Below are 72,089 nucleotides of genomic sequence, written 5' to 3' on the forward strand. Positions count from 1 at the left end.
CCTTAAGGAGTCTACAAGTATAAATAGACCCCATGGCATAGGGAATTCGACACCTCTGATTAAGTAAGAGAACTCTGGTCGAAATTCCTCCCCTCTCCTCTCTCCCAAATCATCCTCCTTGCTTTGGTGTTTGTAAGCCATTAGAGGAGTGACATTTGTGACTCTAGAAGCTCCAAGACCTCAAGATCAACAAGGAACTCAAAGGTATGATTCTAGATCTGTTTCAGTGTTCTTATTTAACCTAATTAGTAATTAGAAGTCTTGGATTCAAAGCATGTTTATTAGAAAGCCTAGATCCAAGCATTAGGGTTTTTGCATGCGCACATAGGAAAGTTCTTATGGCTAAAACCCATCAGTGGTATCAGAGACTGGTTTGGTTCTCTGTAAATTGTTGCTTGATTAACTGAAACAAACCTGCAAAATTCGATTTTTTGGTTTCTGAGTCATGGACTCGGCGAGTCTCAAAGTGGACTCGGCGAGTAGGCCTGACTCGGCGAGTCCCTTTGTGCACTCGGCGAGTCCAGGCGTCAGGAATGGCCAGATTCGGGATTTCTTTGTGTTTATCTTATCTTAACTTACCATAAAATAATTAGATCAATATTAATTCGTTTTTCTGATAAATATAACTATTATCTTGATCTAGTTAAAGGTAATTATCAACTAATTAAATATTTAATTTCCTTATATGATAATTAATTGATTATTTTGATTATTTTGGTAATTATCTTAAAAGGAAATCTTGAATAAATCAAATATAGATAATTAGGATATTAATTGTTAATTGGAATTATTTGTTATTTGATCCTCCATGTTTTAAATGTTTAAAACCTACCCTCATGTTTTTGAAATTTACTTTTGTGATTAAAAGCTTTAATTTAGACAACTTAAATTTCAAGCCCTAGATTTTAAAAGTTTTAAAATACAACCCTATACTAATATGATATTACTAGAATAATATATATATGTATAACTAAATGCTAGTCTTACCGTTAGTAGGCCTCATTCACGAAGCCGATCTATAAGGTGGGTATAAGGTTGCGGCCTATAAAATGGCGCTTAATGGGTGTACACTCACACCCACCGCTTGCTTGATTGGTGGAGGGTCGTTAGCCGAACGGGTAGGATAGGGCAACCTCATCCTCTCATTAAAAGTATAATAAGAAATACAAAGTAACTACACATATTTTAAAATTTCCCAATCCTAGTTACTTTAGGAAAAGTGAATTGATGCAATCCCATGAAATTACACTTTGCACCTTGCTAAGATGTTGGTGGAGCGTGTGTGGTTTACCGGCACACTAATTGGTTCTAAGCGAAGGTGGCAAAGGGTGATTCGTTGTTTATCATAGTTCAATGGAGCGTGTGTGGTTTACCGGCACATCGAATAGGTGATTGTTACAATGAAGGCGCCATGTGAATTTGCATGGTAATTCACACCCGCTTTGTGATCCTCGGCATCCCAGTCACAAACAAGAGGGGCATATCGAGATTTAAACATGCCATTGAATAGTTTCAATGAATCTCATCCGAACCTAGGAATTCTCAAAAACACTTAGGACTAATAGTTTAAGTTTCGTAATGGAGAATTAGTGAATCGTCATTCACTTACCTTCAATTTATTTGCATGTTAGATTACGGCATCCCTTTTCTAGTATGTAAATGTTATTGTTGGATCCTAGCCCTAATTTTCTTATTGGGTGATAATTAGGGATTCTTATCTATCTTTGTCCTTTTCTAATTGTAGATGTCAAACGCAAACAACGCTGCTGCTAGTTCTTTCACGTTGATGAGCCTTTGCCAAAAGGTCACCTTCGATGGAACGAACTTTAGCGAATGGATAAGATACATTCGCACCATTGCTCGCTATGAGGACAAAGAGTATGTCCTTGATGAGAAGCTCGAGAAAAATCAATACCGAAATCGCTACTCCAGCCGAAATCACCGCCTTTGAAACTCATGAGCGAGATGCAACGAAGGTACATTGCATCATGATCGCCACCATGAACTCCGAATTCCAAAAGTCCTACGAGGACATGTACCCGTACGAGATGCACCAAGACCTATTGGAGAGGTACCACCAAAACGCGAGACAAGAGAGGTACGAGATTTTCACTAACATGATTTCCGCGAAGATGGGTCATGGAGAATCTCTTACCGTGCACTTGCAAAAGATGCAAAGGTATGTCGACCGCCTTCGCAAGTTAAATGTTGACTTCGGTGAGGATTTGGCGATCGACATGGTGCTTCACTCTTTACCTCCGATGTACAACCAATTTAGGATGACCTACCACATGAACAAAGAAGAGGTCACCCTAAGCAAGCTCCAAGGTCTCTTGAGGGTTGCTGAGAGCAACTTCAAAGACAAGTCTGTTGCACCTACTCCCAATCCGCCCGCTGCTCCTGTCTTGGCTATTGGACAAGGGAAGGGAAAGAAGAGGAAAGCTTCATCGAAGAACTATCGCAAGGTGAAAGCCCGAGATGGTGCCTCTTCTAGTGGGACCAAAGTTGATCCCGCCAAGCCCTGCTCTAACCCGAAGGAGGCAGAGTGCCACCACTGCCACAAGATAGGACATTGGAAGAGAAGCTGCCCGGATTACCTGCAAGCAATCAAAGAAGGAAAGATCAAGCCATCTTTCGCAGGTATATATACAATCAAATCTAACGATTCTAATCATGCTATTTCTTGGGTTCTTGATACCGGTTGTGGTTATCACATTTGTTCTAATGTGCAGGGACTAAGAAGAAGTAGGGATGTGGAGCAAGGAAGGATCAATCTAATCATGGGGAACAGAAGATCGTCGCCTGTAACCAAGATTGGAGTGTATTCCTTAGTGCTTAGGAATAGTTTAGTTTTAGATTTGAACAATTGTTGCTATTCGCCAGAAATGGCAAGAAACATCATTTCATTTCATGGTTTATTTAGACAAGGATTTAGATTTTCTTTTAATAATGAGAATGGTTCTATTTTGGCTTATCTAAATGGTGTCTTTTACTTTGAAGCTATACCATATAATGGAATATATGAAACTGTTATGATTGTTGATGACTTTGGAAATGATGTTTTGAATATTGATTCTTCCACTAGTATGGATAAAGCATCCTTGTGGCATTGTCGTCTTGGACATGTCAACAAGAAACGCATAGCCCAACTCCAAAAGGATGGAGTGTTGGAGTCATTCGACCTTAGGGAAGATGACACATGCGAGTCTTGTTTGCTTGGAAAGATGACTAAGTCGCCCTTCACGAGTACTTGTGAAAGGGGCGATGGTCTATTGGACTTAATACATACCGATGTATGTGGACCGTTTAGATCAACCACAAAGGATGGGAACCGCTTCTATGTGACTTTTACCGATGACTATAGTAGATATGGGTATATCTACTTAATCAAGCAAAAGTCAGACACCTTTGAAAAGTTCAAAGAATTCAAGAATGAAGTGGAGAATCAATTGGGCAGGAAAATCAAGATGCTTCGATCCGATCGAGGAGGAGAGTACCTAAGTCTTGAATTCCACGATTATCTCAAGGAGTGTGGAATAGTTTCGCAATTGACGCCTCCTAGGACACCGCAGTTGAATGGTGTGGCAGAAAGGCGTAATCGAACCCTATTGGATATGGTTCGCTCTATGATGAGTCGTGCTTCACTACCAATCTCTTTTTGGGGGTATGCCTTAGAGACTGCCGCCCATATCCTTAACCGAGTCCCTACTAAGAAGGTTGCCAAAACACCTCACGAGATGTGGACAGGGAAAGCTCCCTCGTTGGCACATATCAAGGTTTGGGGTTGCGAGGCTTTCGTAAGACGAGATACTCACGACAAGCTTGAACCTCGAAGTGAGCGATGTATTTTCATCGGCTACCCGCCGACATCCTTTGGATATCTCTTCTATAGACCGAAGGACAATGTTGTCTTCGTTGCAAGGAGAGGAGTTTTCCGAGAGCGAGAACTCATAAGCCAAGGAGACAGTGGGAGGCAAATCGAACTTGAAGAGATTCAAGAGTCGATGGATGAAGGAACCTCTACCGCTGGCACTCAACCCGAGGAGGAAACTCCGGTTGAACCAATTGACGAATCCTTACCTCTTAGACGTTCCGATAGAGTTAGAGTTCATCCCCAGTTTTATGGCTTTCATATTACTACCGAAGGGGACACGTATATTAGTGATGGTACACTAGTAAATCTTGATGAACCTAATAGCTACAAGGAAGCCATGGCAGGCCCGGAGTCTTTAAAGTGGAAAGAGGCAATGGATAGCGAGATCCAATCCATGTATGATAACCAAGTTTGGAATTTGGTTGATTACGTGCCCAGACGTAAGACCGTTGGGTGCAAATGGATCTTCAAGAAGAAGACCGACGTGGATGGGAACGTACACACATATAAAGCGCGATTGGTCGCGAAGGGCTTTACTCAAACTCCCGGAGTTGACTATGATGAGACCTTCTCACCAGTTGCGAAGATTAAATCTATTAGAGTGATGTTAGCAATTGCCGCATTTCATGATTATGAGATTTGGCAAATGGATGTCAAGACCGCTTTCCTTAACGGAAAGTTGGCTGAGGATGTTTACATGGCTCAGCCAGAGGGGTTTGTGGATCCGAAGCATCCGGATAGAGTGTGTAAGCTTGAGAAGTCCATTTATGGACTTAAGCAAGCATCTCGCAGATGGAATCTTTGTTTCGATGAGAAAGTCAAAGAGTTTGGATTTGTACGAAGCGAAGACGAATCTTGTGTATATGTCAAAGCCAGTGGGAGTATAGTAAGCTTCCTCGTTCTATATGTCGATGACATATTACTCATAGGAAACGACATTCCGACTCTGCAGGAGGTAAAGTCCTGGCTCGGGAAGTGTTTCGCTATGAAGGACCTCGGAGAGGCTTCTTACATTTTGGGAATTAGGATAATAAGAGAAAGAAGTAAGAGACTAATTGGACTTAGTCAGAATACTTACTTAGAGAAGGTACTAAAACGTTTTAGTATGGAAAACTCAAAGAAGGGAGAACTACCGATACAAAGTAATGCCAAGTTGAGTAAGACTCAAAGTCCGAGTACCGAAGCTGAGATAGCAGAAATGAGCCGAGTACCATACGCTTCCGCAGTTGGCTCAATCATGTACGCTATGACTTGTACTCGACCTGATGTAGCCTTCGCTTTGAGCATGGTTAGCAGATATCAAGGGAATCCTGGCAAAGCACATTGGATTGCGGTGAAGAATATCCTTAAGTACCTTCGGAGGACGAAGGAATGGTTCTTAGTCCTCGGAGGAAGTGATGACTTGAAGGTGCGAGGGTATAGTGACGCCAGTTTTCAAACCGACAGGGACAACTACCGTTCACAGTCGGGCTGGGTCTTTACCCTAAATGGAGGAGCAGTGACATGGAAAAGTTCCAAGCAAGAAACCGTAGCTGATTCAACGTGCGAATCAGAGTACATTGCAGCGAGCGAAGCGTCGAAGGAGGCAATATGGCTAAAGAACTTCATCGGTGATCTTGGAGTCGTACCTGCCATAAAGGAGCCAATGGAGATTTTCTGTGATAACGAAGGTGCGGTTGCCTTAACCAAGGAACCGAGGGATCATGGTAGATCAAGACATATCGACAGAAAGTATCACTTTATTAGACATCGTGTAGAAGAAGGACAACTCGTAGTTAAGAGGATATCATCAGAAGATAACCCAGCAGATCCGCTTACGAAGGGACTGAGTAGGGTTAAGCACTTGCAGCATGCTAGGAGTATTGGGCTGAAGGATGATATTAGCATAGATTAGATAGTATTAGAAACGTGTAATAGATAAATGTAATTGACATTTGATGATTAAATAAAGGAGTTTTATTTATGAGTAATGTTACTATCTTATGTTAATTGTTTAGCTATTGTTTCACTTTGCATGTTTTGACTTCCAGAATAATTGAAATTATTAGGAATAATAGAATTGTTCAAATGGTCCACAATCATTCATATATTGGAAGTAGATATGAAAGAAGATTGTCATGAATTGGTGTGTAGAATGTCTAAATGGTGTTAGACATAGCAAAGGATTGTTGCAACGTTCATGAGTGCTTATGAACTAGTTTTGAGCATTGGAATAAACCCGCGCTTGCTGGAATCACCTTATGGAATAAGATATAAAAGGTGATCGCAAGACGATAATATCATATAGTCTTAAAACCTAGATATATGGTTTATTATTTGTTAATTGATTGTACATTGATAATACGAAAACGCATCAGTAACTTGATGTTATAAAACGTATTGTTGTGTATAGTTGGTAAATGAATAAGTAAATGCATATAAGTCGAAGTTTATCTGTAACTTTTATCTAAGAAGGTAAAAGCGATATCTCGGCCGCTCGATGATTTGATTTGACTTATGTGCCGGGCCCGGTCAGAACTGAATTGATGTGTTCGATTAAGTTCTATGTCAAATAAATCAGAGATCGAGAAACCTAAATGCTTGACTAACCATTCCATAGGATTGTCAGCATGATATCTAACAGAGGACTGTACGTTCCCTTATCTAAAGGACAAGATTGATTAGATCAGAGTTGACAGCGTCTTTGAGAGCTATGATTGCAAACCGAATTTTACTTGTATAGTTACTAGACTTATCCAAGTGGGAGACTGTTGGAATAGTGTCTAAGGCTGTAACTATATCCGGTTGTGCATGGTCCTTTTGGGTTGCCTTCACCATAGCAACTTGATAGGATGATTTATTAAGAGAGAATAAATATTATTAATATATTATGGGAATAATATAATGAATAATATATATTGTTATTTGATTAATATAAGTCATAGAATTAATTAGAATTAATTTGGTGACTTAAAGAGATTAATTAAATAAAGGGGTATAAACTGTCAATTGTTTGATAGTTAAGCTTTAGACTGTAAATCCATTTGGATATACTATGGACGAATTCTAAGAGGATTAGGATAGCTAAAATCGTCCATTAGAGTTATCTAGGAATGGATTTGGATAGCCTTAAGAGAAGATTATCCAATTAGGGTTTAGGTTGTAACCCTTAAGGAGTCTACAAGTATAAATAGACCCCATGGCATAGGGAATTCGACACCTCTGATTAAGTAAGAGAACTCTGGTCGAAATTCCTCCCCTCTCCTCTCTCCCAAATCATCCTCCTTGCTTTGGTGTTTGTAAGCCATTAGAGGAGTGACATTTGTGACTCTAGAAGCTCCAAGACCTCAAGATCAACAAGGAACTCAAAGGTATGATTCTAGATCTGTTTCAGTGTTCTTATTTAACCTAATTAGTAATTAGAAGTCTTGGATTCAAAGCATGTTTATTAGAAAGCCTAGATCCAAGCATTAGGGTTTTTGCATGCGCACATAGGAAAGTTCTTATGGCTAAAACCCATCATGACTTTATTTTTATTATATTATTTTTAGTAGGCCGGAACAGGAAAACTCTGTTATAAATTCATAACTTCTTCATCTGACGTCTGTTTCCTTCTGTCTTTTTACCGTTGCACTACTATTAACGAGATCTTCGATTCCCGTTAAGATTGTTTCGGCTAAAAATCACTCGATCTAAAATTCAAGTTTCGGGCTGCATACTGCTAAGTTGAAACTTAGAAAAATCATAACTTCCTCATACGAAGTCAGATTTGGACGTTCTTTTTATGCACTCTCTTGATTTAACGAACTCTAGAACATTCGTATAGATCGCTAAGTCTAAAAAGTATTTTATCATAAATTCACTTTTTACGTCACATAGCGTCGTGTTAGTTCTATCGCTAAACTTTAACATGTCATAACTTCTTCGTTATAACTCGGATTTCGGCATTCTTTATATATCCGGAATCCTTGTCACGACCACTACAACTTAGTTAAGATTATTCATTCTAAATAATCTTCTACCAAAAACTCATTTTTGACACTTATCGTCTCTAAATTGACTAGCCTTGATCTACGGGCGTTACAACCCCTAACGTAGCATTATTCAAGCCCAAGGCCCAATCCAAAGGCCCAAAAGTCAACTATGAGTCAAAGCCCAACATATGGCCCAATTTTCCAAATTGGGCCCAACCCTCCACATGATCTCACTCTAAGGGCCAACCATTTATTCGAGTCCAACATTTGACATTCTAACGGCCCAATATCATATAATCATTAAGGCCCAAATTGGGCCCAAACCCCTTACATGGGCCTTACCCTAAGGCCATTAAATTATTTTAGCCCATTTGGTTGCTCTTGGATGGCCCATTATTATCCCAATTATCAAAGCCCAATAAAAAGGCCCAAGTGAAATTAGGGTTTCACATAAAATGTTGATTGGGGTTAAGTTTCCTACTTAACCCATTAATGACTTAATCCATTAAGTCCAATATTGCTTAGATTAATTTGCAGTGATTATTAATTAATATTTAAATTCATTAAATAATTCTGATGCGGTCCCGATAAGTCGCAAACCCAAAAATCCAATATTAGGGTTTTCTAAACCCTAACTAGGGTTTCCAATCTCATCTTAGCCCAATAGGCCCAAAACCAAGTCCTTAAGCCCATTAGGGTTTTCCTTAGGTCAATTAGGGTCTATTAGACCCATTAGGGTTTTCACTAGGCCCATCAGTCTCATGTTTGTGCTTTTAGTTCCAATTGGGCTTCATTGGGCCCATTAGGGTTTCAAGCACCCCAAGCGATTCAAACTCAACAAGGCAAGCACACCGCCACCTGACACGACGGCCGGTGGCGGCAAGAGGTGGTGGTTTCAGATTTCTATTATTATTTTGGCACCATTACAATGTATAACTCGATAATACACACACACTAATAATAACACACATGCACACACATAGCCACATTGTGGTGGCCGGCGGTGACGCATGGTGGCAGCCACCACCCTATGGTGGTGGTGATACCATTTCTGAGAGCTACAGTTATACACACACACACCAACTAAAACGCACATCTTTGCTTCTTCACTTGAAAAGGAAAGCCAACCACCCACCTGGTGGCGTATGGTAGCAGTGGTAACACGAGGAGATGGCAGAAACAACTCTTGCAATAATAGCCACCACCTCACGGTGGTGGCAGCGGTTCTGTTGATTCCCAGCCAAGAAACACGCCCATAACACCAAAACTTGCACATCCATCTCCGAATACGCACCACCCCCGGCTGGATATCGGCGGTCACTTGCCTTCAACGGAAAGAGGCAACAGCGGAGCAGCAGCGCTACAGCGGCGGCGAACCGAACAGTAGCAGCGACGATCCACAGCAGCCTCCTGATGGCCTTGCTTACTTCTGACGTAGAGGTTGGCTCTGGCAACTTGGCTTCAGTGGTGGCGATGAGGAAGGCAGACGCGGCGGCTGGAGATCTCTCGATGATGGTGGTTAAGTGGTCGGAGGAGCAAGGGTGGTCGGTGGTGGAAGGCATAAGGGGGAAAGGGGGTGACGGTTGCACATGGTCCTTAGGGTTAGGGTTTGCTTAAACCTTTATACCTAACTCCACTCAAGAGTTTGCCATAATGGCAATAACAGTCCCTCCATGCCCCTTTTTATTCAAATGTAATCCAATATTTACTCTTTCAACCCTGGCTTTGGAATTCTTCTTCAAATTTAATCCGATAATTACCATTTAAACCTTCAGCATCATAATCCTTTACACCTTAGGTACAGAATTTACTATACAGCCCCCAATATCTTTATTATGACATAATCAGCCCTTCCACCTCATTTCCTTTTAAATTAAATCCAAATAATTACCAAGGAGCCCCTTGTCTTCATAAATAATTATAATTGAGTCCAGAACATACACTTTTAAATCCTCACTTCTAAACTATGTCAATTAGCTCTTCGAGACCATCCTTTTATATATAATTATTTATTTTAGGGCTAATATTCGCTCATTAATTTATTTATTTATCTAATAAATAAACGGGGTGTTACAGAGACGGTGGCTGAGATCACCGCTATGTTCAGGGCGCTTCTGGTTCCACATTATGTGGTGGACGAGGAGACGAAGAAGGCCCGGTATCATAAGATGTTAAGGAGTGACATTCGGCAGTTTGTAAGTCGATCTAGTTGTAAGACGCTAGAGGATATGACTGCTCGATCTAGGGAGAGGGAGATTAACTTGGAGATGGAGAAGAAGAGGAAGCCTGATTATGTGTCAAGTGTTGAGGGTTCGGGCAAGAGGCCCAGGATATCTGATTCTAGATCGAGAGACCATCAGGGTCGTAGCCGCTGTGGCAATATGCACGAGGGGTCATGCAGGGTGAGTGGTTCTAGATGCTTCAAGTGCGGCCAGATTGGTCATATTAGCAGGGATTATACTGCTATCACCACCACCACCCCGGTATCTGATCTGATTTGCTTTCATTGCAATCAGAGGGGCCACAAGAAGACCCATTGTCCGAGTTTAGCTGCATTAGGACCAATATTAGCACCTACTCCTGCAACTCTTCTGGTTACTGACGGCCACCAAGGTTGGGCAGACGCGCATATGGCGAAGATTCGGGCTTTCCAACTGACGACAAAGGAGGCGTATGCAGTTCCCGATGCGGTGATGTGTATGTATCTTCTCTTTGTCTCTTTATTTATATTGAATTTACAGCTTATGTTTATATGTTTTATTTTAGGATCGTTCCTGGTGAACTGTATACTTGCTTTGGTATTGTTTGATTTGGGGGCTACCCGATCGTTTGTATCGCTTGCGTTGAGCAAGAGATTCGTTGGAGCTCTGGGGGAGCTGGATTGCCCTCTTGATGTTGAGATTGTTGACGATAGGATTTTTTGGGTTGTGAGGGTTCATCCGAGGTGTACTCTTCAGTTGTTCAGTAAGCAGTATTTGGTGGATTTCGTTCCCATTCCATTACATGGGAACAAGATCATTGTAAGCGTGGATTGGCTGATCCCTAATGAGGCAGTGATCGACTGTAAGCAACATTTAGTTCGGGTTCGAACCCCAAGTGGGGGAGAGTTGGTGATTTATTAGGAGAGACCGCAGCATTGGCTGGTTTTGTGTTTTGCAGCGAGGGCCTGGCGCTATCTTCAGCAGGGTTGCTCCGGTTATGTTGCCTATGTTATGGATACTCGGGATAAGGGTAAGGCGACCATGGACAATGTGTCGATTGAGCAGGATTACCGAGAATGGGGTGCCTCCAGAGAGACAGGTTGAGTTCAGGATTGATTTGGTTCCAGGTGCGGCTCCAGTAGCCAAAGCACCATATTGGTTGGCTCCTCCTAAGATGTTGGATTTGTCTACACAACTGCAGAAGCTGTTAGACAAGGGATTTATTATGCCGAGCAGTTCGCCTTGGGGAGACCCGATTTTGTTTGTAAGAAGAAGGACGGGTCTCACCATATGTGTATCGACTGTCATGAGCTTAATAAGGTAACGGTGACGAACCGCTATCCACTCCCGAGGACTTAAGATCCCTTTGACTAGCTTCAGGGTGCACTTGGTTCTCCACGATTGATTTGTGATCGGGTTATCATCAGATGCGGGTCAGGGATAAGGATGTGCATAAGACAACTTTTTAGACTCGATATGGTTATTATGAGTTCGTGGTGGTGCCTTTTTGGCTCACCAATTCTTCAGCCGTGTTCATAGATCTCATGAACCACGTGTGCAGACCGATGTTGATCGGTCTGTGATAGTATTTATTGATGATATCTTGGTTTATTCCAAGATTTAGGAGTAGCACGATGAGCACCTAAGGGAGGTGCTGGAGACAATAAGGAGGGAGAGATTTTTCGCAAAGTTCTCCAAGTACGAGTTCTGGTTGCGTGAGGTGCGAGTTCTGGTTGCATGAGGTGCAGTTTCTGGGGCACATTGTCAACCAGAAAGGTATTATGGTCGATCCGGCCAAGATCGAGGTCATGATGCAGTAGGAGGTTCTGAGGTCTCCATCTGAGATTTGGAGCTTTCTTGGTTTGGCTGGTTACTATCAGAGATTCATCCAGGATTTCTCCAAGATAGTTGTTTATTTGACCCGACTGACCAAGAAATCGGTCATATTTCAATGTGGGCCTAAGCAGCAGGCGGCTTTTGAGACTCTGAGACAGCGATTGTGTGAGGCACCGCTTCTGACCCTGCCACAGGGTGTTGATGATTGTGTGGTTTATTATGATGTTTCGATCTCCGATTTAGGGGTAGTATTATGATATCTTCTTTTACCTAATCGACATATTTTCAATATACGTTTCGCCTAAAATAAATGAAATTAGGGACTTCGCATGCGCAAGAGAAAAGTTAAGGCCCCTCAAAGACGAAAATTTCACAATACTTCGTTATTTTGTGAAAATGTTTTTTTTTTAATATCTTAATATGTAAAATCAGTAATAATAGTATAAAAAGTAACTAATAAGTGGTAATAAAACAAAAAACATCTTATGACTAGGGATAGAGTTATACATGTTATATATAAGACTAGGGATAGAGTTATACATGTTATATTGTTGACCCATTTGCCTAAGTTATCCAATAAAAAACCATTTTACAATTAGTAGTATATCTTCATTTTTGTGAGAAGTCAAAAATAAAACCAATTCTAAATAAACATAAAACCAAATAACAAGTTCTCACACACACACCAAAAAAAAAAAATCATAACCTATTATGAATCAGGTTCCATTCATATTAAAGATAAAATCTATTAACATTCTCATATTTCATAATTTCGAATAAAGACAGATTCTATTTTTAGAACAATAAAATTTCATTACCCAAATTGATCCAAATTACAAATTTACAATTTATTAATGAACATATTGGAGATTGAAGACACTTAGATAGATTACATAAGCAAAATGAAAAACAAAAACTTGATGTAAAACAAAATCACACATTCAGATTAATCTAGATAATAAGATAATATAGAAACTATTATTAAACTTGACAGATCTATTCAAAATTGTGATGTAAAACAAACAAAACTCATAAAATCAAATTCCTCATATCGGAATCCCTTTTGTTAGCTCCCTACCTTTTTCGATTTTCAATTTCTAAGTTCCAATGTGATGCATTCCTTCTTCATTTCTTGATCATCGTGTAGACGATCCAATTCTCTTAAGCCACCAATACAATATTTGATACTTTAAGGCCCACGTAACTGTTTTCTTAAACGAAAAGCGTTAATAGAATAATACTTCACCTACACTATCATTCGGGTTTGTTGATTTTGATGGCTATTTTATGTAGTTAGTTAAAAATGGTCTGATAGTTACAGAATTTGCATGGTTAACTGATTTTTTTGGTATTTAAGAAGTGTAACAAGTTTATCATCGTATAGCAACCTGTGTCAGAAGCATGTTACAAGATACCTCACCGAAATGGATTTTCATTTTCAATTGTAAATATGTACAAAATATGTTGAATGAGGTGAAATGATGATTGATAACTTTTGCTTTATACTATTCCAGGAATAAATAAGAAAAAAAGAGCTCAGTAAGGCCTAGAATGTCTAGAAATGCACAAACCGGGAATTGAACCCGGGTTTACACCCTGACAGGAAACTCTATTCTACCACTACACCATTAGTGATTTTGTGTTCATTACGTTTTAAAAAAAAGACTAGTTTTCCAATTGCCCTATATAAACTACATTAACGGTGTGTTTTTAATTTTTCCTCAAGGTTGCATAGATAAATAAATGATACATTATGTCTAAAGAAATATCAAGTGTTTGTATAGATACCTCATGCTTGCTTGTTTGAATTATGTAACCATAAATACATGTACTTTTGTCAAAAGTGGCTTGGTAACGACTTTGCTAAACATGTATTATACATAATGAAATAAATTTTAAAGGTTGCGCCTCACTGTTGAAGTATATCATAAGGCATAGGAGGAGAGAAAACCTAATGCATATTCCAACAGTCAATGGGATTTCAGGAAGTTGGCCACAAGATAATTTATTAAGGGCTATCTTTCGTATAAAATGAGTATAATAAGTTCATGTTTGTACGGAAAATTGTGACAACCAAAAAAAAATTTAAGAGCTCAGAAAGGCCTTTTGTCATCACTTAAAGTTCAGAATACACTGATGGACCCCTCCAACAGAAAGGCATGATAACATCATTGCTCAATAAACATGCACCAGCCGGGAATCGAACCCGGGTCTGTACCGTGGCAGGGTACTATTCTACCACTAGACCACTGGTGCTCTTGTTTTAATTTTTCCGCAATAACCATTAAAAAACAATGCTTTTTTTCTTTTCAAAATGGAAGCAAAAGCAGCATGATTACACAATCATGGTTCAATTCTTTATAATTCATGAATCAAGCAACAGTAACATGGTAGAAATGAAAACATCAACAAATTAAGGATACATTATCAGATTTGCACTTGAAAGTTTATTGCTATTTTCCACTGTTTGCCCTTATAAATCATCAATCTACTTTTCTCTTTTCAATTCAAGAAAAGCAATAAATTAAATGTTTTTTGTAACACAAAACATGAATTCATTTCAAGGCTCCATTTTGCAATTCAACCAAGCATCAAATTAATACCATCAACTATTTGAATGGAGTGATGACATATACCAGTAAGAAACTATTATGTCTCGAGTACACGAAATGTCATCAACTTTTTAATTATATATTGCAGAAAATTAAATGGAACACTTTTTACAATTAATCTCTGTGTATCAAATTCCTGACTAGGTTTTTTCACCTTACCCAATGGCCACAAATTAAAGTCAGCAGCATTATATTTTTCATTAACTCAATTACCAACCTTCACGTGTTGAGAATTTAACAAGTTAAAGTTAAATGCAAGTTAATGAAGTTTGTTATTTCTTTTTAATTTGCCTTAAGCATTCAAAGGTTTAGTGAAAGATAAGGCTGGAGGTAGTGGTGCCATCGAAACCGCACTCCCTCCCTCGCCATGTAAGCGGCACGTCACATTTTACCACTTAAGTGTGGTTTCTTGCCACACCAAGGGTGTGGTGCCACACTTTTCATTTCTTTTATTTTTTTGTTTTTTTTTAAGTATTTTAATTTAATAAAACTTCTTTTTTTTTTTAACTAATTTAATTTAATATACCTTCTATTTTAATAAAAAAAAACATAATTCTTCATTACTTGAAAATAAAAAAAAACAGTACATTGCGTTACTAAAAAAAAAAAAAAAACCACACACATGACATTTAAATAACCCTATAAACTTAAAAAACATAAATAAAATAACTAAAGGAAACTACATAAAGTCGTTCTTCGAGAACTCGTCTTCGGGGTCATCCGGTGGATCCAAATTAAGGTTAATGTTTTGAACCCCGTAAATGTGTTCCACCAAGTCATTGTGAAGATTATGAAATGTTTCAGTGCAACGTATCTCTGCTCTTCTGTTTATAAACTCTTCGCCACCAATTTCTATTGGTTGTGTCTCTGGTATTATTTCTTCCTCGTCAAACGCACATATCGCTCTTCCTTCGTCTTCAATAATCATGTTATGCAATATAATACACGTATACATGATTTCTTGAAGTTTTTCCTCGCCCAAATAAGTTGCTGGTTTTTTCAGTATGAACCACCGTTTCTTCAGAGCTCCAAAAGCACGCTCAACATCCTTCCTAGCTCTTTCTTGAGCTCTCTTGAATTTCTTTCGTCTAGAACCATGTGGAGCTGAAAACGACTTAACAAACACAGCATACTCAGGATAGATTCCATCGACCAGATAATAACCATACTTATATGGCGTTCCATGCACTTGAAAAGAAGAATCTGGTGCGGATCCATTGTATATGTTGTTAAATATTGGTGAACGGTTAAGAACGTTGATGTCGTTAATCGAACCAGGAGAACCAAAAAAAGCATGCCAAATCCACATATCTTGTGATGCAACTGCTTCAAGTACCACCGTTGGGTGACCATGATCACCTCGTGTAAATTGCCCATGATATGCTGTAGGGCAATTTTCCCATGCCCAATGGAGACAATCTAAGCTTCCTAGCATTCCAGGAAACCCATGCACACTAGCATGATGAGCTTGCAATTGCAAGATGTCATTACGTGTAGGCTTACGTAAATATTTTGGACCATAAAACTGAATGACAGTTTTGCAGAAAAAATGGAGACTGTCCGTGTTGTCCTAGCAGACATCCTAAAACTTTCGTCTAACGCATCAGGCGGAATGCCATATGCTAACTGACGAAGTGCAGTCGTGCATTTTTGTAACGGAGTGAAACCGGGTGTACCTCTAGCATCGTAGCGTTGTTGGAAAAAACTACACTCCCTCGTTACATCTTCAACTATACGTTCGAATAAACTTTGAGCATTCTGAAGTGCCTACGAAAATAATACCCTTGGTAAGTGGCATTCTCTGCAAAATAGTCTTGCACCAAACGTTGGTTGGCTTCTTCACGATTTCTGTAAATGTATCTTCGTGTTCTCTGTTGAGAACTTGCAGCTGCGTTGTTACATACAACGTTGTATGTTTGTTCCGTCATTTGAACACACGCAATAGCGGTATCAGAAGATGAAGAAGAAGACATTTTTTGGAGAGTGGTGATTTTAAAAAAAAAAAAAAATTGAGAGAGAGAAGATTGTGTTGTGAAAAAAATTAAGTTTGATATGTGTATATATATAGGAAGGAAAGAAAAAACAAAACAAAAAAAAAAAAGACGAAATTGCGTTCAACGGTCAAAAATTTGACCCACCAATCAAATTTTGCGGTCTTCAAAGGCCGCACTGCGGTCTCAATGGTAGGAAACCGCACCCTGGGGGCGGTGTTCCCTGCTGAGGTGGCACCAAGGTGCGGTCCCAAACCGCACCATACCCTCTAGTCTAAAGGATGGCCCACACATGCGTGTAGCCTTGTCGAGAATGTGAGGTTTGCGAAAAGAGAATATATATACATCTAATTAATAAGTTAATTGTGTTTTATATTGTAACTAAAAACTAGGACTTGGTTAATGAATTTTGTTATTTCCTTTTAATTTTTCCCCCACATATACACACATGATTTTGATAATAATATCAAATGTTTCACAACACTTGATGATCTTTGGCTGCAGAAGGTTTAAGATGTAAATAAATTCAAACAGTAGTTAATTTTATTTAGAGATTTCTTCATAGTTACAAAATTCTACTGATAATTTTTTTATAGGTGAATGAAACACATGAAGGACCCAGAAATGGAAGAACAAAAAAAGAGCTCAGTAAGGCCTATTAAAGTCGTCTTTTAGCATCAGATAATAGTGATGAACCCCTCCATCAAGAAGGCATGACACATCATCGCTCAATAAACATGCACCAGCCGGGAATCGAACCCGGGTCTGTACCGTGGCAGGGTACTATTCTACCACTAGACCACTGGTGCCTTTGTCTCAAATCTATCATCTGATATACAAGTAGTTTAAAGTTTGAAAAGGATTTACATCTATTTTTCATTTCAAAATGCAAGTATAAACAACACAAATCCACGTGAATTTAATCCGCCTATATTAACATGGTGAACATACACACATCAACAAGTTATACATTATGGTATTTGCACACATCAAGGTATTGCTATTTCCCAAAATCTACCCTTATGAATTTTCAGTCTACTTTTTTCTTTTTAAATACAAGCAAAATCAATAAAGTCACTTTCTTGTTTTCTTTCTTCTTAATGCAAAACATGAGTTTATGTTTTCATTTTAATCTTCCTTGACATCGCACCTTATCTAATTCTTTCAATACAAATTTGAAATATAGATAATCAACACATATTTCGTTCATAGAATAATACTACAACTTGACTTATCTCAAAAAACATCTAGCAAAATTGTTTAATATTTGTATAAAACTGATATACTTTTTTTACGGCAGCTTATTTACCAAAAAGTAAAAAAACCAAATCCATTCATTATATATAATCACGATACGTGCATAATGTAAGCTATGCAATGTTAGTTACTCTTGATCAAAGAATAGATATAAATTTTCAAAACGCATAATGCTTAGTATATAAAAGCATAATACATGGGACTTTTTGAAGTTGTTATAGTTTCTTCCACGTAAACTTCTTTTACCCTTTTAGTTTTTTTCGAGTGTATGTTTATCTTTGTATTGTGTTTTGGTATTTGGTAGAGGCTTTGAGGATATATTACAAACGAAAGATCGAAACATGGTGTTATTCAATTTTGAAAGAGTAGACCTAAAATTCCTCCAAGATTTTCACCTAACAGGAATGGAACCTAGGGCCAGGATACTATTCTATCAACAGACCACTTAGGCGGGAGGGAGTGGTGCCACACTCCCTCATTTTACCACACCCCCTTACCACACTCAAAGAGTGGTATACCATAGAGAGAGAAAAGAGAAAGAAGAGAGAGATAGAGAGAAGGAGGAAGAGAGAGAGAGAGAGAGAGAGAGAGAGAGAGAAAGGAGCGCTCCCAAGAATGGCCACACTCCCAAACCGCACTCCCCAAACCGCATAGAGGGGGCAGTGTTTCCTATGCCACATAGGCGTCATGTCATCCTTACCGCACTTCACTCCCTCTAGTCTTATGTTTTTGTGTTTGACATCGTCAAGAGTGAAACCTATCACCAAAAATAACCATATTTGTAGAAAATTACCATTATCTGAAACGACCTTACCCAAATTGGTATCCCCATAAATCTTACACACACCTAGAAGTAGGGGTGAGCAAAAACCGAACCGAAAACCGAAACCGCGCCAAAAACCGCATTTACCACTACCGCAAAACCGCAAAAAACCGTAAAATACCGAAACCGCAAAAATCACAACCGCAAAGTATGGTACGGTACGGTTTTAGCTTGAAAAACCGTGCAAATTTACCGAAACCGCACCGCAAAATTTATTATATAATTAAATTATATATATATATATATATATATATATATATATATATATATATATATATATATATTGATAATTTAATAAAATTAAAGTATAAGATAAATATACATATCTGTTTATTTTTATCTATTTACAGTTGAAGAAATAGAATTAGAGGGAAAACTGAAAATAAATGGGGGGAACAAAAATACCACGTCCTTATCTTTTCACTTTTTCAACCCCTCAAAACTCTAACCCTAAAATCACGTATGCTAATTTTCTCTTCCAGCCGACATCCAAAATTGATCAAAATTTCTTGTGTTCTCTTCTCTCAAATCTCAATCGTTGTCATCAAAGTCGAGTCGCTGACCCCTCGCAACTTCGTTCGCACCAGCAATAGCAATTAGCAAGCAGTGAGCTAGCGACCTATATAAGAGAACCCAACGACTTGCTCACCAGCGACCAACACTTCGGTCTTCGACGCATCTAATCGACACTCTGAATCTAGGTAAGATTAATTTTTTTGGCTGACTCGATTTACAACTATTCTGAATATGTTCGCATGATCACAGTTAGTTGAATTTGAGATGCTTTGAGTTTTGATTTCTATTGAATTTGATTCAATTTGAGCTGATTTGAGTTTTGATCTAGTCGAATTTGAGCTGGTGTCTCTTGAAATTAGTTCAACTTCAACTTTTTTGGCTATGGTGTCCAACTTTGATAACCTCTCATCTATTTTCTTTACTGCTATAGGCATAGCTTCGATATTGTCCCAGTTTTAGGCATCAGATGACACATTTGTATATTTTCTTTCATTTTGGAAGGATTGGGCATCCATTTCTTGATTAAAAGTCATGAATAGCTCATCTTCTACAGCAGATTTGTACATCAAAGTCTTCAAATTTCATAGTTGTCTGTGTGTAATTGTGTATGTTTTTAACAATATGGCTCTAATTACAGTGTATGTTTGTTGTTTTAGAATGGCTACAAATGAAGGTGTAATAGATGTAGATGATCAAAATGATGAATTTGAAGTCCCTGAAGAAGAAAACAAGCCAAAGTTGAAGTCGGTTGTATGGCAACATTTTCCATATAAGAAAGGTGCTAAAAAGTCAAAATGCAAATATTGTAAAAAGGTTTTAGCTTGTGGAACTAGAGATAATGGTACCTCCGGGTTACTGAGTCATCTAAGAAATTCTTGTGTAAGATCACCCCTTTATAATAAGGAAAAAAAAGGTTCAAAAAATCAGTCAACCTTAAACTTCAAGCCCAAAGAGACGGAGGGGGTGGGTCTTTGGCTAAGCATTTCTTTAGCCAAGAGAAGGGCAGACTAGGCATTGCTAAAATGTGCATTAAGGACAATCGACCCTTTAGTATTGTTGATGATGAAGGCTTTAAGGAGTACTCATGGGAATTGAATCCCGAGTTTATTATGCCATCTAGATGGACTGTTGCTAGAGATTGTATATCTCTTTTTGAACAAGAGGTAGAAAAGGTCAAAAAAATGTTAAAAGGTCAAACAATATCTCTAACTACCGACACATGGTCATCCGTTCAAAACATTAATTATATGTGTCTTACGGCACATTGGATCGACGACACATTTGATTTACAAAAAAAAAAATCCTAAATTTTTGTCCTATAGAGAATCATAAGGGTGAGACCATTGGGAGTTTGGTTTATGAGTGTATAAAAAAATGGGGGATTGAGACCGTGTTTACTGTCACAGTGGATAACGCGTCTTCCAATGATGGGGCTATAAGATATTTGAAGAGGATGTTAGTGGGGCCGAATGATATACTAGATTGTAAATACTTGCACCTACGTTGTTGTGCACATATTATCAATCTTGTTGTTAGAGATGGACTGGAAGAGCAATTTGATTCTGTTACTAGAATTCGAAATGTTGTGACGTACGTGCGATCATCACCGGCTCGATATAAAAGTTTTGAAGATTGTGCTGCTCGTGTTGAAGTAAAATCCAAACTAAAACCCTCTCTTGATGTTGATACAAGATGGAACTCCACATATCTAATGTTGGAAACAGCTGTAGTGTATGAAAATGCGTTTGACAGGTATAAGTTTTTTTTTTCTGTTTTTCTAGTTTTTTGTTTGTTGTTTATGTTTTTTTTTGTTGTTTTTGTTTGCTATTGTTGTTTGCTGTTTTTTGTTTGTGTTTGTTGTTGTTGATTGCTGTTTTTTTTTATGTTTTTTGTTTGTTGTTTTTGTTTGTTGTTTGCTGTTTTTTTTTTCTGTTTTTTGCAGTTTCTGTTTGTTGTTGTTAATTGCATTTTTTGTTTGTTTTTTTTTTTTTTTTTTGCTGTTTTCTGTTTTTTAAGGGTTAAAGTGTTCTTTTTATGTAGGATTTCTTTCCTTATTAGTTATTAGTTAAATATCATTGTGTTCATGTGTTATTTTCTTAACAGGCTTTACATAATAGATCCGTCTTATGGGGCTTATTTTCGCCATGGCACTCGCCGAGTCCGAACGAGTTGACCGTTGACCGTTGACCGTTGGCCGTTGACCAGAGTTGACCTAAGTCTGACTTCTTAGGGATAGTCACACTTAGAAGATATAAGTGTTAATGAGAGATATGTGATGTTATAGGGAGGTTGTAGCTCGTCGGATTGTGCACGAGTGATTTCAGGATTTGCTAGCTTTCAGCATTCACGAGGTGAGTCTTCTCACTATACTGTACCCGGAAGGGTTTGACTGTGTGACCGGAAGGTCAGATATGATATGTGATATGTATGCTATATGTGGTAAGCTGTTTGTTATATATGTTATGTATGTTATGGGCCGGAAGGCGATTATATTATGGGCCGGAAGGCAATATGTTATGGGCCGGAAGGGAATATGTTGTGTGATGGACCGGAAGGTCGGCGTGGGTAGGACCGGAAGGTTTACCCAGCAGGGACGGAAGTCCCCTGAGACACATGGACCGTTAGGTCAGGGCCTGGAAAGGCGTATGTGCGTAAGTTGTATATTGGGGAACTCACTAAGCATTTATGCTTACAGTTGTTATGTATATGTTTCAGGTACTAGCGAGGACCGTGGGAAGGCGCCGACATGATCGATACACACTGAAGGATGTTTTTATGATCTTGGGATTTAGACAATTTGTAATTGACGTGACACTTAAATTATTTATGCCTTGTTTTGAATGGAAATACTTTATTATTTTTTTTAAATGAAAAATTTGTTTGAAAATTTGCGTTGTTACAATTGGTATCAGAGCCTTGGTTTGAGGGATTCGGGTGCACCTTCGGGAGTAACTGAACTCAAACCGAGGATTTGAGGAAAACTTTTTAAATAAAGGCATAAACTTTTGTAAATGGTTTTGTGGTAAGCAAGAAAGAAGCAGTGTGTACGATCAGTCAGCGCCCGAACGGTAAAGATCCCCAAAATACCTTACAATATTATATGATATGAATTGTTATGCATGCTAGAAGACTAGGTATTCATGATAGGACTAGAGTGGCCTGATTTGTGATGCCTTAGTCTAGGGAAGTTTGTCGATATGGGATGCTTTGCTAGTGTGCGGGTAGATAGTGCATAACAGAAGTAGAATACTCACTATCCGGGGTTTGGGGAGGAAGACTTGGGATGAATGTTGATGCGGTGTGGTCGGTAGTATTGGGCCCGTACTACCGAAGACACCGGGTCAGTGGGAGACCCAAGTAAGAATCCCTGGATATCGGAGACTGAGTAGGGTTGCGTTATCGAGTGCGATTATACTCGATGGAGTCTCTGATAGTTCTATGTTGTATTTCAGAGACATCATGGTTAGACCACGCCACGGAGCAAGTTCGAGCGGTGTGAGTGACAAGGAGATTCGTCAGATGATTCACGAGGAGGTAGCTGCGGCGATCCGAGCCGAGATCCCGGAGATGTTTGGGTCTATTAAGACCACCCTGATGGAGACGTTTGATGAGCGGTACGCCGCATTGACTGAGGCTGCAACCGCTGCAGCTACCGCAGCTGTGGCCGCTGCTAGGCCACAGGGGGGTGACTCGTTGCTGTTCCGAGAGTTCAGCAACACGAAGCCACCAGAGTTCGATGGGACGCAGGATCCGATTGCTGCGATGAGGTGGATCGCGGATATAGAGGGGTGCTTCTACACTTGTTCATGCCCGGAGCACCTGAGGGTACGGTTCGCTTTGAACCAGCTCCGTCTGGGAGCGAAGGACTGGTGGAAGTTCGTGACGGCGAACTTCACTTTGGCAGAGATTACAGCAGTGACTTGGGAGGGGTTTACTGTTATGTTCAGGGACGAGTACGTTCCCCCGGTGGAGAGGGAACGATTGGTTCAGGAGTTCTTAACCCTCAAGCAGGGTACTGATTCTGTTGCGGTGATCACGCGGAAGTTTCATGAGAGGGCGATGTTCTGCCCCGAGCTGGTGTCCACTGATCAGGCTCGGATGAGCCGGTACTTGGGAGTGTTGAGGAGGGATATCCGGGAGTTTGTGTCAAACTCCACCTACCATACTTTTGCTGAGCTTCAGGCGAATGCCAGGACGCGCGAGATCGAGTTGGAGACCCAGGTCAGGGAGGAGGCCGAGTCTCAGCGGGTGGACCGGCGACCGGCTCAGTCCCAGCCTGCAGCCAAGCGGATAAAGTCCGCCGATTCGAGGACAGGAGGTTCGAAGGGCCGCACTTGCGGAAAGTGCGGCAATGGTCATGATGGGGCGTGTCGATCTGGTGCTTGCTACAAGTGTGGCAAGGAGGGGCACATTGCTAGGGAGTATCCCAAGGGGTTTACGGTTTGCTTTCATTGCAACCAGACAGGCCATAGGAAGGCCGAGTGCCCTCAGCTTCTTCAGGGATCTGCACCTGCTGCCAGAGCTACTGCGACTCGACCGGCGAAGGCCGAGGCCCCAAGGGCTCGGGGGAGAGCCTTTCAGCTGACTGCGGAGGAGGTCCGCGTTGCGCCCGATGTTGTGGCAGGTATGCTGTAATTCATGTATTTATTTTTAATGTCGAGACGTTATGCTTATGTTATTATATGCGTAGGTACTTTCCTTGTGAACTCTGTGCCTGCCTTAGTGTTATTTGACTCGGGTGCGAGTAGATCCTTTGTATCTTTAGCCTTTAGTCAGCATATCAACGTTAGCCGTGAGTCGTTGAGTCGGCCTCTGAGAGTTTCTATAGCTGACGAGAGAGTGATTTGTGCCACGGAGGTTCTCCAGGGATGCGTGTTAGAGATTTTCGGGGTCGAATTCCCGATTGACCTGATTCCTATTGCGATGGGTGATGTCTGTGTCATCGTGGGCATGGACTGGTTGAGCCGATTCGGCGCTGTCATCGACTGTGAGCGTCAGCTGGTGACTATACGAGACCATAGTGGGGGAGTTCTTTTGGTGTACGGCGAGGGTACCCGTTCGGGATCAGCTTTTTGTTCGGCCGCTAGGGCGAGGCAGTGTCTACAGCAGGGCTGTAAGGGTTTTGTGGCGTATGTGATGGATACGCAGGAGGTTTCCGAGAGACCGAAGTCAGTTGAGGAGGTCCCTGTGGTGCGTGAGTTTCCAGATGTTTTCCCCAAGGAGCTGCCGGGAGTACTGTCACAACTGGAAATTTTGAGCCATGTTATCTATACATTCAAGTTAATGTGAATCAAAAACTTCAATCAAATACATCATACAAGTACTACAAATAGTCATCAAACAATTGGAAACCCTAAAAGTTCTTGTTTAGGTACACCTTGGACTAGAACTTCCTTATTGGATCCAAATGGACCAATAAGCTTCCAAATAGACTATCATGGGCTTAGAATCCTAATTGGGCTCTAATTGGACCCACACTTATTTATTTCAACATTTTGGGCCATATTGGGCCTAGAATGAAATGAATTGAAAGCTTTAAGCCATGAATACCCTAAACTAGTTCATCAAAAATGGAAAAATCATACTACATTCTTTTAAGCATAAAACACACTCTAACTAACTCTAATTTTGGGCTTAAGGGAAAAAGCCCAAATTTTTCTTTTCCCTTTCAAAAATCTCGGCCCAAGGCCCAAATCCAAGAAGATAAGGAAGAGTTGACTTAAGTATGCCACCTCATTATTGTCCCTTGGATATCCATGCAATATAGTCCATGTTTCCATGCAACATCACTTCAAAATCACTTCTTTCTTCTCTCCTCTCTCATTCTCGGCCACAAGCACACACACACACCACAAATCTCTCACAAATCCTCTCTAGATCACTCAAGAACATCTCTCCCTCTCCACTCAAAAATCTCGAGTTTTAGGAAGCATTCAAGAGGAAATCTCCACAAAATTCTTCATCTAAGGTAAGATTATGCATAGATCTATGATTTAAATTCTTTTTGTTATCAAAATCCTTTCCTAAACTATGCAAAAATCGTGATCTTGCACCCTAGAACCATCTTAAACTCGAGATCTACCAAGGAAAGGTGCTAAGGCCCAAAAATCATCAAGTTTTCTTCCATCTTCTCTCCAAAACCGAAACCACACCCAAGGTGAGCTTCATACCCCCTATTTTCTGTTTTTATGAGTTTTGTGGGGGGGAATACAAGTGAAAGTGTAGATCTATATGTGTTTTGTATGCCTTGTATGATTTCCATGCTTATATGTATGCTTTTGTGTGTTATAATGTTGGATCTAGCCATAAAACCCCTCAAAACCGAGATATATCTTGTGTGAAATGATTTTAGCTTCAAATATATTTCTACATACAAAGTGTTTCAAGAAAAATGACTAAGTGGTTTAGTAACAATTTTCTTTGGGTTAAAAACACAAATTTTGGGCCTAAAATGTGAAAAATACAAAATTAAGGGTCCAAAATGGCATATCACGAATTCTGCTGGATGAAGTGTGCCAAAACAGTTTCCATAAATCAATTTCTGGAAATATACTCATTTAGGGGATTAAAAAAATAAATTCCAAGCTTAATGGGCTAAAAATGACATTTTTGGCCCAATGAGGCCCATTATGCGAATTTTCTGTTTTGGAGGGCCAAAACTGTGATTTTCTGTAAAACAGTGGACCATAAGTGATCCAAGTCCTTTTCAAAGGTTTAAAATGCTTTTCAAATTTAAAAAGGACCAAAGTTGCAAAAAATTTCCAATTTGGGCCAAAATTGCCAAAGTTGCGAAAAAGAAGGGTTAAAACCGAGAAAACTGCATTTTCAGGGACTTAAACTGTTTTCTATGAAAAATATGCTGAAAAATATTAATTTCAATAATTTTTGATGTTAAAATGTCAAGAAAATTAATTTAAGGACCAAACCGGGAAGTATTCAAATAAAGGGTTGAAAATGTAAACTTTACAAACAATGAGGGGCTGAAAACAGAAAAATTTCAAGGCTAATTCAATATGCACAATTTGATCAAATAATGGCACCGCGGCTTTCGACGAAATACAATACGTTACAATACCAAAAGTCGTTGTTAAACGAATTGGCTCGGTCTCGAACCAATAGAAATCTACAACTACTAACACTACGACACTACAACACTACGGTTCATACAAATAACGTTTGGGAACTTAGCTTACATACGAGTGTGCACAGACGTCTACGCACCATCTTCGGGCCCCAAAAGTGTAAAATCTTGCTTGTTGGGCCTAGCTAGCCCAATGACCTGATCTTAAGGCCCGAAGACACATATTTTCTACGAAGTGTTGAGTTTCACCGACTTGGCACAACGTAGAGGGACTTTCAATGGCTTGTATACCACTGGTCCCCAAGGGTCCTTGGTATTGCTAGAAGAGTCTGCATATTTTGCGAGGCGGGTCGGAGACCCCTCGTACGCATATTATCCCCAACCGATTAATAGAGTCATCGAGGCCTTCGTGTCCTCTTACTCTTCGGATGTGGGACGACACATAGTCAGGGCGGCTGGATAACGTGATTTGTACGAACGACGCCTTCGGGATCGTTAGTATTGCTATAAACTGGGCGTTTGTGTAATGCGGGTTTGTAGTAAATAATCATGCTCAAAAATAATCCAACGTCGCCTGGGAATGACACTTCTATCTTTGTAATGGTTTCAACGCAACTTAACGGATTTCAAAGGATTAGGAAAACATCGGGTTTTCCTAGGTTTTTCAAACATATCGGATTCGAAACGCATATAATTTTTAATAAACAATTTTCACAAGTATAGAAACAAACAGGCATACCTATGGATCTTCACAAACATTTTCGAAAGTTTTTCATTTCAGAAAATATCGGATTTTCTGGTGGTATTCAAACAATACAAACATTGGATTTCAAACACTACTTATGAACTCACCAACATTTCATATGTTGACGTTTTTCAAAATACTTGTATTCTTAGGGAACCAGTGAATCAAGGGAAATCATATTCAGTGACGGTTGCAGTTTATTTATGTATGAATCGAACAATTTAATTTTTGGGAATGTAATGTTTAACCAATGTATTTCATGTAAACGCTACTGGTTGTACTGTATTAATGATTGGTGACGAATGTTGTTATGTTTCATATATATTCAATGTTATGGTATTCAATTGAGTCACGACAGCCCCCGGACGTTTCCGCCGTCTGGTTCGGGGGTGTGACAGGTTGGTATCAGAGCTTTGTTTATAGTGAACTAGCATGTCGAGCCATACATTGATATGCAACTATAAACCAAAAAGAGGGACTAACATAACTCTGAACAAAACAAGTAAATAAAACACACTTGCTTGCATTAGGGATAAGGACCTAACGCTGAATCAAACACAATAACACTGGTATCTCGGTTAATTCGGGACTGTTCTTAGTGATACCAAGGAGTGAATGTAGCCTGATCAACTACATTCTCTCCAAGGTAAAACTAACACACGTCTTGATGAGATCGGGATAGCTAGGGAACCTAAAATTATACCCTTTATCACCAAAAAGAGAACGCTCGCTTAGCCTGTATAATGGTCGTAGCACCTAGGAATAATGCTAGCATATTTACGTACTCGCGCAGACAGCATGGCTGGTTTTCATCACCCTGGAGACCCCTACTTCCCTAATCAGGGAAACAATGGGTGGCTAGAGGAGGAGGAGGAGCCTGAGGAGGAGCAGCAGGGTATCCAGTATCATCAGGCCTTAGTAGCTCACGGGATGCTTGTGGATGAGCCAGGAGAGAATCCACGTGAAGCACACGATGTCGGACCCGACGAATACGTAGACACTGACTACGAGTTTGGAGGAATCGACAGTGACAACGAGGAAGGTCAGGCTGGGGACCAGGACCCCATCCCGCCATGCGAGGACGAGGCACAACCAGATCACCCCGCTCCACCAGCGAACCTCCCAAGAGAGAACCGTTCCCTCGAAGCTGAGATCGCCGCACTGCGACAACAGCTGTATGCTATGGAGGCTCGGGCAGTGCAAGCAGAGCATGAGAGGGATGAGGTTATAGGAGACATGGCAGAGATGGCGCAGCTACTGGCACAACATTTCGGCATATGACCCCGGCACCACCCCCTGACGCAGCTCATCGCGGTTAGGGATAGACTTATCATAGTAGGTTATTAGGAACTATGTTATGTACTCCGGCTCTATGTTTAAGTGACTACACTACTCATGGAGCCGTTATGCTGTCGGATTAGTATCACATATGTATGCTCCTACGAGCAAATTTTCTTGTATTAAATGCGGATAATATTAATAAACTTTTGTGTGTTTTGTTATGATATTACCAGTTGTTATGTGTTGAGACGTTATGATTGTATGCCCGATGGTAGTAATGTTTAGGTTCGCATCATACACCTAGTTAGTAGGATCGCAACCTCACAGAAACCACGTACACTCCGTTTCATGACAGAAAGATGCCTCTCCCAGCTACTCGCGGGAATCCCGAACCAACTCCGCCCGAAGTTGACTCCACTGCTTTCCAGGCAGCCGTGTCTGCTGCGGTCACAGCAGCTATGGCACAACTTCACCGAGGGAACAACGGAGGAGGTAACGGGCAAGGATCCGGAAGTTCGAACAATGGGACGAACCAAGGACCCACTAAAACGTGCACCTACAAGGATTTTGCGAACGCTAAACCCCGAACTTTCAACGGCACTGGAGGAGTGATTACCCTAAAGCGATGGATCGAGAAGGTAGAGTCGGTATTCGAGATATGCGAGTGCCCCGAGCAGATGAAGGTGAAGTTCGCGGCCTGCACTTTCGTGGACCAAGCACTCACTTGGTGGAATGGTCACGTAGAAGCTATGACACTCCCTGTCGCCAACTCTATTCCCTGGGCAGAAATGAAAGAAATGTTAATGGCGGAGTATTGCCCCCGAGGCGAAATACAGAAGATGGAGCAGGAACTATGGAATCTCACGGTGCAGAATGGGAACATCGATGCTTACATATCGAGATTCAGCGAACTATCTATGTTGTGCCCGGGTATGATTACATCAGAAGGAAAGAAGATTGAACGATTCATCTGGGGACTGACATCCCCCATTCAAGGGAATGTGATAGCTGCGAACCCTGAAACTTTTGACAGTGCGAAGAGATTGGCAAAGAGGCTATATGATCATAACCACAAAAAGGGCGAGAAACCGGTAGAGACTGAGAAGAAGAAGGAGAGTGATGGTAAGAAAGGATGGAACAACAAGAGAAAGGGGCGTCAGGGCCCCGAGACCTCTAAAAAGAAGCAAACGGTGGCAGTTAACGCTGTCACTGCGCCGGTTCCAGTCACATCACATGCTCCAGCCTCAACTGCTTCAAATGCTTCAAGACCCTATTCTGGTAATTCTCCCAAGTGCAATAAGTGCAGTTTCCATCACCATGGAGAATGTAAGGAGTTCCATTGCACCAGTTGCAACCGAAAGGGACACACTGCAAGGTTCTGCAGGACTTATCCTTCTCAGAACCAGAGTCAGGGAAACAACCAGTACAACAACAACCCCCGCAATAACATCAACACCAATACCGGCGGCAACAACGCAGGGCCTAGCCACACCTGTTTTGGGTGTGGAAGGACGGGGCATTTCCGTCGAGATTGCCCTAACAACAACAACTCAGGAAACAGAGGAGCAGGAAGAATGCTGACTATGGGTCAGAGTGATGCAGTTCAGGACCCCGCAGTTGTGACCGGTACGTTCCTCCTAAACCACACTTATGCATGCATCTTATTTGATACCGGAGCGGAGCGAAGTTTCGTAAGTGAGAAGTTTAAACATTTACTGAAACAACAACCCCAGAAGCTAAATGAAACCTATACGGTGGAAATGGCCAATGGGAAAACCGAATCCACTAGGGAAATCTACATCGGATGTACCCTAACCCTCAACCAACACGTCTTACGAATAGATCTGATGCCAGTATCAATTAGGAGTTTCGATGTGATTATCGGCATGGATTGGTTAAGCCCCCACCATGCTGAGATTATGTGCCATGAGAAGGCCATTCGCCTTCGTCTCCCAAATCACGAAACCTTAGTCATTTACGGAGATAAACCCAGTACGAATCTTCGTCTCATCTCGTGCATCAAAGCGCAGAAACACTTGCGAAAGAACAATTTGGCATTCTTGGCTCACATAGTAGATAAGACCAAAGAAGAAACTAACATCCAAGACATTCCAGTAGCATGTGAATTTCCAGACGTGTTTCCCGAAGATCTTCCAGGAGTACCCCCAGAGAGACAGGTTGAGTTTCGAATCGACCTCGTTCCAGGAGCAACTCCTCTCGCTAAATCACCATATCGGTTGGCACCTGCTGAAATGCAGGAATTGTCCAGCCAACTCAGTGAGCTTCTGGATAAGGGATTTATCCGACCTAGCTACTCGCCATGGGGAGCTCCGGTGCTCTTTGTCAAAAAGAAGGACGGATCTTTCAGAATGTGCATCGATTACAGAGAGTTAAATAAACTCACTGTTAAAAACCGCTACCCACTCCCGCGAATCGACGATCTATTCGACCAGCTCCAAGGAGCTAGCTATTTTTCAAAAATAGATTTACGGTCCGGATACCACCAACTCAAAGTCCGAGAAGAGGATATTCCTAAAACCGCTTTCCGAACCCGCTACGGACATTATGAATTCGTTGTAATGCCCTTCGGTCTAACAAATGCACCTGCCGCATTTATGGACCTAATGAATCGAATCTGTCGACCGTTCTTGGACAACTTCGTCATTGTGTTTATCGATGACATCCTCGTCTATTCTCGAAGCAAAGAGGAGCATGGCCAACATCTCCGACAAGTCCTAGAGACGCTGCGATCGGAAAAGCTTTACGCCAAACTCTCTAAGTGTGAGTTTTGGCTACGGAGCGTGAATTTTCTAGGTCACGTAGTTAGCCAAGACGGAATTCATGTGGATCCCTCTAAGGTCAAAGCTGTGGAAGGATGGGCAACTCCGACTACGCCCACCGAAATTCGTCAGTTCTTAGGCCTAGCAGGCTACTATAGGAGATTCATCCAAAACTTCTCTAAGATCGCCAAGCCGCTTACCTTGCTCACGCAAAAGAGCGTGCCATTCAAGTGGACTGACCGACAAGAGGTTGCGCTTCGAACCTTGAAGCAAGCTCTTTGTAGCGCACCTGTACTATCTCTACCCGAAGGAACGGAAGATTTTGTAGTCTACTGTGACGCGTCGAATCAAGGCTTAGGTTGCGTTCTCATGCAACGTGGAAGAGTGATAGCATATGCGTCCCGCCAACTAAAGACGCACGAAGTAAATTACACGACCCATGACCTAGAACTGGGAGCCGTGGTCTTCGCTCTGAAAATTTGGAGGCACTACCTGTACGGCACAAAGTGCACCATCTTCACGGACCACAAGAGCCTCCAGCACATCTTGAATCAGAAGGAGCTGAACATGAGACAACGAAGATGGGTGGAATTGTTAAACGACTACGAATGCGAGATCAAGTACCATCCAGGCAAGGCCAACGTAGTAGCCGATGCCTTAAGTCGGAAGGAGTACTCTAATCGCCGTACGAAAACGCACTCGATAACCATCAAGTCTCATCTGGCCACTCAAATTGCATCAGTCCAGGCAGAGGCTATGAAAGCGGAAAATAGAACTAGCGAGGCATTACGCGGAATGGAGAAGAACCTGGAAGTCAGAGAGAATGGGGTATACTACTTCATGAACCGTATTTGGGTCCCAAAAATCGGAGGATTTAGGGAGACCGTTATGAAGGAAGCCCACAAGACACGATACTCCATTCATCCCGGTTCGGACAAGATGTATTTGGACATTAGGCAACACTATTGGTGGCCTAACATGAAGGCGGAAATCGCGACTTATGTTGGTAAGTGCCTTACGTGCGCCAAAGTAAAAGTGGAGTACCAGAAACCTTACGGATTGTTACAGCAACCGGTCATCCCTGAGTGGAAATGGGAGGAGATTTCTATGGACTTCGTGACCAAACTGCCCAAGACGTCGGACGGACTGGACACCATATGGGTAATAATCGACCGACTGACGAAATCTGCCCATTTCCTGCCAATCAAAGAATCCTACAAGATGGAGAGACTGACGCGGTTGTACCTACGAGAAATCGTAAGACTCCATGGAGTGCCAAAATCTATCATCTCGGATAGGGACAGTAGGTTCACGTCGCGGTTTTGACAATCACTCCACAAGGCAATGGGAACTCATCTCGATATGAGCACCGCGTATCACCCACAAACGGACGGTCAGAGTGAACGAACCATCCAGACGCTTGAATACATGCTTCGTGCTTGTGTGATAGACTTTGGAAAGTCTTGGGATACCCACCTACCGTTGATCGAATTCTCATATAAAAATAGTTACCATTCAAGCATCAAGGTGGCTCCTTTCGAAGCACTGTACGGGCGTAAATGTAGATCACCGTTATGTTGGGCTGAAGTAGGTGACACCCAGCTAGCAAGAACGCATACGTCGGATAGGGCAATAACAGGACCGGAGATTATTCGCGAAACCACAGAAAAGATCGTTCAGATCAGAGCCCGATTACAAGCGTCGCACGACCGACAAAAGAGCTACGCTGACAAACGACGAAAGCCCTTAGAATTCCAGGTCGGTGATCGAGTATTGTTGAAAGTCTCACCCTGGAAAGGGGTTATACGTTTCGGAAAACGGGGAAAGTTGAACCCGCGATACATTGGACCTTTCGAAATCGTCGCCCGAATAGGCCCGGTAGCCTACAGACTACAACTACCCGCGGAACTAAACGGTGTACACCCCGTGTTTCATGTCTCTAATCTGAAAAAGTGCCTATCAGATGAAACCCTCGTCATTCCTCTTGACGGAATCGAAATTAATGAGAATCTCCTGTTCGTCGAAGAACCAATCGAAATCATGGACAGGGAGGTGAAGCGTACTAAACAGAGCCGCATCCCGATCGTGAAGGTACGGTGGAACGCAAAGCGTGGGCGAGAATTCACGTGGGAACGCGAAGATCAAATGAAGCAGAAGTACCCTCACCTATTCTAGCATTCTCAAATCTAGCTTTCAAACAGAATTTCGAGACGAAATTCCCTCTAACGGGGGGATGATGTCACAACTGGAAATTTTGAGCCATGTAATCTATACATTCAAGTTAATGTGAATCAAAAACTTCAATCAAATACATCATACAAGTACTACAAATAGTCATCAAACAATTGGAAACCCTAAAAGTGCTTGTTTAGGTACACCTTGGACTAGAACTTCCTTATTGGATCCAAATGGACCAATAAGCTTCCAAATAGACTATCATGGGCTTAGAATCCTAATTGGGCTCTAATTGGACTCACACTTATTTATTTCAACATTTTGGGCCATATTGGGCCTAGAATGAAATGAATTGAAAGCTTTGAGCCATGAATACCCTAAACTAGTTCATCAAAAATGGAAAAATCATACTACATTCTTTTAAGCATAAAACACACTCTAACTAACTCTAATTTTGGGCTTAAGGGAAAAAGCCCAAATTTTTCTTTTCCCTTTCAAAAATCTCGGCCCAAGGCCCAAATCCAAGAAGATAAGGAAGAGTTGACTTAATTATGCCACCTCATTATTGTCCCTTGGATATCCATGCAATATAGTCCATGTTTCCATGCAACATCACTTCAAAATCACTTCTTTCTTCTCTCCTCTCTCATTCTCGGCCACAAGCACACACACACACCACAAATCTCTCACAAATCCTCTCTAGATCACTCAAGAACATCTCTCCCTCTCCACTCAAAAATCTCGAGTTTTAGGAAGCATTCAAGAGGAAATCTCCACAAAATTCTTCATCTAAGGTAAGATTATGCATAGATCTATGATTTAAATTCTTTTTGTTATCAAAATCCTTTCCTAAACTATGCAAAAATCGTGATCTTGCACCCTAGAACCATCTCAAACTCGAGATCTACCAAGGAAAGGTGCTAAGGCCCAAAAATCATCAAGTTTTCTTCCATCTTCTCTCCAAAACCGAAACCACACCCAAGGTGAGCTTCATACCCCCTATTTTCTGTTTTTATGAGTTTTGTGGGGGGGAATACAAGTGAAAGTGTAGATCTATATGTGTTTTGTATGCCTTGTATGATTTCCATGCTTATATGTATGCTTTTGTGTGTTATAATGTTGGATCTAGCCATAAAACCCCTCAAAACCGAGATATATCTTGTGTGAAATGATTTTAGCTTCAAATATATTTCTACATACAAAGTGTTTCAAGAAAAATGGCTAAGTGGTTTAGTAACAATTTTCTTTGGGTTAAAAACACAAATTTTGGGCCTAAAATGTGAAAAATACAAAATTAAGGGTCCAAAATGGCATATCACGAATTCTGCTGGATGAAGTGTGCCAAAACAGTTTCCATAAATCAATTTCTGGAAATATACTCATTTAGGGGATTAAAAAAATAAATTCCAAGCTTAATGGGCTAAAAATGACATTTTTGGCCCAATGAGGCCCATTATGCGAATTTTCTGTTTTGGAGGGCCAAAACTGTGATTTTCTGTAAAACAGTGGACCATAAGTGATCCAAGTCCTTTTCAAAGGTTTAAAATGCTTTTCAAATTTAAAAAGGACCAAAGTTGCAAAAAATTTCCAATTTGGGCCAAAATTGCCAAAGTTGCGAAAAAGAAGGGTTAAAACCGAGAAAACTGCATTTTCAGGGACTTAAACTGTTTTCTATGAAAAATATGCTGAAAAATATTAATTTCAATAATTTTTGATGTTAAAATGTCAAGAAAATTAATTTAAGGACCAAACCGGGAAGTATTCAAATAAAGGGTTGAAAATGTAAACTTTACAAACAATGAGGGGCTGAAAACAGAAAAATTTCAAGGCTAATTCAATATGCACAATTTGATCAAATAATGGCACCGCGGCTTTCGACGAAATACAATACGTTACAATACCAAAAGTCGTTGTTAAACGAATTGGCTCGGTCTCGAACCAATAGAAATCTACAACTACTAACACTACGACACTACAACACTACGGTTCATACAAATAACGTTTGGGAACTTAGCTTACATACGAGTGTGCACAGACGTCTACGCACCATCTTCGGGCCCCAAAAGTGTAAAATCTTGCTTGTTGGGCCTAGCTAGCCCAATGACCTGATCTTAAGGCCCGAAGACACATATTTTCTACGAAGTGTTGAGTTTCACCGACTTGGCACAACGTAGAGGGACTTTCAATGGCTTGTATACCACTGGTCCCCAAGGGTCCTTGGTATTGCTAGAAGAGTCTGCATATTTTGCGAGGCGGGTCGGAGACCCCTCGTACGCATATTATCCCCAACCGATTAATAGAGTCATCGAGGCCTTCGTGTCCTCTTACTCTTCGGATGTGGGACGACACATAGTCAGGGCGGCTGGATAACGTGATTTGTACGAACGACGCCTTCGGGATCGTTAGTATTGCTATAAACTGGGCGTTTGTGTAATGCGGGTTTGTAGTAAATAATCATGCTCAAAAATAATCCAACGTCGCCTGGGAATGACACTTCTATCTTTGTAATGGTTTCAACGCAACTTAACGGATTTCAAAGGATTAGGAAAACATCGGGTTTTCCTAGGTTTTTCAAACATATCGGATTCGAAACGCATATAATTTTTAATAAACAATTTTCACAAGTATAGAAACAAACAGGCATACCTATGGATCTTCACAAACATTTTCGAAAGTTTTTCATTTCAGAAAATATCGGATTTTCTGGTGGTATTCAAACAATACAAACATTGGATTTCAAACACTACTTATGAACTCACCAACATTTCATATGTTGACGTTTTTCAAAATACTTGTATTCTTAGGGAACCAGTGAATCAAGGGAAATCATATTCAGTGACGGTTGCAGTTTATTTATGTATGAATCGAACAATTTAATTTTTGGGAATGTAATGTTTAACCAATGTATTTCATGTAAACGCTACTGGTTGTACTGTATTAATGATTGGTGACGAATGTTGTTATGTTTCATATATATTCAATGTTATGGTATTCAATTGAGTCACGACAGCCCCCGGACGTTTCCGCCGTCTGGTTCGGGGGTGTGACAAGTACCTCTTGTGAGGCAAGTAGAGTTTGGTATCGATCTGGTCCCGGGGGTCGCGCCTATTGCTAAGGTGCCTTATTGTCTTGCATCTCCAGAGATGCAAGAGTTGTCCTCGCAGCTCCAGGAGTTGCTGGGGAAGGGATTCATTCGGCCGAGCAGCTCGCCGTGGGGAGCACCTATTCTGTTCGTCAAGAAGAAGGATGGTTCACACCGGATGTGCATTGATTACCGGGAGTTGAACAAGTTGACGGTCAAGAACCATTACCCGTTACCGAGGATCGATGATTTATTCGATCAGTTGCAGGGAGCGTCTTGGTTTTCCAAGATCGATCTGAGGTCAGGGTACCATCAGGTGAGAGTGCGGGATGAGGATGTCCAGAAGACAGCGTTTAGGACGCGATATGGGCATTATGAGTTTGTGGTGATGCCTTTCGGGCTCACCAATGCCCCGGCTGTGTTCATGGATCTCATGAACAGGGTATGCTGGCCGATGTTGGATCGGTCAGTGATTGTATTTATCGACGACATTCTGGTGTATTCGAGATCTAGAGAGCAGCATGAGGAGCATTTGAGGGAGGTCCTTGAGGTATTGAGGTCAGAGAAGCTTTATGCAAAGTTCTCCAAATGTGACTTCTGGTTGCGGGAGGTCCAATTTCTAGGACATGTTGTTAATCAGAAAAGGATATTGGTCGATCCGGCCAAGGTTGAGGCAGTGATGAGTTGGGAGGTGCCGAAGTCACCCTCTGAGATCAGGAGCTTCCTTGGGTTGGCAGGGTATTATCGGAGATTCATTAAGGATTTCTTCAAGATCGCAGTGCCGCTCACCAGATTGACCCGGAAGGGTGTTGCATTCTCATGGGGGCCCAAGTAGCAGACCTCCTTTGAGACACTTCGCCAGAGGTTGTGCGAAGCCCCGGTATTAGCTCTCCCGGAAGGGATGGAAGATTTTGTAGTATATTGCGACGCATCGATTTCGGGACTGGGTGCAGTGTTGATGCAGAGGGGTCATGTGATAGCGTATGCATCGAGGCAGCTGAAGCCTCATGAGGCGAGATATCCCACGCATGAGTTAGAGTTGGGGGCAGTAGTGTTCGCTCTCAAGATTTGGCGTCACTACCTGTATGGGGTTCGATGTACGATATACACGGACCATAAGAGCTTGAAGTATTTGATGGATCAGCCCAACCTAAATATGCGTCAGAGGAGGTGGTTGGATGTGGTCAAGGATTATGATTGTGAGATCCTGTACCACCCAGGCAAGGCTAATGTGGTAGCCGATGCATTGAGCCGCAGGGCGGAGAGCACTCCATTGCGAGATGTATGCTTAAGACTGACTGTGATGACTCTAGTATTGGATGTTATTCGTGGAGCACAGGCCGAGGCTGTGCGACCATAGATGCAGAAGAAAGAGCGGGTTGTGGGGTTAATTTCAGAGTTCGTTAAGGATGGACGAGGGCTTATGACGTTTCAGGGTCGGATTTGGGTACCGTTCGTGGGCGGTACGCGTATTACTTTGATGGAAGAGGCTCATAGATCGAAATTCTCGATCCATCCCGGTGCTACGAAGATGTATTTGGATTTGAGGAAAGAGTATTGGTGGCCCTGTATGAAGAGGGACGTTGCATGGTTCGTTGAGAGGTGCTTGACCTGCCGTAGGGTTAAGGCCGAGCACCAGAGACCGCATGGCAAGTTACAGCCATTGGAGATCCCCGAGTGGAAGTGGGAACAGATCACTATGGATTTCATCACCAAATTGCCGAGGACTGCCAGGGGAGTTGATGCAATTTGGGTGATTGTGGATAGGTTGACGAAGAGTGCACACTTCCTTGCCATCAGCGAGAGTTCTTCAGCGGAGAAGTTGGCGGAGATATATGTGAGAGAAGTGGTATCTTGGCATGGGGTGCCGATCTCGATCGTTTCAGACCGTGATGTACGCTTCACTTCCAGGTTCTGGAAGAAATTCCATGAGGAGCTGGGTACTAAATTGCATTTTAGTACCGCATATCATCCCCAGACAGACGCCCAGAGCGAGCGGACGATTCAGACGCTGGAGGACATGCTTCGAGCGTGTGTGTTGGACTTCGGGGGTAGCTGGGATGCATATTTACCCTTAGCAGAGTTTTCCTACAACAACAGCCATCATTCGAGCATTGGTATGTCACCTTTTGAGCTGTTGTATGGTAGGAGGTGTCGGACCCCCATTTGCTGGGGAGAGGTGGGACAGAGAGTGATGGGCAGCACAGAGATCGTGCTTCAGACGACAGAGCAGATTCAGCAAGTTAGACAGAGGTTGTTGACCGCCCAGAGCCGACAGAAGAGTTATGCAGACAGGCGCCGATCCGAGCTTGAGTTTCAAGTCGGCGACTTCGTTCTCCTGAAGGTCTCTCCTTGGAAAGGAGTGATTCGATTCAGGAAGAGGGGCAAGTTGGGGCCCCGGTATATTGGGCCATTTCGTGTGATTGCAAGGATAGGTCGGGTAGCCTATCAGTTGGAGTTGCCAGCGGAGTTGGGACAGATCCACGACACCTTCCATGTGTCGCAATTGAGGAAGTGCATAGCCGATGAGTCGGCAGTGGTTCCATTAGAGGACATTCAGGTGGATGCGAGCCTTAATTATGCCGAGAGACCAGTGGCCATCAGGGATCGGAAGATCAAGGTTCTGAGGAACAAGGAGGTACCTCTGGTGTTGGTTCAGTGGCAACACCGTAAGGGATCGGAAATGACTTGGGAGCCGGAACGTGAGATGCGGGAGCAGCATCCGGGACTATTTTCAGAGTGAGACTTCGAGGGCGAAGTCCAATCCTAGTGGGGGAGAGTTGTAACAGCCCGAAATCTCAGGTATTGTTAAATTATGTTTTTGGGGTGATTTAAGAGGGGACTCGGCGAGTTGGAGCCTAGACTCGCCGAGTAGGATCGCAGACTTGGTCGCGGGTTCGCGACTGGACTCGACGAGTCCAGATATGGACTCGGCGAGTCTACGCTGTTTAGCGAAAACCCTAACCGTTCAGGTTTGGGACGTATAAAAAGGACTCATTGGCCGTCATTGTTCATTTTAGCCTTCTGAGAAGAACCCTAAATCGATTGTGTGCATCTGGAGCAAGGATTATAGGCCATTGTTGATTATAGAAGAGTGGTTGTGCAAGGAAGAGAAGGGATTGGCTAAAGGAGCAGCAAGGGGGTCACATTCTGAGGATTGGGGACACAGAGGATACATCATCCAGGTAAGAATTCGAGTATACTCTGCTATGTTGATGTGATTATGGAATTAGGGTTTATGGAACCCTTTTGTGAATAGATTGAATGTTACCCTAGTCCCCTAATCGATTGTAACCCTGTATTGGGACCTTTGGAGGTCCAGAATGTCCCATGTCTGTGCATTTCGGGAATTGATGAAGGTTTTGGATTGGAATCCTTATGCCTTAGTTCAAAATGTAAATTATGAATCATATGGTGTATCATGAGCACTGAAATGAGGACTTTACGTGAGGGATCAGCCTAGGAAGGCCAGACCTAGGAATGGTCGAAGCAGTTCTGACCTTAGGATGCAGTTTGAGCGGTTGCATGGCATGGACTCGCCGAGTTCGATGAACAGACTCGGCGAGTAGCTTGAAGATTAGCTGGGACTCGTCGAGTTGTTCTTCAGACTCGGCGAGTTGAGTCGGGGTGGCCCCGCGATTCTTCCAGGAGTAACTCGTCGGGTCAAGGAGGATACTCGACGAGTAGATAGGGAATCTCAGAGAGTTGGAGGACGTCTAGACTCGCCGAGTCGCCATGGCACTCGCCGAGTCCGGACGAGTTGACCGTTGACCGTTGGCCGTTGACCAGAGTTGACCTAAGTCTGACTTCTTAGGGATAGTCACACTTAGAAGATATAAGTGTTAATGAGAGATATGTGATGTTATAGGGAGGTTGTAGCTCGTCGGATTGTGCACGAGTGATTTCAGGATTTGCTAGCTTTCAGCATTCACGAGGTGAGTCTTCTCACTATACTGTACCCGGAAGGGTTTGACTGTGTGACCGGAAGGTCAGATATGATATGTGATATGTATGCTATATGTGGTAAGCTGTTTGTTATATATGCTATGTATGTTATGGGCCGGAAGGCGATTATATTATGGGCCGGAAGGCAATATGTTATGGGCCGGAAGGCAATATGTTGTGTGATGGACCGGAAGGTCGGCGTAGGTAGGACCGGAAGGTTTACCCAGCAGGGACGGAAGTCCCCTGAGACACATGGACCGTTAGGTCAGGGCCTGGAAAGGCGTATGTGCGTAAGTTGTATATTGGGGAACTCACTAAGCATTTATGCTTACAGTAGTTATGTATATGTTTCAGGTACTAGCGAGGACCGTGGGAAGGCGCCGGCATGATCGATACACACTGAAGGATGTTTTTATGATCTTGGGATTTAGACAATTTGTAATTGACGTGACACTTAAATTATTTATGCCTTGTTTTGAATGGAAATACTTTATTATTTTTTTTTAAATGAAAATTTTGTTTGAAAATTTGCATTGTTACATTACTTATTTTAGACATACAAATTTTCCTAGTATTGGGCCATTTTAGTAGTTTGCGGTTTAAAACCGAAACCGCACCATTACAAACCGCAACCGCAAATAAAACCGCAAAAACCATACCGCAAAAAAACCGCACCTAATGGTTTTACATAAAGAAAAACCGCACCTAGCGATATGAGTTGCGGTTTTAGGCGAAAACCGCACCATGCTCACCCCTACCTAGAAGCACACACCCAAACATGTGCATCGGGATTAGCATGTAGATATCCTAAAGGGTGCACGCCACGTAGACTAACTCCTAGCTTTCAATATTGGAAAGGCTTGCAAAAGATATTTAATGTTAAAATAATGTTTCTCTTTTAAGAATTTTCTACTTAATCATATTCTTATTACACTAACATATCTATACTACCTTATAAAAGAAATCTTATTATTTCTATAAATAAAACCAATATAATAATAATATTTTTTTAAGACGTTCAAGTCTTTAAACTTAAAGTACAACCAACTATTAATATAATAATATTATAATATATATCTTATAAATGATAATGCTAGGGATACAAATATTAAAAACACATTTAAATTAGTATTTCCTTATTTTTAAGGATTGAATTAGTATTTTCATCAATTTTGACCCAACTTGTACTCCTAAAATATCTCTTCTCTGGTATCTGGTGCATTCGAAATCTGAAATATTTTTTTTCGACAATTCGTTTGAAATTTAAAAACTCATTCAAATTAGAGTTTCCTGATTTTTTGCATAAAATATAGTTGACTGGAGACTAATTCAAATCTTCATCTCCTTTTCCTCCATGGAATCCACCACCACAATATTTTTTGGTTTTGACATTGCACTTTTTATTTTTGTGAAACCGAACGATAATGGTGCAAGTGTTCTTAGAAATATAACATGTCTCTGAATGGAACTAATTGCTTGAAAGAAACTATTCGCCGCCGCCGCTTTGTGTGGGCAAACGGCTAGTTAATATATATACAAATTTTGTTTTTCGAATTCCATTTTATTTGTGTTCTTTTATATGTTTACGTTAACTTTAATTATTATTTAATTAACAAATATTAATTACTAAGGCTTATTTAAAACATATAATTGTAAACATATTAAATTATAAGGAATACAACTATTTAATTTAAATGTAGACCATAAAAATACATGAAGCGACAATTGAACCTAGAACCGGTCATCAGACCGGTTCAACTAAAAAACTAGTTTATATATATATATATATATATATCAATTTTTTAACATCATAGTCATAGTTGTCAAAATCGCGATCCTGATCGTAGGATCGTACGATCCTATGATCCTAGGTATGAAAAACGATCCGGATCGTAAAAGGATCGTATTTGGGGTAGGATCGCAGGTAAGATCGTAAGATCGTAGGTAGGATCGTAGGATCGAGATCCGATCCGATCCTACCTTCCTTTGATTTTTTTTTTTTTTTTTTTTTGCAAATGAAAATTTTTTTACCACTTTATGTCTTTTATCCTTTACCAATCTACCATTTATCATTTTTTATTGTGACTTATGACTAATATTTTGAAGTGTTTATAACTTTTGAATGAAAAACTAAATGTTTGAAATAGTTTTCATGATTAAATATTATAAATTAAAATTATATTCTATTTTGTGGGATCTTAGGATCTCGATTCCGATCTTGCAAACCCAAAATCGATCCTAGGTAGGATCCCGATCTTGACAACCTTGATCATAGCCCTTGAAGTGCACCAACCGGGAATTGAACCCGAGTCTATAACGTGGAAGGGTAGTATTCTACCACTAGACCGTTAGTTGGTGTCTTTGTGTTTATTATCGTCATCTGTGGAATCTAGCACCCAAAACAACCACATTTGCATAAATTACCACCATTTTCAAGACTAAAAAAAAAAAAAAAAAAAAAAAAAAAAAAAACTTTGAAGAGTGACAAAACAGAAATAATTGACTAATCAAACATGCCCATGTACAGTTTATTTGATCATAAATAAAACTAATTATAACAAGTTCACAATCTTTACAACCAATCTTTAATGTTATAAACCTTATGATATCAACTAGTAACAAATACAACTAATGATCTTCAATGTCTCTTCAGCTCATAAAAACCCAGAACCACAAGAAGCTCAACCCACAATTCCATTCCACATCCGAAATTACCAATAATCAACCGAAGAACATACACCATCCATATAAATTATGAAACCGATCAAAGTCCCTAATAATCCCATATGCAATCCCCAATCTCTCACTATGACTCATAAGAATACAATATTTTCATCATTTTCATAAATCCTACACACACCTAGAAGCGCACCCCAAAACACTTGTAATACTTCAAACCTCATAGGCATTTGGTTGAAGTATGTAACTATCATAAAAACAATTTCATTGATACAAATCTAAATATATGTACTTGTCCATAGTGGCAGTGTATACAAGTTTAACAGTCAATGGGATTGTTATACGGGATAGTTTCTTAAGAGATATTTTTGGTATTAAATGAGTTTAATAAGTTCATCTTTGTATAGAAAGTTGTGCCCAAAGAAGCATTGGTTCATAAGTACTAAATATGTTTATTTTCCAGCCAAAAAAACAAAGAACTCAGTAAGGCCTACAAAGTCTTCACTCACAGATCAGACAAGTACAATGGACCCCTCCATCATAAAGGCGTAAATCATCACAGCTCTTGAAAATGCAACAGCCGGGAATCGAACCCGGGTCTGTGCCGTGGCAGGGTACTATTCTACCACTAGACCACTGGTGCTTTTTGTTTTATATCTTACATCTGACGTACAACACTAGTAGTAGTTTAAAGGTTGAAATATATTTACTAACTACTTTTCTTTTCGAAATGGAAACACAAATCAACAAGCATGTTTCATTTCTTTTGAATTTAAACTACATTAACATGCTAAACAATATCACATCAACAATTAAGGGATATATTATGGTATTTACGCTTCAAAGTGTATTGCTAATTCCCACAATTATTTACCCTTATGAATTTTCAGTCTACTTTTTCTTTTTCAAATGCAAGTAAATGCAATAAACCAACCTTTTTATTGCAAAAGATGAACTCATTCCAAGGCTCATTAATTTCAGTTGAACCCTTTTAATTGCACATTACAGATCATTAAAGTGAATAAATTACTACCAACAGGATTTTTCTTTATCATATCTTATTAGAAAGATTGTATAATAAGTGTGGTATATCAAGATGTATTTCAAAATTACACAAAATCTCCTAATTAGAAAGATAAACCCTTATCAATTATCATGGATAAGAATAAATTACTATACATCTACACTCAGTTTTATTTTATTTTATTTTATTCAGCAAAAATTACAAACTAATCAGTTTCTTTTGCTTGAACAAATCCCAAATCATATTATCAAAATAGTTTATTTCGATTTACTTTGATCTTACAACACAAGGTGAGGTTTAAGTGATTTTTGGAGAAAGATAATAATTATACAAATAGAGTACTTCAATAAAAATTACAAGATTGAAAAATAGGGGCATTCCGAGAATCGAACTCGGGACCTCTCGCACCCGAAGCGAGAATCATACCACTAGACCAAATGCCCGATTGTTGTTTTTATGTATTTCAGTATCCTTCAATAATGCTCATATTTCTGACTGACGTATGTCTTTTGTTTCTTTCTAAGTTCTAAGTTATTTTTTTGTCATAAATATTAAAAAATTTCAGATACTGAAAATTCAAATAGTTATATACTAACATGGATTATATTTTCTCACATGCATATTCATGTATATCATCTGGTGTTCATATTTTTACCATTAATGAAATAGGATTTTTGTTAAAAACAAATAACCGGATGATGCATTACTTATCAACTATATTCATTGCTAACATTCATAGTAAGTTCCTTTTTCACATAGCTTTACATCTGGAACTTACAAAGACAAGAACTTTGTAAACTTAGCGAATTAAAATGCAAATTTCTTTCACTTTGATCTTTTAGGTGATTCATTTTATTGTTTGGTTTGCTTCCTTCCATAATGATAAAGGTGAGCAAAAAACAAGCCTAATCGAATGTTCAACCTGTCTCAAGCTTAATCGTAAATCTTATAACTGATCATGGGCCTAAAGTCAAGAAAAATGTATTTATTTAACCACAGACACGTAAGTGATTACAAGGCACAAGCCTTTTTAACTAATTTTCTAAAAAATGTATTTATTTAAACTTATCAACTTATAATACTTTTCAAAAAAAGGACGTGCTCGAGCTTCATTATGATTTTTGAACTCTAATTTTCTAACAAAAAGCAATTTTGATAATTGTTTTTACTGAATCTTCAAACCCCGTTTTGAACATGCTTTTCTTTCGTAATTTCAAACGGGTCAAAAAAAAATCAAACTTGAAGGTGTTTGTTTGCCTATTTAACGTTGATGTTTTATATAATTATAAATGCATAGCATGTTTTAACTTCCAAATTTCCATAATGTCATGGAATGCAATATATCGTTGTGGAATGTCATATAACTGTTTTGCAAACTACATATATAATTTTCGTGTAAAATGTGCAGTGTGAAATTAGGTTTTTCACGATTTAGTTTTTATCAGTGTCATCAGGTAAAGAAGACGTGCATGAGGGAGTTGCAGGCTAAGGACTTGTAACATGTTGTCCCAAATGAAGTGCCTCACAGGCAAAGGACACTCGGTTTTAATGTCATGGTTGTCCTATCAATTTTTACTTATGATTTGATCTACAGTTATTTTTTTACCCAAATGCCAAAAAAAAAAGGAAAAAAAGTTGTAAATTGCCCTTTGTTGGTTCCCATCAAAACAAGATGAAATGGAAATGGCTAGAAAAATAAAAACTGTTAGAAGAGATAATAAGATCCCCAAATATTTAGGAATGTGTATATAGTTCTTGGTTCAATGTATGTGTCGGCGACTAATCTTGCACTCGAGTTGCCATTGTCCAAGAAGTAAGTATTTATTCCTAAATCTTTGAAGCTATTGTTATTAAACCAACATCTATCCTCATTAGGGAACTATTGTAACATATACATATTGTGTTCAACTTATAATATGTATGCATTAATTTCAATAATTCATTATGTTTTGGGACATATTTCTAATATTTTTACAACTATTTTGTATAAATTAAAGAATTTATTACAAAGTAACACACCAATTACATATAACCAACATATACTATTGAATTTAAACGTCTCATAAATTGATTAAATAATATAAATAAGTTCCATACAAACAAAAAATTTCCTAAAGATCTACCAGGTTGTCCAAAAGAGCTAGGAATGACATTTACCTCTTCGGTAGATAAGAACTCACCAATACATTTCACCTAAGTTATCATCAAACCAAACCAAGAGACAAATAAGCATTTGGGCTTATTTGGAATGTATTCAGGATCTTGACATTTTTTTAACGGCGAGTTAGTATATGTTTGGAATTGAACCCAATACCTTTTTATTAGAAACATCTTATTAGACATCTTGTTAGCCAAGTGGGTTGGCCCCAATTTGTCTTCAAGATATGGACATTAGGAAGCGTTGATCATTATGTCAATGAATAACAAGGACCTTTTTATTCTCCTCAGTTTCGAACATATTTTCCCAATGATTTTCGACCTCGTTCTTTAAATATGTCCCAAAAGAGGTCATATGCACTTTTCTAATGGCATATATAATAGTTAAATTAACGAAAACTTAGTACATATTTTTTTCAAACTTGTGACCTTTATGTTTCTTCTATCATACTCCATACTCCATATCACTACTTATAGGATTACAGCTGCTAAAAAAATTACTAAATAATCTTAAGTTAATAGCACACAAAAACAATATAAACATGGACCAAGGGATATGTCTATACAAACTATTCACCATCAAACCACAAACCAATTTATTATCTATCTATCTCTCTGTCTGTTTCAAGACATCGAGCTTTTTAATAGTTGTGTGGCTAAAATAAGCAACTCCACCATCTCAAAACCAGTTGCTGACACGGCATCAACTTTCCCCTCACTTGTATCCAACTCATCTGACCAACTTACAGGAACACAAACCGTCTTTAAAAGTTTTGCCTCTGTCTCAACATTTTCAATAATGTCTGAAACTGTATTCGATATTGAAACAGATTCTTTAACCTAACAAGTTTCACAACAATTTATTATTGATCAATTATCAAATATTCCAATATTTAATCTTTTAAGCGTACACTTCTTTTTTTTTCAATCTAAATTGAATATTGTAATTGTCTATTTATAAATGTGAAACGAACATTGTGACTACACTTACATCCCAAGTGTGAATTTTTTATTGTTATCGAACTTATAAGGTTAAAATATTTTTTTATAAGTTGATAACAATAATAAATTTGTTAGGACTTTGTAATTTAAAAAAAAAATTACCAAATTATATTTGTATTTGAGTTAACACTCCCTAGGGTTTTTTTTAGACTACAATGTTGTAATAGGAGGAAACAAACTTGGATGCTATAAGCTTATAATTAACAAATAAATGAAAGAATATTCGTGTTACTTGCATTTTACCTTACTTAACTCGATAGAAAAAATAAATATAATTTATATAATTAGGAGCATATAAATAAACTATATATTAACATAAATGAAATTATTACCTTAATGAGTGATAAACGAAGTCTACGAACTGTACTAGCTAAATGTTCCATGCTTTTCAAGGTCTCCATGTGTGATATATATTCAACCTTCATTCTGCATAACATATTATCTAAATATATAATCAATAAAAGAATATAAATACATGAAAAATTAAAAAACAAGAAAATCCACAAACTTTGCAAAATCCGTGGTAGCACTAGAACTGTTCTTGCTGATATTTTGTGCATAATCTTGTTGAGGATAAAAGCACTCGCTAAAGTATGTCTTTTTTAACAAACTTTTTAATCTTCCATCTTTATCATGAATCATGTTTTTCTCTTCTTTATCAATTACAGGCTTATCCTCATTGAGTTTCCTATAGTCATGTCACAAACTCTAAAATCATAAATAAATAAATAAATAAAAATGTTGGATGAAAATTATTGTTTAAAGACGGAAAAAAAGAATTAAACATACTCTTGTAGTAGATTGTATTCCTGCTTCAATTGTGCCAATTCCATAAGAGCAACCACCTTTTCATTTGTTACCTATTCAAATATTGTACACATAAATATAATATGAAACTAATAATATTATAACAACTATTGAATTAAAAAAAGGGAATGAACATGAAATTTACTCGAGTTAAATTTTTTTGTAGCGTCTCCATTTCACTTTCAAGAGCTGCTTTTTCGTCGCTCTCTAACAAATATCTCTCTTTTAGGGTGTTCCACATGATGATTTTAGCAATTAAATTTTATTCCTCTATTTTTGCGCTGTCTTTGAACCCTTTTAATTAAAACTTGAAAGTCCCACAAAATATTTCATGCAAGCATTCACGTCGTATTCTGAATGTCACAAAAAGTAATAGTGATCATCAAAATTACAGCGTAATCAATGAAACTTAAACTAGGTTAAACAATAACATATTGTGTAATTTTTGAACATGGTGAGATGCAAAACCCTGTGGATGTAAAATTAGGGCATATAAGAGCAAATAAAGTTACCTGAGGAGAAAAATTCGAAGCCCAAATAATCAGAATTAATCAGATGAACGAGAAGGAAGAAAGACAGGTTCTTGTTCGTTTATTGCTTCCTGGCGGGAGAGGGCTTCTATATTAATGAATTTGCTTTTTGTTTCATTTCTTTTTCGTCAACAAAATAATGAACTTTAGAAAATAAACAATTAAAAACTGAAAAACATGATTACTTTTAGATGAAAGATACCATTATATAAGATAAGAGTAAATTACATGAATGGTTCCTATCGTTTAAGTTAATTTGTTTGTTTGGTCTCTAACTTATTTTTTTAACTTGGAAGGTCTCTACTGTTTGTTTTTGTTACGCGTTTGCTCATTGTTTTACCTAAAAAGACTATTTTACCTTTAATTTTTTAATTTATTTAAATAAACACACCCACAACCCTACCCTCATCAGTTTACCTTATCTACCTTACTATTTTTTCCTATTTAAATAATAGTCTTTTCAGGTAATACATGATCAAACACGTAACAAAAACAAATAGTAGGGACCAAGCGCGTAACAAAAACAAATAATAATGACATTCCGAGTTAAAAAAATAAGTTAGGGATCAAGCGCACAAATTACCACAAACCATAGGAACCATTTGTGTAATTTACTCATAAGATAAAGATATTTAAGGGTGTTTGAGGTCACGACTAGTTAATCTAGTTTATTTTTCGAATTTTTTGAATTTTTTAAATTGTTTTGTTTGACTAGCTTAACGTAGCTTATTTTTTGAATTTTTTAAATTGTTGTGTTTGACAAGCTTAAAAATAGTTTATCAGCTAGCTTTTCATGAGTGTTTTTAAAAAAATTCTTAATATGCTGTTAATTAATTATAGAAAAAAACATATTCTTTTAAATGTTTTTTTATGTTATTTTAAATCTTTCAGCTAACTTATCAACTAATTTTATCAAACTTGATTTTTTATCAATTAGTTTTTCAGCTATCAGCTAATGTTCCAACTATCTAGTTTTTCAGTTAAATGTTATTACGCCAAACATAGCATTAGTAAGATTCCAGTTTTTTTCTAAGACTAAGTTATTTTTAGTCGTAAGTGTTTAACATTTCTAGTTAATTAAAGTTCAAATACTTATAGAGTAATATGGATTATAATTTTCTCATATGTATATTCATGTATATCATCTGGTGTTCTGTATTTTGTACAGTTGATGAAAATAGGATTTTTGTTTAAAAATAATAATAATAACTTCACGGTGCATTATTTATCAGCGAAATTACCTTTTTAAAAAATTTTACATTTGGAACCAACAAAGACAAGAACATTGTAAACTTAGCAATTAGCAAGCAAATTAAAATGCAAACTTCTTTCACTTTTATTCTTTTAGGTGATTCCCTTCATAGTTTTGTTTGCTTCCTTCCATAATAGGTAGAGGTAAGAAAAAAACCGAGCTTAATTTGATGTTTAAGACTACTAGGTATGGGCAACATGTTATTACATGTTACCACACCCAAAAAATGTCATGTCAGCATCCTACTCATACATGGGTGTTATAACACCCAAGGTGGAAATGGGCAACATCTAATAACATGTGATAACACCAATTATTTTCTATTTATTTTTTATTTTATTTTTTTTGATGTTTTTTTTTCTATATTTCGAATTTGTTTTTTTTTATTTATATTTTAAAAGTAAAAATAAAATTTTAATAAAACTTAAAGTAAAAACAACATTAAAAAATTACAACAAAACACAAAAAGATTTAAAAACCTAAAAAGCAAAAAAATAAAAAATAAAAAATAAATGATAAAACCTACATTTTTTGGCCTAAAACTATTCATTTTCGTTTCCGTGACCAACAAAGATGTAATCTGCCAAGTTTTCACGGAGTTGCTTGTGCTTTCACTGATTTTGAATATCAACCACTCTATGTAAATATTCTGATGTCCCTGGTTGAAATTGCACATGTCTTGGCTCTGTAGGCGAATACGTTGCAATATTGCGTCCTTTATCTTCGACAACCATGTTATGCATTATGATACATGCATACATGATATATCGTAGAGTATCTAACTCAAAGGTATCGCTGCATGTTTAATTATGTGTCTTTCAAAACCCCAAAAGCACATTCAACATCCTTACGTGCTCCTTCTTGTCGTCTCTTGAAATATTTGTCCCTTGGATCTATTAGGTGTCGAAATGCCTTCACAAACGTGTAATATTGTGGATATATTCCCTCTGTAAGGTAATACCCAAACTTATATTCGTTTCCATTCACTGTGAATGGAGCATCCAGGGCTTTTCCTGACAAAAGATTGTCAAATATTGGTGATTGATCAAGAACGTTGACGTCGTTGATAGAACCCGCACCCCAAAAAAAAGCATGCCAAATCCATAAATCTTGTGAAGCAACAACCTCTAAGACCAACGAAGGCGCTCCATGATGACCACTCGAATACTGGCATTTCCACGCCACGGGGCAATTTCTCCATTTCCAGTGTGTGCAGTCAATGCTCCCAAGCATACTCGGAAAACCATGTTTTTCTTCATGCGCCGCATATAGTTGTTGCATATCATGCAACGAAGGTTTGCGTAAGTATTGGTCACCGAAGGTTTCAACAACACCTCTTGCAAATAAATACAAACTTTCTTGTGTGGTCCTCTCAGACATTCTCATTGTAACGACCCGTCTCCGGTATGATAATTCCTTGGTATTTATTTTGAAGTTTTGCAAGAGGGACTCGGCGAGTTCATAGCCTGACTCGCCGAGTAGGGTCGGGATTTCGAGCACGTGTTAGCTGGCGACTCGGCGAGTCTGTCCGTCTGGGAGAAACCCTAAATCCCCGGGTTGCCCACTATTTAAGCCGCCTTATAGCCCCCAATCTCGCCTCCTTCACCCTCAAAAGCTGTGAGAAAACCCTAATTCGTTCTTGAGTGATTCTAAGTGATTTTGTGTGCATTTGTGAAGGCTTGAAGAAGGAGAAGAAGAAAGGAGCAAGGAGAAGGATTGTAGAGCAGAGATTCAAGGGAAAGCAAGAGTTCTTTGAGCCGGGGAGATACCGGAGCAGTAGCAGTTAGCTTCCAGAGCCATACACTCAGCAGCCAGTTCACGAGGTGAGTTTCCTTTCGGTAGGAACGGGTCTACGGTCATAATGCCGGCCCGTTTAATTATCAGTAGTTCCGGACTTTGGTCTGATGCAGTAGTTAGTGTGCTTGATGTCTTTGTGATACAAGCATGTTTGTGTTATGTGTTCCGGACTCTGTTCCGATGCAGTATACAGTTTATGTGTTTATAATAGTTGTTATATTTTATGCTATGCCATGATCAGTCAGTTCCGGACTTCGGTCCGATGCAGTTAGTTTCGGACTCCGGTCCGATGCAGTTAGTTTCGGACTTCGGTCCGATGCAGTCAGTTCCGGACTTCGGCCCGATGCAGTTAGTTCCGGACTCTGGTCCGATGCAGGGGACAAGGTCCCAGTCAGTTCCGGACTTCGGTCCGATGCAGTTAGTTCCAGACTTCGGTCTGATGCAGTGGGCAAGGCCCAGTATGTGCTTTATATATGTATTGTGTGGTATGTGGTAGTTTGGGGGAGCTCACTAAGCTTCGTGCTTACGGTTTTAGTTTTGGTTTCAGGTACTTCCGCTAGCAGAGGGAGGAGCTCAGGATGATGGCATCGCACACACCACAGCTTCAGCTTTTATCCTGGGAGTTGGTTTAGTTTTGATTTTTATATGACATGGATATGATACAGTTTTCCGCACAGTGTTGTTTTTATTATGTTTGGGATACATCACGTATGGTTTTTTTTATATATGACACTCAGATTATGGTTTTTTTTTAGTTATATTGAAAAATGAAATTTTTGGGTCGTATTTTTGGGTCGTTTCACTCATATAATCGTCAACAGAATCGGACGACTCTCTCATTGCCATAAGTTTTATTGCAGCAACACATTTTTGCAACCCTGTGAAGCCTCGTTTGCCTCTAGCATCATATCTTATTTGGAAAAATTCATACCTAAATAAATATTAAACATGTAAAAATTGTATTTATTTTATCTAAAAGTGACATTTTATAGATTATAAAAATTGAAACAAACAATACCTAAACAAATATTAAACATGTAAAAATTATATTTATTTTATCTAAAAGTGACATTTTATAAATTATAAAAATTGAAACAAACAATACTTAAATAAATATTAAACATGTAAAAATTGTATTTATTTTATCTAAAAGTGACATTTTGTAATTTATAAAAGTTGAAACAAACGATACCTTGCTTCCATAGCGTTGGCTATCCTTTCAAAGACATTTTTTCGCAAACGGAATCTTCTTTTGAAATCGCTTGGCTGGTAGACACAATTTTCGGCAAAGTAATCGTTAACTAGCCGTCTATGCCCTTCCTCATGATCTCTATTTAACGTTGCACGTCGCGTGAGTAGTGGAGTTGGATCTGGCTGTAGTAGATTGTCTGTATAATATTGGTACATCATAGTCACGTACAAATCGTCTTCGTCGTTATCATCGTTGTACGGAAGAGCCGGACGATTCATATTTTGGTTTTGAAATATTGAAAGAATTATGTAGTTGAAATATTGAAATATTGAGAGAAATTTATGTTTTTTGTATTTAAAAATGATATAAGTTGTATGTATTTATAGTGTAAAAAAAAGATTTTAATTAGTTACCGTTTGAAAAAAACGGTCGAAATTGTGACTGTTTGCTTCAATTATACACGTTATGGCTCATTGTCGTGATAACATTTGGTAACATAACACCTAATAACGGCAAGCCGAGGCGGTGTTCCACCCATTATGGCGCCGTTATTAGGTGCCATGTCACCTATAACGGGAAGCCCTGTTGCCCACACCCATCCCTCTAACATATCCCAAGCCCATTCCAAGTTTTGTAGGAGAGCGTCCCAAAACCAATCATGGGCTTTAACCAGGGCCAATCAAGAAAATCCTAAACGAGGCCACATAACCTATTTACAAAGCACGAGCAATTTTAGATGATTTTTTAAAAAAAAAATTACTAAAACTTATTAAATTATAAAACTCTTCGTGAATTTGAGAAGGAATATTCACCAAATGACCGCTTTTCATGCTTAAATAAGTAAATATTACAAAATATCTTTTGTATTGGAAAAAGCCTAAATGACCATTGAGTTCGAAAAATGACATTTTCGAGCTTCGATTCTCAAACACTAATTTTTTGAAAAAAAGAAATTTTGAAGATTGTTTCCATCGATTTTCTAACCCATTATGAGTTTTGGAGCTGTAGTTCTGATAACGGTATTTCACAGTTTCAAACGGGTCAAAATATTCACATTTGAGTCTTTTTGTTGATCTATTTAACGATGAACTTTATATAACTTTAAATGCTCAACATGTTTCAACTTTTAAATTTCCAGGATGTCATGGAAAGCAATATATCGGTGTATAATTATTTTCCAAAGTGCACATATAATTTTGGTGTAAAATGTGTAGTTTGTGAAATCATGTTTTTCTCAACTTAGTTGTTATCAAACCATCAGGTAAAGAAGACGGTCATGAAGGAGTTACAAGCCAATGACTTGTAACGTGCTGTCTGGAATAAGTGCATAACAAGTAGTTGAAACTTAGTCTTAATGACAGAGTTATCCTAACAAGAACCTTACAGATCGGTTCGTACCCACCCGAACTTTTTTTTTTCTTTTTTTTCTTTTTTTGTAAACAAATGCCAAAAAACCAACTTGTAAATTGTCATATGTGGGTTTCAATTGAAACAAGAAATTGTCTAAAAATTATATAGTTCACGATGCGATAAGCATGTCAGACTAATCTCTCATATAAGTTGTCATCGTTCAAGAAGTGTTTATTCCTAAACCTTTAAAGATATTGTTATTTAACCATTTGTCCTTATGGGGAAACTATTATAACATGTACATATTTGTTTATGAGTTATAATATATACTCATTAATTTCAATAATTCATTATATTTTTGTAAGTAATACTTTTACATTTATCTTGTATAAATTAAAAAAATTGCTACCAAGTAACACACAAGTTACATATAACCAACATATATTACTGTTGTTGGTTGTAGTAAAGGCCACATGGTTGTAGTAAAGACCTCACATGTGTAGATTTTTTTATGGTTTTTTGGTTTATTTCATTCTCTATAGCCCTACCTATAGGATTACAGCTACTAAATAAACTAGTAAATAATCACAAGACACAAAAACAATATAAACATAAAACAAACAATTTGTCTATACAAACTATTCACCATCAAACCACGTAAACCAAATTATTATCTATCTGTCTGTCTATCTATCTGTCTGTTTCAAGAAAGACAGACAGTCTTTTCTTTTAACAGATGTGTGGCTAAAATAAGCAACTCCACCATCTCAAAACCAGCTGCTGACACACCATCAACTTTTTCTTGACTCGTATCCAACTCAGTTGCTGACCAACTTACAGGAACACAACTCCCAAGAGCCGTCTTTAAAAGCTTTGCTTCTGTCTCAACATTTTCAATAATGTCTGGAACCGTATCCGTATCCGTATCCGATTCTTTAACCTAAAAAAGTTTCACAACAATTTATTATTCATAAACTATCCAAAATATTCTTTTTTTCTTGTATTTTACCTTAACTTGATGGACAAAAATAATAGAGTAAATTACACGAATGGTCCCCTATGGTTTGGGGCAATCTGCACGTTTGGTCCTTAACTTTTTTTAACTCGGAAGGTCCCTACTGTTTGTTTGTTGCCCGCATGGTCCCTGTGTTACATAAAAAGACTATTTTGCCCTTGATTTTTTAATTTATTTAAATAAACACACCCCCAACCCGACTTCCACCTCACATTACTTTACCTTACCAACCCCACTTTATTTAAATAAATTAAAAAATCACGGGCAAAATAGTCTTTTTAGGTAAGACAAGGACCAAACGCGCAACAAAAACAAATAGTAGAGACCTTCCGAGCTAAAAAAAGTAAGTTTGGGACCAAACGTGCAAATTAACTCAAAATAATATAATTTATATAATATAAAATGATTACCTTAATGAGAGACAAACGAAGTCTACGAATTGAATTAGTTAAATGCTCCATGCTTTCCAAGCTCTCCTTGAGAGATATATATTCAACTTTCATTCTACATAACATATAATAATAATAAACATATAATCAATAAAAAAATAAATATAAATACATGAAAGAAAGAAAATCCACAAACCTTGCAAAATCCATGGTAGCATTACAACTTTTCTTGCTGATATCTTGTTGAGGATTAATCCATTGACTAAAATATGTCTTTTTTAATAAACTTTTTAATCTTCCATCTTTATCTTGAATCATGCTTTTCTCTTCTTTATCGATTACAAGCTTATCATCATTCAGTTTCCTATAGTCATGTCACAAACTCTAAAATCATAAATATTTTTTTTAAATGTTGAATGAAAATTATTGTTTAAAGACAAAAATAAACAATTAAACATATACTCTTGTAGTAGATGGTATTCTTGCTTCAATTGTGCTAATTCCATAAGAGCAACCACTTTTTCATTTGTCACCTATTCAAATATTCTACACATAAATATAATACGAAACTAATAATATTATAAACAAATTATTGAAGTAAATAATGAAATTGTACTTGATTCAAATTTCTTTGTAGCTCCAACATTTTACTTTCAAGAGCTGCTTTTACATTGCTTTCTAATAAATATCTCTCTTCTTGTTGTGATAGAAGCAACAATGCTGAAACCTGAATAAAGTTTAACCTTTTTAATAAAAAATGAAAACCCCACAAAAAATTTTATATTTTTTATATATAAACACAAACCTTCTCTTGTAATGCTTGAGCAAGTGGTTCAGAAGCATCCCCTAATTCAGAACTACAGCTTTCTTGTAATTCAGAAACATTTTCCTACAAAAATGTAAAATAGAATTTTATATTTTATCTTTATTACATTAAAAAATAAATAAATATTATATACCTTAGTAATAGTATCTGAACCAATATCAGGGCTTATATGTACATCACGACAATCATTTTCTTGAGGAGATAAATGTTTAAGTTCTTCATTTATATTAATTTGCCCCATATTTTCTTTAATAAAATCAATAACTGATTTAAACTGAGAAAATTCCTCTTGAAGCAAATTTACAATATCAACCCTGTGTTGAGAATATAAACCACGTAAGACAGATATGTCCCCCTTCATCTTTTCTTCCAAAAAGATCTGTATTCAAATAAAAAAAGAAATTATAACTTATCAAGAATTTAAACATCATAAGTTTACTTATCATTTATCAATGAAGATTTGATCAATTGATCTCACTTTCTTGTTTTTTAAATCACGAACAACTTTCTTTAAATGTTTCTCAATCTCCAATCCCTGTTTCCCCAAAAAATAAAAAGGTAAAAAGTTAAGTAAAATGACAATAATACCCTTTTAAAATTTGTACAATTTCATTAAAATGTTTTACCATTTGTAACTTGCTTCGAAGATTGATTACAGATTTTCTCAATGCCTCCACTTCTTCCTCTAATGCAGTCTGTCTAAATGAAAAGTCAAAAATGTTGAAAGTTTAAATTACTAAATTGCCATTACAAGTTCTCTATAACTTACAATGTATTTACTGGTTGATGTTTCCTCATCTTGTCTATTGAAACTCCACATGTCTTCTGAATCATTCAGTAAAGTGATACACTTTTCTTCCAAATTAACATCATTGTATTCGTTTGAAGAATGTTGTCTGATGTCATACAACTTAGTGATCACCTATAACATGTAAAATGATAATCTTTAGGTGTTTTTTTCATCGAACATGTATTTAACTATTTATAGATAATGTAGCCAATGTAAATTAATCACCTGTTTGAATATTTCATTTTCCTTCTTTTGATTTTCTAGATCAGTCTGAAGGGTAGCTGAAAATTTCTTTTCTTCAAGAACAATTGAGGTGAGTTCTTCTATCCTGGTTTATATAAAAACTTTAAAAAACATAACAGAAATGAATAAAAGATAATGCCTTTTTGAAGTATAAATATAAAGTTCTTACTTTTGCTGGATAATTCCCAATTCTTGTGTTGCAAGTTCCTCTTTTTCTTTGGCTATTTCAGCCTATCAGAATTCAGAACCATATACACGATTCAAATTACAGGATTTATAGAATAACAATTTATGTAATTAATAGATAGAATCAAGAAACTAGACCTCCATTATTGCATTATCACGTTCAGAGAATGCAGCACCAACACAGCCTTGGAAAAATTTAATCTGCTTCTCTGCTTCTAAGCTCTGAAGAGGTTAAAAAGACGAAATTAACCTCACTAGAAACAAGTTGATATGTATTCCAACAAGCATATATATACACTAACCTTCTTAAGCTCTGAAGCATGTAGATCAGCTAACTGGTTCTGTAAAAAGAAATAGCATTATAGTAGTGATGGATGTGAAATAAGAAAAGTAAAATGACAGAATTGACCTTACTTTGATAAGGTAAGACTGTGAAAGCTCTTCTTGGAGATTTACATTCTCTCGCAGACAAGAAGTTAACTTTTTCTTCAAATCATCTATTTCCTGCTCCAGACCAGCTGTCCTAATTGAGTATTAATATCACAATTAAAGATTGTTACAATGGGGAAATGTGTTCATAGTTTTTGTATGATGATGTACCTTTGAAAATGCATTCTTGTAGCAACAGCAGCGTAACTAGGTCCAGCATGTTGCATACACATTTGTTCGATATCACTCCGTAGTTCATTTCGTTCTACAAAGCAAAAATCGCAAGAAAGAAATTTATAACAAGTAGAAATTCAAATCAGTTTGTATTTGATTTGAGATAAAGTGAACGATGTTCTAAAATAACGAAAACATAGAAAAAAAAAAAACAGAGCACAAACCTCGCTCCAATACTTCAATGCGAGAAAGCAAAGCGGCTCGATCTTCTAACCTTTCATCCATGGTCGCAGATTCCTATAACACAAACTAAAAGTAGAATAATTATCACTAGGGATACAAAAACAATAATCAAAACAAAAAAGACCTTCATCCAGTAATCACCATGGATAAAAACTTGCTTAATTGAAATCATATATGAATTCAGGCAAGCATTCATGACATATTTTGAATGTCACAAAAAGGTAACAGGGATCTTCATCAAAATTACAGCTTAATCAGTGAAATTCAAACTAGGTCAAACAATATTGTGTAATTTTTTGAAGACGGTGAGATGCACAACCCTGCGGACGTAAAATTAGGGCATATAAGAGCAAATAAAGTTACCTGAGGAGAAAAATTGGAAGCCCTAATAATCAGAATTAACCAGATGGACGAGAAAGAAGAAAGAAAGGTTCTTGTTCGTTTATTGCTTCCTGCCAGGAGGGGGCTTCTATATTACTGAATTTGTTTTTTGTTTCGTTTCTTTTTCGTCTAACAAAAATAATGAATTTTGGAAAAGAAAAAGGAAACAATTAAAAACTGAAAAACGTGGTTAGTCTAGATGAGACATACCATCTTAAGTCTTAACCCAATAAGAACTCGATACACGTAAACAGTTTTAGCAAGGTGGTGTTTGTTTTTATCGAGGAAATCGACAAATCGGTCTTTTTCTATATTTGCATAATAAGATGTTAATCAAAAGTTTTTTTTTAATGTTTTTAGTCTTTATAAAAAAATTGTTTTTTAAAGTCTTCATAAAAAAACATGTTGGTATTGGTGTTGTTGGTGGAATGGTGGCGGAGAAGATAGTGGTCAAGGTGGCAGATTCGGAAGTGGTGGTGGTGGAGGAATTATCGAATGCGGTGGCAAGGTTACGGAGGCGGTAATGGTGGCAAACATGGGGTGGATGTAAAGGTGGCAGAAGTGGAGACAAAGGTGGTGACAGAAGAGATGGCAAAGGTGATGATGTCGGTGGAGATGGTGACGGCGACAATAGCAACAACAACAACAGTGTTTGAGGCACGATAGTGGCGACGGTGGTGACAGCAGTGGTGGCGGAAACAAAAATATCACATTATGGTTAGAACTTAAAAAACATCGTCCAAAATCATAATCTATTTTTTATGAAGAAAAAAAATATGTCAAAAAGACATTTTTATGTCTGGTTTTCTAAAAATCAAATAACTTTTCATCAAATGTCTTTATGTCCGTATACATAAAATGTCAAAAAGACATTTTGCCAAAAAAAAAAAAAACAAATATCACCAAAGAGATTTCAATTTGCTTAGTTAAAGAGATTGACGTCATAAAACACAAAAAATAAACGACTAATATTAAAATCAGAAATCTCAACTCGAAAATGACATATTTACTTATATGCATTTTCTTATTCTTAAGGTATATCGGATAGTCCCAAACTTAAAACCACATAAAAGAAAAACCTGAGATTGAACCATTTTGTAATGTGGAAGTTGTTTAGCCATCTAAATCATTATTTCACTTTCAGATTTTTTAGTTTCTTTTATTTCCCATTCCACACTCTAAGGCTCATAGCAACAGCTACGAGAATCACATAAACCAATCAAAAGTCTAAAGCTCAGAACATCCAAGTTTGACCAAAAGTCAAACTGGTTAAAAGTTAACGGTCAACCTCCATTGACCGACGTGACCAGCTCCTTGGTTACACGGTGGTTGCTAAAAGACAAAACAGTCGCAACTGAATCTTTTGACCTGCGTCGCAACCTACCACCCACTGCGTCGTGGTTAACGTCCAAAATAGCTTAATTCATTAAGCTCTTATCCCTTAACATCCAGAGCTTAAAAGCTCGGATCTAATGCTTCTAAGGGACTTAATGGATCAAGTTCATAACTTTATCCATTACACAACCAAACCAAGTCTAAAACTCAAACCCTAACTCCTCTAGGTTGTTGTTAGGGCGATTACTTGTACATGGTTCCAAGGGAACCAATGCACACCTCTTTTCCTTCAAAACAAGTCTAGAAATGAAACCAAACCAAGCCTAGAGTTGCCCAAAACTTTGAGCTTTATACCTTCCAAGGCTCCAGAGGGTGCAAGAGATGCAAGATTTAAAGTAAAAATCACTCTCCAAGCAAAAGATCACCTTATTTTTTTCTTGCAAGAGCACACTAAGGCTTGAAATACCAAGAACACACACACAAGGCACTTAGGGTTAGGGATCTCTCTTCTGAATGGGTGGAGACTAAGAGAATCAGCAAAGCCTAGAATTTATTGCACTTATGGCCCACAACCTGAGATTTAGGGTTTCCACCACCGCGTCGAGGTCCGACACCTGACCGTGGTGTCGCTTAAATGATGTGGTCGTGCCGCGATGGGTCTCCACCGCTGCATCGCAGCCGATCAAAACCCCCAAAACTCTGAAGTTGAAGAAAAGAAGTGTGGAATTTACCTTTTCAATAATGAAATTGATAAAGACTTATATACGCAACAAATGGGTAATTAGTTTTTGAGTGGTAGTTTATTGTCGTATATTGAAAAAAAGTGTTTTAGAAAGTATCGATAACAATATAGTTATGAATATATCTCAAGATATAAGACGTCGTCCGACTCAATTGTAAGAATTTTATTATAACTACTGAAATTATGTTTAAATATTTTAAGACATACAACCCGGCCCGTTAGTAGTATTTTGTACTCTCATTTTTTTCAATTTCACTTACGTAATGAACCACACGATTTTTTGTTCTAGATTCGCCACTGGCAAGGTACTATTGTATCACTAGACCACTAGTGCTTTGTGTTTGACATCATCAACAATGAAAGCTATCACCCAAAACAAACCATATTTATAGAAAATTTCCATCATTAATTATCAAGACTAAACAGAGTAATACCAATTTCCCCCTTTTGGATGCCAAATAAGTTGATTGTTTATTTGGCATAATTCAAATAAAAAAAATAGATTTTAGAAGAAAAAAAAAAACTTTGAGGGGAGATTAAAAAAAAAAAAAAAAAAAAAAAAAAGAATCCAATATGCCCATGTACGGTGTATTTGACCATAAACAAAATTATTCATAACAAGTTGAAAATCATTACAACCAATCTTTCATGATACACCTTATGCTTTCAACTTTAAGTTACAAGTACTATTAACGATCTTTAATGTCTCCTCTGCTACATAATGACCCGTTAGGTGGCTGACTCTGTACCCACAAGAAGCGAAATCAACACTCAAATTACCAATAATCACAACAAGAATAAACAACATCTTTAAAATTATGAAACTGATGTATTAGAATATCTAACAACAATCTCCCTTTCACTATAAACTTAGTAGCATTATAACAATCCCCACACACTCACAAATTCTTATGAGTGTCTTAGGTGGCTCACTAATAATCTCATACACAATCGCCAATCTCTCACTATGACTCATAAGGAAACAATCTTTTTCATCCTCTTCAACGTCTTGCAACATAAAACTATAATAGCCAAGAATCTTAATTTTCATCCTTAAATCAGAGTAAATACTCATTTTCCCCTTCCAATAATTTATCTGAAACGACCTTGTATCTGCATAAATCCTACACACACCTAGAAGCACACCCCAAACTGATGCTTCATACCTCATGGTCACTTGGTTGAAGTATGTAACCATCAATATCATAAAAACAATGTCATGGATACAAATCCAAATACATGAACTTGTCGAATTAAAGTGGCTTGGTGACGACTTTGTTAAACTTTAGTTATACAGAATGCAAGAATTTTTATGGTCGTGCTTCACTGCTAAAGTGTATCAAAAGGCATATGAGGAATGAAGTTCATGCATATCCAATAGTCAATGGGATTGTTATATGGTCAATTGGTCAGCATGTAGTCCTAAATGGTGCTGCAATTAAATGGGTTCAATAAATAACAACTTTAGGAAGTTGGCCACTGGATAATTTCTTAAGGGTTATATTTAGTATTGAATGAGTGTAATAAGCTCATCTTTGCCTAGCAAATTGTTCCATTTCCAGCCAAAAAAACAAAAAAGAGAGCTCAGTAAGGCCTGATAATGACTTCACTTAAAGATCAGGCAAATTGATGGACCCCACCAACAGAAAGGCATGAAAACATCATCGCTCAATAAACATGCACCAGCCGGGAATCGAACCCGGGTCTGTACCGTGGCAGGGTACTATTCTACCACTAGACCACTGGTGCTCTTGTGTCTTTCATTGTCATCTGTGAAATCTATCACCCAACACAACCATATTTACAGAAATTACCACTGATGCCAAATAGAAGTTGATTGTTTATTCGACCAAGACAAAAACAGAAAGAATTGGATAACCCAACATGCCCATGTACAGTTTATTTGACCATGAATAAATTTAATTATAACAAGTTCACAATCTTTACAAACAATATTTCATGTTTTACACCTTATGATATCAACTTTAAGTAACAAATACTACTAATGATCTTCAATGCCTTTTCAGCTCATAACAACCCAGAACCACAAGAAGTTCAATCCACACCGCAATTACAAATAATCACCACAAGAACATACTGACATACACAATCTTTAAAATTATGAAACCGATCAGAATCCCTAATAATCCCATACACAATCACCAATCTTTCAGACTTTCACTATGAATCATAAGAATACAATCTTTTTCATCATCTTCAACATCTTGCAACATGAAAACTATAAGCCCAAACGTAAGCATGTTTCATAAGAACCAAATATGTCAGTCAAAAAAAAGAAAAAGAAAGAGCTCAGAAAGGCCTAGAATGTCTTCACTTAAAGTTCAGACAAGACTGATGAACCCCTCCACCAGTAAGGCATGAAACATCACAGCTCTTAATAAAATATGCACCAGCCGGGAATCGAACCTGGGTCAGAAGCGTCGCAGGATACTATTCTAACACTAGACCACCGGTGCTTTTGTTTTTGAAGGTATTATCTTCTGTGATATCAATAGATAACTTGATGGTTGAGAATGAGTTAATATCCACTTTTACTTTTCAGAATGCAATTATGCAAGCAAAAGAAACACAATCCTCAATCATGTTTCCCACTGTTTGCCCTTACAAAATTTCAATATATATATATATATATATATATATATATATATATATATATATATATATATATATATATATATATATATATATATATATATATATATATATATTGTTAACTGCTAGCGAAAATAATAAACTTACTCTATGTTTATATCTTTGTAACGCAAAACATTAACATGTTGCATAGCTCATTAGTTTCAATATAAATAAATTGATGAAAATCATAACTTTTGACATAATATATAGATGGAAATTGTAATTTACTCCTAAATAACTAAACAATAAATTTGTGTTTTTCATTTTAATCTTTGTTGACATTGCACCTTTATGTTTTACTATTTCAACAGTTCTTGGTAATGATTTTAATTTTACCCATGGAAATTCAGAATAAAAAATATAGAGCCGATTTGGAGTGTAACGTAAGTTTTCTATACTTCATTTTTGAAGTAAAGGAGATAGAAGCAAAAAAGAAAAACAAGAGCTCAGTTAGAACCTAGTCATCATTTAAGATGAGAAAATACCGATGGACCCACCACCAGAAAGGTAATTTTCATCATAGCTCAATAAACATGCACCAGCCGGGAATCGAACCCGGGTCTGTACCGTGGCAGGGTACTATTCTACCACTAGACCACTGGTGCCTTTGTGTTATGGTTTATCAACTGAAAAATATGTTTCTTAGAAGAATCCAGATGATGGCCATTTATAACTAACTGCAATCATTTTCTCTTTAAATTCCAAGCTAACACACAACCAAACAGTGAAACAAAACGATGGTCCATGTGTCTACTTTTATTTTTTCATCAAATGTTGTATTGATAAAGGGTTATATGAACAAAGACTCTTTGCTTACAATATTAAATAAGAATAAATACCCATTTCCCTTTCTAGATGTCAATTAAAACTGACTGTTTATTCGACCACAGAATAAGTTAAACAAACAAAAGGAATTAAAGAATATTTTGAAACAAGATGAAAAATAAATAAATAAAATACAAGATACCAATGTACATAATATTAGACAATAATAAGATGGTCCGTTCAAAAAAAAATGACCATAATAAGATGGCAAAGCCTAAACCATCAATGGGGGATGAAAGATTACATTAACGAATGCTAAAAACAAATATCAAAGGAAACAATAAAACTATACGTCATCACAACATACACTTCCTACATGGCTGTCTTTTTTTATTTAAAAAAGATTTAAATCAAAATATTGTTAGATTTATTGACTAATACGAACAGTGACAAAGTCATGATCAAAGTAAATGGGTATTCCAAACCGATGGATTTGGTTTCTTGGTTTTTCGGTTTTCCAAACTCGGTTGTAGGTTTAAACCCAAACCCATTCGAAAAGTTTAAGTTGCTAAAAACTATAAAGTCTGTGTTGCTTATATAATAGATGTATAGGAGCTATGTTTCATGTTATGACCGATGTGAGATAATTTTAGAATTATAAGAAATAAGTTGAAAGAATATAAGATAGAAACTGATAAAAAAAAAATACACCAGTATCAAGGCCAAGATTTGAAATAAAGACATTCAAGTTAAAACTTTAGTTTTACCACTTGGACAACTTGGTACTTGTATTAAATTTTCACAACATCATAATATAATAGGTATAAAATCTGGATAATGCTATATAAGATCATTTTATATAGTTGCGGAAATAAAAGAAAAGAAATGTTAGAAAGAAGATTCGAACTTGCAACCTCCATAAAAACACCCTATCACCATAACTACCTGAACCAACTATAACTTTTATTATTATTTCGCTAAACATATTTATATACACTACATAAAACGAAATTTTTTAAAAAAATCACACCACTGAAAAAGAAAAAAAAAAAAAAAAAAAAAAAGTTAAGGGGTATCCCGGGCTACCCCATGCTCTACATTGGATCTGCCCCCTAAATACAAATAATTGAATGAACATATGTTGTACCTAGGATTCACGATTATGAGTTATCTTGCTTTAGTATTTTACAAATGTTTTAAAATTCGGTCGCCGTGCTTTGTTTGTTTGATATTTATTCTTTTCAAAACCATATGCACTCCGTGAATTCGATATCGCTTACAATATATACTTAGGTTTACTGGATTTTATTTTTTTCTTACATTGGCGACATGGGATCAAGCATACTAGTTTCAGTGATACATTGTGCTTACATTCTTCCATAATCTATAACATAAGTATTAGATAACATACTCATTCCAACTATCAAATGACATGTTTACACTTTACATACCTTCCTATTTCTGATCCTCTTGTCAAGAACACACCTCTTGGTCGATTATCGACATGTATGCCCAACGATTTATCTTTAAGGCATTATACTTTGTTAAAGACTTAGCTTTTAATATTTTAATTTCTTTATCAGTATATTAATCCCACCAACTGTTATTAAAATACAAATAGAGGCAATGATGATTTGCTATTCATTAACACAAAATTAGTCTTTAACCCAAATCATGTATTTGGGTTTAATTCAATCCTACTCTTTTTCAATGGCGAAGGTTATATTATCAATGGGGATTTTTTTGATATTAAAGGAGTGTAATTAATAACGGCATCGTTTGATACCAATTTATATTCCCACCAAAAATAATAAAAGAAGAGCTCAGTAAGGCCTAGACCACTGGTGCTTTTGCTTATATTTTCGAAATATAAAAAAGATGGCTCAAAACAACCATAAATCAACTTTAATAGTTGCAGAATCTCCATCAAATATGAATAAATATTCTTTTTCAAGACTAAGAATAAAGACCCATTTTCTACTTGTAGATGCCAAATTAATGTTGAACTTTTTATTTGCCCACAATTCAAATCAAACAAACAAAAATAGTTAAATACATATAAAGACAGGTAAAACAAAAAGAATTGAAGAATCCAACATCCCACGTACAGTTTTATTTGACCATGATGAGAGATGAAACAATACATTAAAAATTAAAAGAAAGTAATAAAACTATATTACATATACTTTGAACTTTGAATCAAGAAAACAAAAGGCTAAAATAGCACAATACTAGAAAAAAAAAAATTAATCATAGCAAGTTCACAATCTTTTCATGTTACACCTTATGATCTCAAACTTTAAGTAATAAATACTATTTATGATCTTAAATGTCTTGTCAGATACAGAGTGACCCACTAGATGACAGTCTGATACCTATCCACACTAAAACTACCAATAATCACCACAAGAACAAACACCATCTTTAAAATTATGAAACCGATTAGAATCCCTAACAACAATTTCCCTTTCGGTAACTTTTGATATAAACTTAGTAGCATTATGACAATCCCCACACACCCGTAAATTCTTAAAAATTCTAATAACCGTCTTAGGTGGCGTACTAATAATCCCATACGCAATCGCCAATCTCTCACTATGACTCATAAGAATCCGCTCTTTTTCATCCTCTTCAACATCTTGCAACACAAAGCTATAATCCGGAACATAACCAATAATCTTAATCTTCATCATCAAATCCTCTAATTCTCTATATATTTCATCACATTTCGAATGCGAATAATTCCCCGTATAAAAAACTTCCATTCTCTTATCGATTTCAACCGAACTCCACCCGGGCGTCTTCTTCAACCCCTTTTCATTAGCCATTAACCTAACCCTATTCACCCCTTCCCATTTCCCCGCATTCGCGTATATATTCGATAACAAAACATAATATCCAACATTTCCTTCATCAACTTCCAATAACTTATCCGAAACCACTTTTCCCAAATCGGTATTCCCGTAAATCCTACACGCGCCTAAAAGCGCGCCCCAAACCGATGCATCGGGTGTCAAAGGCATAGATTTTATAAAATCATACGCTTTTTCTAACTCCCCGGCTCTACCTAACATATCCACATAACACCCGTAATGCTTCAACCCTGGTTTAACCCCGTAATCTTTTTCCATCGCGTTGAAACACTGCTCGCCTTGTTCGATTAACCCCGAATGACTGCAAGCGGATAATAACGAAATGAAAGTTATCGCGTCCGGGTGGGCCCCACTCTCGATCATATTTTCAAAAAGTTTCAAGCATGTTTCCCCGTGTCCATGGATACCTAAACACGAGATAACCGCATTCCATGGGACCGAATTCGTTTTGGGGACTTCGTCAAATAACAACATCGCGTCTTTCACTTTCCCACATTTTCCATAGAAATCGATTAAACATGTCCCGATATAAAGGTCGAGAATTAATCCGGTTTTTAATACGTTCGAATGACTTTTTTGCCCTTCTTTTAACGCTCCGATATGGGCATAAGCCGGAATTATACTCGCCCACGTTCCTTGATTTGGGGTTACGAAATTTTTCTCCACCATATTTTGAAACACTTCAATGGCGTCACTTGCAAGACCGTTTTGCCCATACCCCGTAATCATCGTGTTCCAAGAAACAACGTCTTTAATCGAAATTCTTTCGAAAAGTTCACGGGCGTTTTCGACATTTCCCAATTTCGCGTACATGTCAACCACCGCGTTCCCGATTATAACATCTTTCACAAACCAAGATCTTCTTAGGATAAAACCATGGACACTTTTGCTACCTCGAGTGTCCCTAGACTGCGCGATACCCGAAGCAACACTTACTAACGTCAATAAGTCAGGGGCGAATCCGTCTTTTTGCATCTTACGGAAGAACCAAAGTGCACGATCCGGATTTCCATTTTGCTCGTACGCGGATATAATTGAATTCCATGATACCAAATCTCGAGTCACCAAACTATCGAAAAACTTTTGAGAAATTTCAAGTTCACCGAATTTCGCGTAGAAATTTATAAACGCGTTTCCAACAAAAAGATCGGATTCGAGTCCGTGTTTTATGACATACAAATGGATTAATCTTCCTTGTGACATATCATCCATTTGTGCACAAATGGGAAGAACAGTTGAAACTGTAACAGAATCCAATTTAATCCCTTCAAATTTCATCTCATCCAAGATTTGTAACGCCTTTTCGCCTTTTCCATTTTGACAAAACCCTGAAATTATCGCATTCCAACAACCCATGTCTCGAAAGGGCATATTTGTAAATATCCCATAAGCAGCATCAAAGATACCAAAACGACAATACATATGAACCAAAGAAGCAGCTACAAAGACATCCCATTCCAACCCTGTTTTTGATATCCATGCGTGAACCTTTTTTCCATTGTTTATATCACGACATGCTTTTATCACAGGGGGGAAAGTGTAAAAATCAGGTTTGACTTCAAAAGTCAACATTTTGTATAAACAAGTGATAGCATCAGTATGCGCACCATTGTGGACATATGCAGATATCATGGAGTTCCAAGTGTAAACATCTTTTTGTGGGATTTGATCAAAAGTTTGTTGGGATAAAGAGATGTTACCAAGATTGGCGTAAAGATTGACAAGTCTTGTGGAAATGAATAGACTTTGGACTTTTCCCAATACGATAAGTAATGCATGAAGGCGTTTTGCAAGGTGGGTTTTTGTGCATGAGTGAAATAGAAGGTCGATGTTAAGCTCTCTGTAATTGGTCCAGCTGTCATCTGATGAAGAAGTTTGGGTATGAAGAAATCGCCCAGAAGAAAGAATGTTTGGAAAGTAGTTGCTTTTGTGATTTGGCAGAAATCTGGAAGAGAAAAATAAGATCTTTAAGTACGAAAAACTGAAATCAAAAGATTATAATAACATGAGAATGAGATGATGATGGATGACAAGAATAAAGTCTTGGTGTCTTACCTACCTCCAATCAGAAGCCTGAGCATCGAAAGAATGGCTGAGGGCACTATATAGAATATACAACTCTTTCAACACCGATACAGAATTCTAAGCCTTTGGATAGTGATTTTCCTGTAAGTTTTGTGTAATTAATGAGCAATGTGTAAGAGAAAGAGGAATGACAGGTAAACTTACACACAGAACTCACTCAGGAGTTTTGTCAAACACCTTGTATGCAATGGAAAGCAAAGTTATATCTTTATAAAGAAAGCATAGCTTGTACCTGGTAGAACACTTATTTTGTTGTCATACGCCGTTTCTAGACCTACTCATAGTTTTTCCGGTCGTTTCATTCTAAGAATTACAACTTACCAATTCATGTATGTTGACAAATTGGTTTTCGGCTCAAAGAAACATCGAAATAAATACAAAATGGGATCCAGCAGAGTTTTCGTTGGATAAAGGGGGTGTTTACCTGACTTCCTCCGGAAAGATGGACGGCGACGGCGACGGCGATGGATATTTAGTGCAACGATAAACGAGAAGATGATGGCGATGCAGGGCGATTTCTTGGGTCATGCGGGAAGAAGGCCGGGAGAAAAAAGAAGAAATAAAGTGTTAATGACGTAAAAGCCCTAACATTTACATTTTTTTTATGGTTTTACTTTTACCCCAATTTTAATTTTATTCGTGGAAAAACTCATAACTTACTAAACCCTTTTCATTTATGTCAAGTAAGATGTCACCAACTCTTTAACTAGGGATGACATTTGTGTCGGGTTCGTGTTGGTACGTTAAAATGTATTAATTTGTACACGTCCCGTATAATTATGTGTCACATATTGGTGGGTTATAAACATCAATCGAACACACGATCGTCTAACTCGTTTAATTATATGGGTTCGTTGGTTCGTGAGTTAGATTCAGGTTTGTGGGTTAGATTCGGTTGGTAGGTTGGCAGGTTAAGTGGTTAACCCATGAACCCAAATATTATTTACTACATAATAATGATGGTCGGCTTGATTTAGGGCACGCGACACACATAGGTTGATACAAATGGTTTTCAACAGAGTTTTCGTGGGAGAAAGAGAGTGTTTGCCTTAATTCCTCCGAAAAGAAGAACGACAACGATGGTGGTTGTCGATGCCAACAAAATTAATATACCCTAAATCTTACACTAAAAATATTGTATGGTCTGAAAATTATATAGTTCATGGTTCGATGCAACTTGAATGAAGTGTGTCAGAGAAACTAATATTTCATGCGAGTTGCCATCGTCCAAGAACTATTTATTCCTAAACCTTTGAAGATATTGTTATTTAACCATGTGTCCTTATAGGGAAAATATTGTAACATGTACATATTTGTTTCTGAGTTACAATATATGTAACATCCCAAAAATACAGGCAAAAAAAAATCATTTTTAATTACGTTATTATAAACCAACAATATAATAAATCATCCATAATATCATGTCATGTCAAAACCAAAGTAGAAGTAATCAAAACATGTTATCATAAAACAATATCAAAGTGTAATCCCAAAGATCTCACATGCGGAAAACCATAGTGTGATGCTCTGCGATCAAGTCGGCTCCTTTCCTTTAAAAACGAGTACCTGAAACCAAAATTGAAAACCGTAAGCACAAAGCTTAGTGAGTTCCCCCATCATACCACATACCACATAATGCCTATCCCTCGGTATCTCTCAACCGGTATCTGTCTGGCATAACTGGGAGTTGGAGTCCCCTTCGGTATCTTTCAACCGGTACTCAGGAACTAACCTCCCCTTTGGTATCTTTCAACCGGTAACTGGGAGCTAACCTCCCATTTGGTATCTTTCAACCGGTATCCGGGGACTATTTCACCCCCTATCACTATGACATAATAACATGTCAAAAACATATTGGTTTCATGATAACATAACATAAACATATTGATTCACATAATGGCATATCCTAATCATATTGGTCACATAATAACATCTCATAAACATACTGCTAGGCACGCATGGTTATGTCCACCCCCTTCGGTATCTTTCAACTGGTAAATGGGGACTATTGCACCCTACTACTACTAACACATATCTCATAGTGTCCCAGCACAATAAGCATATCAAATAATGGCAACCAGATAATTATCACAAAGACAATCATCTCAAACATAGTCACCTACTGGTGGGCCGGAATTGGTGCCTTAGACCCACCCCTACTAGAAGGTAGCTCACCTCACACTGTTGAAGTCCCGTAGACATAACCCCCGGTTGCTGGATGACAGATTCTCGATCTGTCAACATCAAAACATCACCCAATTAATAATTGAGTTCCAACACATAAATACATACTTGGGGTTAAATACTACTTTACCCCTAACTTAGCTTTATTCAAGCCCAAGGCCCAATCCAAAGGCCCAAAAGTCAACTATGAGTCAAAGCCAGACACATGGCCCAATTTTCCAAATTGGGCCCAAACCTTTATAAGGTCTTACCATAAAGCCCAACCATTTAGTCCAGTCCAACATTCAACATTCTAATGGCCCAATATCACATAATCACAAAGGCCCAAACTATGGCCCATCTATGGCCCGATTTTCCAAAATGGGCCCAACTCCTCAGATGGGCCTTGCCTCAAAGCCCATTAATTATCCAATCATCAAGGCCCAATAAAAGGCCCAACAATAAACCCAAGTGAAATTAGGGTTTTCACATAAAATGACGATTAGGGTTAAGTGTTTCTCACTTAACCCATTAAGGACTTAATCCATTAAGTCCATCATTCTTCTAAATAAATCATATGGTGTGATTGGGCTTAACACACAATTCCATTCCAATGGCCCAAAAGTGGGTCCCGATAAGTCCAAGCCCATAAATCCAATATTAGGGTTTTGTAAACCCTAATTAGGGTTTCCAACCCCATCTTAGCCCAATAGGCCCAAAACCAAGTCCTTAAGCCCATTAGGTTTTTCCTTAGGTCAATTAGGGTTTTAGTCCTTCGTCCAAACATCCAAAAAGCAATCCCAACACAACTAAGCACACCGCTACCCGACATGGTGGCCGGCGGCGGCAGCCA

General features: G+C 38.0%; 4 protein-coding genes and 7 non-coding genes across 12 annotated transcripts; all 11 read right to left on the bottom strand.

Moving 5' to 3' along the window:
- Positions 1-13,953: 13,953 nt before the first annotated feature.
- On the bottom strand, positions 13,954-14,041 carry LOC145077348 (small nucleolar RNA snoR114). Its single transcript, XR_013693129.1, has one exon. It is a non-coding gene; the product is annotated as a small nucleolar RNA snoR114 (small nucleolar RNA).
- Positions 14,042-14,049: 8 nt separating this feature from the next.
- Positions 14,050-14,120, bottom strand: TRNAG-GCC (transfer RNA glycine (anticodon GCC)). Its single transcript has one exon. It is a non-coding gene; the product is annotated as a tRNA-Gly (tRNA).
- A 2,988-nt stretch (positions 14,121-17,108) lies between these two features.
- LOC145077351 (small nucleolar RNA snoR114) lies at positions 17,109-17,197 on the bottom strand. The gene has a single exon (XR_013693132.1). It is a non-coding gene; the product is annotated as a small nucleolar RNA snoR114 (small nucleolar RNA).
- Positions 17,198-17,205: 8 nt separating this feature from the next.
- Positions 17,206-17,276, bottom strand: TRNAG-GCC (transfer RNA glycine (anticodon GCC)). Its single transcript has one exon. It is a non-coding gene; the product is annotated as a tRNA-Gly (tRNA).
- A 26,950-nt stretch (positions 17,277-44,226) lies between these two features.
- TRNAP-CGG (transfer RNA proline (anticodon CGG)) lies at positions 44,227-44,298 on the bottom strand. The gene has a single exon. It is a non-coding gene; the product is annotated as a tRNA-Pro (tRNA).
- A 2,103-nt stretch (positions 44,299-46,401) lies between these two features.
- On the bottom strand, positions 46,402-48,481 carry LOC145077154 (uncharacterized). The gene is made up of 6 exons (XM_079022927.1): positions 48,334-48,481; positions 47,967-48,174; positions 47,804-47,874; positions 47,523-47,702; positions 47,347-47,440; positions 46,402-46,852 (listed from the first exon to the last, which is right to left on the bottom strand). Exons 2-6 carry the CDS (start codon positions 48,060-48,062, stop codon positions 46,637-46,639), a joined length of 657 nt encoding a protein of 218 aa, XP_078879053.1. The 5' UTR covers positions 48,063-48,174; positions 48,334-48,481; the 3' UTR covers positions 46,402-46,636.
- Positions 48,482-50,410: 1,929 nt separating this feature from the next.
- Positions 50,411-50,989, bottom strand: LOC145076466 (uncharacterized). The gene has a single exon (XM_079022334.1). The coding sequence runs from the start codon at positions 50,987-50,989 to the stop codon at positions 50,411-50,413; it is 579 nt and encodes a 192-aa protein (XP_078878460.1).
- Positions 50,990-54,524: 3,535 nt separating this feature from the next.
- MEE13 (myosin heavy chain-like protein) lies at positions 54,525-58,757 on the bottom strand. Its single transcript, XM_079021108.1, has 18 exons — positions 58,601-58,757; positions 58,219-58,303; positions 57,992-58,085; positions 57,806-57,914; positions 57,694-57,732; positions 57,530-57,613; positions 57,375-57,436; positions 57,188-57,290; positions 56,942-57,094; positions 56,799-56,867; positions 56,651-56,707; positions 56,306-56,551; positions 56,152-56,235; positions 55,963-56,073; positions 55,809-55,879; positions 55,543-55,710; positions 55,368-55,461; positions 54,525-54,882 (listed from the first exon to the last, which is right to left on the bottom strand). The coding sequence occupies exons 2-18, from the start codon at positions 58,277-58,279 to the stop codon at positions 54,646-54,648; spliced, it is 1,842 nt and encodes a 613-aa protein (XP_078877234.1). The 5' UTR covers positions 58,280-58,303; positions 58,601-58,757; the 3' UTR covers positions 54,525-54,645.
- A 3,616-nt stretch (positions 58,758-62,373) lies between these two features.
- TRNAG-GCC (transfer RNA glycine (anticodon GCC)) lies at positions 62,374-62,444 on the bottom strand. Its single transcript has one exon. It is a non-coding gene; the product is annotated as a tRNA-Gly (tRNA).
- Positions 62,445-63,884: 1,440 nt separating this feature from the next.
- On the bottom strand, positions 63,885-63,955 carry TRNAG-GCC (transfer RNA glycine (anticodon GCC)). The gene has a single exon. It is a non-coding gene; the product is annotated as a tRNA-Gly (tRNA).
- A 2,392-nt stretch (positions 63,956-66,347) lies between these two features.
- Positions 66,348-69,630, bottom strand: EMB2758 (Tetratricopeptide repeat (TPR)-like superfamily protein). Of its 2 annotated transcripts, XM_079019881.1 has the most exons (3): positions 69,498-69,630; positions 69,044-69,154; positions 66,348-68,933 (listed from the first exon to the last, which is right to left on the bottom strand). In XM_079019881.1, exons 2-3 carry the CDS (start codon positions 69,067-69,069, stop codon positions 66,506-66,508), a joined length of 2,454 nt encoding a protein of 817 aa, XP_078876007.1. In that variant the 5' UTR covers positions 69,070-69,154; positions 69,498-69,630; the 3' UTR covers positions 66,348-66,505. The 2 variants fall into 2 exon arrangements, with proteins under 2 accessions (XP_078876007.1, XP_078876008.1); XM_079019882.1 differs by having other exon boundaries at positions 69,044-69,629.
- Positions 69,631-72,089: the final 2,459 nt, after the last annotated feature.

The sequence above is a fragment of the Lactuca serriola genome, chromosome 9, assembly GCF_051521515.1.
Source record: "Lactuca serriola cultivar US96UC23 chromosome 9, Lser_US96UC23_V15, whole genome shotgun sequence".
Classification (NCBI taxonomy): domain Eukaryota; kingdom Viridiplantae; phylum Streptophyta; class Magnoliopsida; order Asterales; family Asteraceae; genus Lactuca; species Lactuca serriola.

Bases quoted from the DNA above. Each gene is read 5' to 3' on its own strand.
- LOC145076466 (XM_079022334.1), bottom strand. From the start codon at position 50,989: ATGAGAATGTCTGAGAGGACCACACAAGAAAGTTTGTATTTATTTGCA.
- MEE13 (XM_079021108.1), bottom strand. From the start codon at position 58,279: ATGGATGAAAGGTTAGAAGATCGAGCCGCTTTGCTTTCTCGCATTGAA. The intron at 57,437-57,529 runs GTCTAGTTTCTT...GAATTCTGATAG, and splicing joins GTGATAATGCAATAATGGAG to GCTGAAATAGCCAAAGAAAA. The intron at 56,074-56,151 runs GTTTGTGTTTAT...AACTTTATTCAG, and splicing joins CTCAAGCATTACAAGAGAAG to GTTTCAGCATTGTTGCTTCT.
- EMB2758 (XM_079019881.1), bottom strand. From the start codon at position 69,069: ATGCTCAGGCTTCTGATTGGAGGTAG. The intron at 68,934-69,043 runs GTAAGACACCAA...TTTCTCTTCCAG, and splicing joins AGGCTTCTGATTGGAGGTAG to ATTTCTGCCAAATCACAAAA.
- LOC145077154 (XM_079022927.1), bottom strand. From the start codon at position 48,062: ATGTGGAACACCCTAAAAGAGAGATATTTGTTAGAGAGCGACGAAAAA. The intron at 47,875-47,966 runs GTAAATTTCATG...ATATTTGAATAG, and splicing joins TACAAAAAAATTTAACTCGA to GTAACAAATGAAAAGGTGGT. The intron at 47,441-47,522 runs GTTTGTGGATTT...TATGTTATGCAG, and splicing joins GCTACCACGGATTTTGCAAA to AATGAAGGTTGAATATATAT.